Source organism: Ascidiella aspersa, chromosome 9, assembly GCF_963924565.1.
Source record: "Ascidiella aspersa chromosome 9, kaAscAspe10.2, whole genome shotgun sequence".
NCBI classification, from domain to species: domain Eukaryota; kingdom Metazoa; phylum Chordata; class Ascidiacea; order Phlebobranchia; family Ascidiidae; genus Ascidiella; species Ascidiella aspersa.
Genome location: NC_139455.1, coordinates 1,448,128 through 1,518,788, shown reverse-complemented (window position 1 = coordinate 1,518,788; position 70,661 = coordinate 1,448,128). Strand labels below are relative to the sequence as shown.

General features: G+C 36.0%; 3 protein-coding genes across 3 annotated transcripts; 1 reads left to right on the top strand and 2 right to left on the bottom strand.

Moving 5' to 3' along the window:
* Positions 1 to 22,423: 22,423 nt before the first annotated feature.
* On the top strand, positions 22,424 to 29,553 carry LOC146131811 (annexin A7-like). Its single transcript, XM_083396668.1, has 7 exons — positions 22,424 to 22,590; positions 23,932 to 24,026; positions 24,543 to 24,677; positions 25,698 to 25,847; positions 26,646 to 26,816; positions 27,132 to 27,320; positions 28,667 to 29,553. The coding sequence occupies exons 1-7, from the start codon at positions 22,461 to 22,463 to the stop codon at positions 28,787 to 28,789; spliced, it is 993 nt and encodes a 330-aa protein (XP_083252794.1). The 5' UTR covers positions 22,424 to 22,460; the 3' UTR covers positions 28,790 to 29,553.
* Positions 29,554 to 30,835: 1,282 nt separating this feature from the next.
* On the bottom strand, positions 30,836 to 40,021 carry LOC146131810 (carbonic anhydrase 1-like). Its single transcript, XM_083397064.1, has 11 exons — positions 39,976 to 40,021; positions 38,307 to 38,467; positions 37,236 to 37,412; positions 36,630 to 36,789; positions 36,090 to 36,137; positions 35,401 to 35,565; positions 34,515 to 34,666; positions 33,727 to 33,789; positions 33,163 to 33,275; positions 31,978 to 32,161; positions 30,836 to 30,940 (listed from the first exon to the last, which is right to left on the bottom strand). Exons 1-11 carry the CDS (start codon positions 40,010 to 40,012, stop codon positions 30,836 to 30,838), a joined length of 1,365 nt encoding a protein of 454 aa, XP_083253190.1. The 5' UTR covers positions 40,013 to 40,021.
* A 778-nt stretch (positions 40,022 to 40,799) lies between these two features.
* LOC146131809 (uncharacterized) lies at positions 40,800 to 69,684 on the bottom strand. The gene is made up of 28 exons (XM_083396618.1): positions 69,356 to 69,684; positions 68,021 to 68,313; positions 65,031 to 65,144; positions 64,011 to 64,085; positions 62,599 to 62,788; positions 61,474 to 61,754; positions 60,811 to 60,967; positions 59,842 to 60,089; positions 59,018 to 59,243; positions 58,010 to 58,269; positions 57,119 to 57,247; positions 56,311 to 56,446; positions 55,519 to 55,642; positions 54,721 to 54,926; positions 53,833 to 54,070; positions 53,192 to 53,343; positions 52,493 to 52,539; positions 51,887 to 52,008; positions 51,000 to 51,090; positions 50,623 to 50,774; positions 50,060 to 50,218; positions 48,825 to 48,940; positions 48,343 to 48,491; positions 47,359 to 47,551; positions 46,171 to 46,288; positions 45,359 to 45,501; positions 44,213 to 44,390; positions 40,800 to 42,317 (listed from the first exon to the last, which is right to left on the bottom strand). Exons 1-28 carry the CDS (start codon positions 69,566 to 69,568, stop codon positions 42,028 to 42,030), a joined length of 4,800 nt encoding a protein of 1,599 aa, XP_083252744.1. The 5' UTR covers positions 69,569 to 69,684; the 3' UTR covers positions 40,800 to 42,027.
* Between the last annotated feature and the right edge of the window lie 977 nt (positions 69,685 to 70,661).

Below are 70,661 nucleotides of genomic sequence, written 5' to 3'. Positions count from 1 at the left end.
TAAGCAATATCCTGTTTGTAACGCTGATTCAATTCGTGAGCAGGCTCTATACAACATTGTAGACAATTGCCAGATAAATGTTAATATTTTGCAACAGCCTACTATTGAAAGATGAATTGCCTACTTAGCGTTTAGTTTGCTTCACCCTACTAAATTAAACCAATTAGTTCGAGCCTAGACGGTTCAAGTTGGGAGAAAACATGACTAGACTTAAAAGCTTAGTAAAAAGTATAAAAGTTTCTATCATTACTAACATTTCATAGGCAATAATTGGCGTTTAAATGTTTCACAATTTTTAAAAAATACACAAAACATTAAAATCTGTGATCAATTTGGGGGGGTTGATTTGGTGTTCAAATTTTCAAACATTTCGTCACACAATATCGTCGTAGCGCGACGTCAAAAACAAATAACTGATAAAGAATGGCTGTATCCAACTTTTTTGTAAACTTGGAACTGAAATCGAGACTTAGATTTGCAAAAAAAGCAATCTAAAGAAGGACAACATAAAACAATTTACAAACCAAATTAAAAACTTACGATAGTCAAACATTTGCAAGCCAGACTCAACCATACACGTAATGTCTAAAAAGGCATTTCTGGAATTGTTACTTTTTCTTTGAAAACGCTGTACAAAACGAAATTTACAAATCAATGTCTAAGGGAGTGTGAAAAAAAGCCTGACAGTGAAGTATAAATTTACATCTACATAAATAGCAAACTGTCCGCAGGGCAAACCAATAACAAACCTTACGAATAAATTATGCACATTTGTTTGAGTGACTCGCCACATTTAAATCCAGGCAACTTTACAACAATACCTCAGCACCAAGCCTGGCTGTTTTGCTTTTATGTTAACGACAAACCTCGATTAACTGGACCAGGAAAGAGCGGCGTATTGTGACGTCACACGCTAGAGACGCTACAAGCAGAGAGGGTGATATTCCTATGACAAAAAAGATTCGCACATTGCTCAACATTAAAACGCTTATGATTATCAAAACCAGTGATTCCCAAACTGTGTGCCTCGAGAGATTGTCAAGTGTGCCGCGAAACTTTAATTGTAGAAAATAAGGTATGTGTATTACCAATAGGCATACACGCAAGCATTTTTTTTTTAAATACTCACTGTTTATTACAAATTGATAATTTTGAGATATTTACACATAGTTTGCCGTGTGTTAAGGGCGATTGTAAAATTACTCTGTTGTTGTTCTGTGAAATATGTGACGCAAAATATTTAAGTTTTTTTAGTTTGCCGCAAGCTTAAAAAGTTTGACAACCACTGATTCAAACGTTTACAATTGGGATTCTGATAAACAATTTGTGATGTCCAATTACTCGAAATTTGTATGGCTGCTCTGAAGTCAGAAACATTGTTCAATGTTCGCGTGAAACACAAAAAAATAAATCTTGCGTATGTTTTCTCTTCTTAAAAAATTGACCACGTCAGGCATACTATATCTACAGAAATAGGAACTGTTGCTACCGGGCATTATAGTAATCTAAAATAGCTCCTCTCGTAATTTTATTTGCCAAAGTTTCGGCAACATATGCAACTCGCCTTCGTCAGGTTGAATGACACTGAACGCTTGTGAGTACAATATATGGAATTCATAATCCATATCGACTTATTGAACTACGAGTGTTAGGTGTTGTTTACCCTGACGAAGGCGGCTTGCATAGGTTGCCGAAACGTTGGTTAACAATTACAATTACCAGAGGATCTGTTTTTGATGATTATACTAGCTACACAAATCTATCTCACCAATCGAAAGCCATCACCCAAACACAAAATGTGTTGTTGATATTTTGATAGGCAGGTAGAACAAATAATATGTTGTTTGGCCCTGTTGTCATTACGCGGTGTTTCAAAGCGCCTAGTCATGACGCTTGACTGTCGTAACCACATCACTAAACATGCCATGTCATCTGTGCAATGTTTGCAAAGCTTAGATCACCTCCTGGCCTATTTACACAACATGAACGTCGAAGAACGCAACATACGTCAAGCTTAGGTTTGAACGCCTGCAGCACACCTGGTAAACAGCTGCTAATGTGCATGAAAACGGGCTAAAAATCTCGGTCTTAAAGCAGCCTGATTAATTATTTTTAAGGGCATCTTGCAGAAGATTTCTCATGGGAAATTTTCATTGTGTTTCCATTATAGTTCTCGGATTCGTTCCGCGGAAGCAAAGTTTGTTAATCTCCTATGAAAAGTAAAAAGAAACCTAAATGATTCTAGGAGAAGCCTCTTAATAACATATGTTACGACAAGTGCTTATGTCGTGTTTTTACGCGGAGGGTTGAAGTTAAAAGAATTTCCCGAAATTAAAGATACACACACCTATGTGTGCAACTACTGTTATCTCAATCTGCTTTCTATTCAATGGTTTTGATCGACAGATTCAGTAAATCTGGAATGGCTCTCGGTTATTGCGATCGACTGAATTTTATTAAAGACTCACTATCAACCAGTTTGCTAATAAAGTCACAGAAATGACGTCATATAACGCATCTTTTTCTGTGACTATGCTGTAAGTGAGTTTGTATTTCTACCTATTAAACATCGTGAGCGGTAATTTAAATATATAGAGTTCATTTTGCACACAAGGAATATCTTTTATCATTTACTTATTACTTCGCAAAACGACAAATTCATTTAACCTACATTCCCAGCCAGCGATGAAGTTTAATTTTTTGAAAGTCATTTGGATAAAATGACTTGACTTGACTTAGTTCTTTTGGACAAATGACTTGGTTTAAAATGAGGTGTTTTCATTAGACATTTTGGATTATTTATTTAAATTTTTCCACATAAACCATTTTGCTTGCTATGTTGCGTTTTTGATGATTTTTTGTTTAAGTTTATTTGACAAGAACTTGACTTCAAGTTGACATGCTCTAAATATGGCTTGAGTTTCAGTTTGGAATTTAGGAAAAGCTGTTGTAAAACAAGGGGATATTTATTGATAAATTGCACAATTCACAGATCCATTCAACATACCACTTCATTAGTATTTATCCAAATAGCTCCCCCTGTAATTAGTTTTTTGTCAAATTTTTGACGACGTCGTGAGTTCAGACCTCACCAAGTTGTTTTTCCTGGCCCGTCTTGCTTGCATCCTTGGTCGACAGTTCATTATAATCGCTTCGAAAACCTGTGTTTAGTGTTCCGCAGGAACTGTTCAAGTGTTCATACTGCTTAAAATTGCGCGGCTGTAATAATGTTGCTGCTAAAATTCAGCAAATTTATTAAGGTTTGCACATTTGATCAACTTTGCTGAAAAGAATTTGCTGGCAATTTTTTGAGCTGAAAGAATTTGCTGGCAATTTTTTGAGCTGAAAGAATTTGCTGGCAATTTTTTGAGCTGAAAGAATTTGCTGGCAATTTTTCATAAAATGGCTTCAACTAAGAGTGTAAACAACTTGTCTTCAGTTTTGCGTGTTTCTGTTGTTCGGGTGGTTTGGAACAAATGCAGAGGTGAGAGCGCTCGCAAGCTTCGACTCAATAATCTCGCGCACGTAATGCAACTGGCCCTCTTCGGGGTTTCCCCTTCTCTCTGCTCCTCCCTCTCTCCTCCCACTCTTTCTCCTCCTGCTCTTGGAGCGATGACGCGACTCGTTTTCGCCGAATACGTCCTGGACCAAGCTTCCCAGCTTCTGGTCCAGGCCAGAGTCGAACCGGCCCAGTTGCTTCTGCCTTTGAGGCTGACTGCCCCGCTGTGACGTCACTACGCTGTTGTTGACGTAATAATCGCCGCTGAGGCGCGGGTCGCGCGCGTAGTCGACGCGAGGTAGGTCCTCCTCTTCTTGGTAGACGTCCAGCAAGCTGCTGTCGTTGATGTAGGATGGATGTTGCTCTTCGGAAGAGCTGGAGTAGGATTGTTCCGGAGGCGAGCCGACGTTTGCCATCCAATCATCTGCGAAAAATCTTCCATGTTAATACGTATGGTGCTGAATGTACGAACAGGAACAGGAACGTGATGCATCAGGCAATGGTATTTTTTGTTTCTCGACTCTCTTTTCTTTGAACTTGGGTAGCTCAGTTGTTAAAGCGACCGGTATGACCGAGGTCGTGAGTTCGAACCTCACTGTGGGATAGTTTTACTAACAGGATGTAGCAGGCAACGGTGCTATGGTTGTTTCTCGACTTGTTTCTCTCTGAGCCTGTTAAGCTCAGTTGGTAGAGCGACGGTCCCGGTATGACCGAGGTTGTTAGTTCGAACCTCACCGCAGGCTATAAGATTTCTAAGACGCTCTGTTCAAAGTTTAGTCGCATTATGTAAACGTTCGAGTTAAACAAGACGCTATTCTTACGTCATAACGGTTGTTGTTTTAGCAGGACACATAGCAAAGCCTAAACCAGTGGTGGCCAAAGTACGGGTGGGCCAAATGGGATTTGTTAAATTATGTAGTTTAAGGGTTAGCTGATGAAACTTTTTTAGACACAAACACGCCAATCTATGTAATCAAGCGGGGCGAACCGTTCTCAATAAACTTGGCTTTATATAAGTTACTTTATTTAGGTTTTCCTTTAAATCGGTGTTTATTTAGCCTAGTGAAGTTTAAAAAAAATTGGAAACAACTGAAATAAACAGAATGTATAATTGGGGAGTTATTTGATTGTTAGTAGTGGATAACTCCTCTTTTTCGCGAACTCTAAAAAAGTATAAAATACCACGTTGTGTTTCTATAATTGTTTTCATTGGGAATTGCATTTTTTTGAGCAAATCATTTTTTTCTTTCGAACCTGAACTTTCCATACTGTGGGACTTCCCCCACTCATAGAAATCATCGTCGGCGTCTTGCGACACCTGGTGGTAGGGTGATACCTGATGATCACGCAACGTTTTCATGGCTGACGTCATCTGTATAAAGGATGTATTTGCTGACTTCAGTTTTAAAACGATAAGAAATATTTGTCACATTTTATATCGATTTCATCATCAAAACGACATTTTCATTTCATTCATGTTATCTTATACAGAACAAAAATCTGAACCAGTCGCGGATCTAGTATTTTTATTAGGGGGACAATTGTTTAAGATGACGTCGCAAACCTACGTACAAACGTGGCGTCATAAAAAGTAACCTTACGAACGCCACACAGTTCGTTTGTTTTGTTAAATTTTTTGGTTGGAGGGATGTCACTGTATACAATAGCGAACGTTCTGCTGCTGATACAATTTGCTGAGTTTTGCAGGCAGTAGTGGAATAAAAAAATGTAAGCAAGCAATTTAAATTGCAATACTGACTGTAAGCCAGTTAATTTCCAAAGATACCTGACTGTCTCGTTTCCACAGCATAGATGGGGTAGGAGATAATGGCGGTTGTTTTGCTGTGGTAACTTCGGTTGGTATCGTTAATCCATCGGTCGTTGATTGCCTCTGGAAAATAACACATATATGTACAATACAACAATACAATAAACAGGCACACACATCTTGTTTTCAACAACTGTGATCTAGCCCTTCTGAATCTACTTTTGATCAACGATCACGGCTTACGTATCATTAATACACCGGAAGCCAGCAGACTTATAGGATCTGTCTATAAATGATGTTTGAGTCCGCGATGGCTTTTTGGTGTATTTTTGGTGTGTACCGTAATGTTTTTTATGCAATTTGTGGAAAATAATATTTGTTCTGCAGTTTTTCCGAAACCTTTAACCATTATTCTCCAAACAACGTATGCAGTACATCTTGACGACATGCTTAAACAGTGTTTTAAAAATAATACGGGCAAGACTGTACAATCCGTGTTTGTCGGCCATTTTTAAATATTTATGATCGCAAAAAAATATTCGTAATTTTTGAATTCCAGGTAAAATAATGCTGCACAATTAGATTAGCCAAATCGAGAGTTTTATTTTTGCTGCGGGTAAAACAATGATAAACAAAGATGTTAACAGGCTGCTGGTTTGGTTTGTGATTTAACCACTTTACAATAAAAAATTACCGGTAAAGAAGTTGTCCCGTACAAATTGTCGACAAAAGCAATGACCATTGAGTCCCCAAATAAAAAAATGAACATTTTCAAATCAGTTCAAACTTTAATCGTTGACATATTTTCAGGACTCGTTTTACAACAAGCAATTCATTATACATTATTATAACAAAATCCCTAGAGTTTCTCAATTTCTTTTTATGGTGCACATATTTTCGGAACATTTCGCAAAAACAATAAGCTGCTAGGTGTAACAAGAATATCAAAGGCCATACAGAAGTAGGGATAATTTTAAATGTTCACAATATGCCACCTACTTCTGTATGAGCTTTGATATTCATTCTACGTCATACTACAACCTCGAACCAATATCAGATCTATTCGAAACTTAAAAAATATGCCACCTAGACTTATAGGCTTTGCTATTCTCACTACGCCTAACTATAACCTCAAGCAATTATCTTAAGTTTTATTCGAAACGTTCATAAAATGCTTCCTACTTCTGTATGAGCTTTAATCTTACTTCGTCTAAACCAATATATTTAACTACAACCTCCAACCATTGTTATCATGCTCCTAGAATTTCTCAAATTCTCTACAGTACTACTTATCACGTGACCTGTATACCTTGTCACGATTTCTCTTCTCGGTGATCTCGTAATAGTCCACAACCTCTTCTTCCTCCAAACCTACAACATCCCGGAAGGTGAAGTTCTCTCCTCCTGGTCCAAGATCGATCTTCCCGCGGTGATGTTGCTCCGGAGGATGCGTCTGGTAGCTGTTGAAGGCCATCATCTGCATCAGTGGACTCTTCCCTGGCCTTCCTAGACTCGAGCTCCAAGTGGGCTCCGAAAAGTCCCTCCTGGATGCTCCCATTGTTCTGCGATCTTCCACGTCTTGTGCTGCTCCATAGCTGCAATTGCTGAAGATATTTACCTCCTGATGTTTAAACCACAATGCTTTAAGCAAGAAGTAGAGGAAACATCAATGCTTTACTATATACTATACCAACTATAGACTTGTTCAAATATTCCAGTATTTAGTTATTTTAAAGCTTAGGAAGCATTGTTCTAACATTCCAATAAAACTATACTCAATATTGACGTCATAATTTTTTAAGGTTAGTAAACAAATGGTCCTAAAATAGTAACAATTCTAAGAATCCGTCTTGTTTAAATCGAAAAAGTAAGCGCATTTATCTGTGTACTAGTAGACAATAAAACGACCTTTGATACTTGACTAGGATTTAAGTTATTTCGCAAATGACTGGTATTTGAATTCAATACAGGCTAATTTGCTTACAACACTGGCCGAAACCAACTACCCATCAAATGACTCCTCCACAATCCCTGGAAAACCCTGGTTCTTTCGGAAGCTTTTTGGCTCTGATCTCTGTTCCTCCGGCGAGAATCTCCCGTTTTCTTTTCCCTTTCGCTTTGTCTTCTTCTTCTTTTTTGGAAGAATGTAAAAATCGTTTCCGTAGAATGAAGAGTAGTTGCTCTCCACCAGCTCACGGTTCACTGCGTCCCGAATGCTCGTCGCTGATTGGCTGGTCGATTTGCTAAGGCTGGGAACATACAAGTAAGCTATGACCGAGTGTTAATTCCCGCTAGAATGAGATAGTGATATAAAATTGTTCATATAAAATATAAAAGCCATCATTTGACGCCAATGGCAAGTAGACTTGAGGGTTTAACACTAAGTTAATTTAAGTAGAAAAAAATGATTTTAGGCATATAAGCTGAAACACTTTATGAAGTAAGGAAAGATTCTTGTTTTCGTATCAGACGATCTTAAGACTGTTTATAAAAGCAGTTAAAACATAATGTCATTTCTTAAAATTCTACAGAAATATATATTTCGCCTAATAAGGCTTGTTTACAGCATGTAGTTCGAATTTGGCTCAGAACTGGATCTAGATAAAGACGTATCGGTCATTACGTAATTTTCACGCACCTAAAATTCAATAGAAATAGAGCAAATTGACCTTTGACATCTGCACTTTGAAGAAAACTTTTTTTTTTGTTGGTCATGTGCTAACTGCAGATTAAGTGAGTTTAGCACTGTAACACAGGCAGTGTGTGATTTTTTGTCAAAAATGTGGTGCAGCTATTAACCCACAAACAATGAGTTTAAAAGGTCGCAAGTTGTTCACAATTTTATACAAAGTGTTTTACCCAACCTTAATTTTTACCCAACCTTAATTTGTACTAACCTTAATTTGTACTCACCTTGAGCTGCTTGAGTTTGGGAGGATATGCCAAGCAGCTGGTTGTTCATTGGTCGGAAGAACTTTTGGTCCAAATACGGTCGAAGCTCCCTGGATTCCTCCGTAAGGATCGTACGCCACATCCCACTGATATTTGTGGGCTTTGGAACCTGAGCGAGAAACGTATTAAAGAGTGATAAGCAACAGGCCACGTGTGAACAATTTGTTACTTAGGTGCACAATAACAAGCCGAAATTGCATCCAATTTTGTTGATAACAAAGAAAGTAAAAATCGAAGTCTAAGCAACAGGCCACGGTGAGGTAACAGTCTGGGCGCATTTTGTTTCTAAGATGTATAAAAAGGGGGCCAATCGCTTTCTAAAATTGTAATTTTGTTAATAAAACCATAACTATATAAATTTTATTTTTAATCTTGCGTAAGCTTTATACAAATATTAGCGTGCTATCGGTGCTGATCAAGAAGCAACTGTTTTAACCACAAAAAATTCCCAAAAAATTCAAGCTAAAAATAAAAACTTTTTTTTTTCGTAGAAAGAGAGTGGCCCAAATAATAGATAAAAGATTCATTATTTTTTCAGCAAACGTTTCGGCAAGTGCTTTTAATGAAGATTATGAACAGATCCGTGTTTAGTGTTCCAAAAATAAAAACCATACGAAAAAGCAACCTTGAGAAAGCTGAGCCTATTTGCGGCGTATACTGTCACCGCTGTAATTACCCTACATCGCCTTTGTGCAAACCAATAGTGTATATTTTGATTACGTCTGACGAAGCCAGGATGCTGACTTTTTTATATCACTTTTTATATCAAGTTGGCATATATAGCCAATAAAACGAGCCTCAGTTAATGAAAATCAGGACGTCATTAAAGTTGAAAACCAAAGTTAACGCACCAACCGAATGTTTACATGTTCTTTATTTGTATAGCCGTTCAATTTTATTAAAGTCACTATAACGATGCTGTACTTGCCACACTATTTCTGAGCAGCTGTTCAAACATTTCGCAATTTTATGTCAACCGCAAAAACGACGTCTGACGTAATCGTGACGTTTACTCATCACGTGTGCAATTTTTAATGGGGCTGCCGCACCCGATAGGTACACAAGTAAAAGCACTGTTTTCCATGCATATTTAAACGGGGTCATCCGGCTTCGATAACGCAATAATACCACGCCAGTGTCGGAATCTGTATCGTACACGACGCCGACACTTGCCCGCTGTACAGCTGCTATGAATAATTGACTGTTCCAGTCGATTACACGTCAGTATGTTAAGTTACCAGCGTTGTAATGGCTGAAGTCGATGACTTTAATAAGTGCACTTAAGTAACTGTTTTCTTGTGACTTAATCTAAGTATTTTGGACAAAATAACTTGATTTAAGTCTTTTGGACAAATGTCCCCGGGTTAACAAAAATTTTTTCATTAGGTAATATTTAAAAAAATTGGACTATTTATCCTAATTTTTGCACATTAAACAACTTGCTTGATATATGTTGCGTTTTTCTTTTGTTGAGTTGAGTTACTGCTCACACTCACGCTTTGACACTTCTAATTTACCGTTTCCTTTTTTGACAAGGACTTGACCTGAAGTTAATTTGCTCCAATAATGACATGACTGGGAATTGACTTGCACTTTTCTTAGACTGGGACTTGTTACTTGTTTAAAAAGACTTGACTTGGACTTTTGGTTTACAACACTGTAAAGTTAATTACCGCTGCTGTCGCTGTCGACGTTCCTCCCATGAGGTTTTGTAAACATTCTGCAAAACAAATACTTAAGCTGGTGTTTTCTGTTCATTAGGTTTGTTTATTCAAAGTGAAAGGGTGACGTAAAATACTTGTAAATAATGAATTACGACATTTTGGAACTACTTTTTTCTGAATTAATTTGTTTTCCGTTGATTTTAGCCGGATAGAAAGTTACAACAATATGTTTATTAAAAAATAAAATATAAAGACTTTCGACTATTAAAAACTTTTACAAAATAAAAGTTAGGTACACTACACACGAATCTTTAATGTAGCTTATAAATGAATGTCAGAACGAAATAGTTAATTTGAAGTCATTTTAATAAAAACCCTTAGAAACAAACTTGTATAATTTGTCGGTGTGACTAGAATCTATTAAAACCTCACTTATAAAGGAACTATGAATAACAAGGGTTGTGATCCACCTTTAATAAGTGAGGTTGAATAGATTCCAGTCACGTTAACTGATGATGTTACAAGTGGATATTAAAACGTATTTATCAAGATGGTGTCGACCTATATTAGTCTGACATTTTCTAAAAATATAAGGATTTTAATTTTGTTTTGCTTATTTTAAGACTAAATTTAGATTAGGGAGTCATACACTTACTTGTCGAAGTGTCTTGAGTGATCGTGATTCTGCAAAATAAGATCACTTAAAGTCAGATATAATCGTTGTTTGAACAAATGTATGTTCCTACGTTGGAATAGGAAAATACTCTAGCAAAGCTAGCAATTCAGGTCAGACACAATGAACAGATCTTAAAAGATATATATATTTCGCCAATCATGGCACCGTCAGTATATCTTTTAAGATCTGTTCATTGTGTCTGACCTGAATTGCTAGCTTTGCTAGGGTATTTTGAACTGTTACTGATCTGCAATTAAGGTCGACATTTATCTTGCAAGGGTCGAGGTGATTTCAATTATTCACATATTCAGTGCAACACTACTTACGTTGGAATAGGATTTCTTGGACGAAAGGCTGTCATTTGACTTGTGGATCGGTTTGTGATAGTAACCTGGAAAAACAAACCGTCCGTGTTGTAAACAGGTCATTTTAAAACTAGTTAGGTCCCAACAAAAGCAAGTCAAGTTCAAGCCAGGTCATGTGCGTCAAAATAAAACGTTAAATTATCAAAATTGGTAAACTCGAAAAAATTGTGAAAACCTTAACAGCAAATGCTAAAGTTATTTAAAAACATTTGAATATGAGTCAAATCATTCGCAATAATGACTTAAATTCATGTCAAGAAGTTTTGCTTCAAAAATAGTTCAAAAATAGACGTACATTTAAAAACAGGGACTTTGGCGTAAGCTCACTGATGTTACGTCACTGACTTATGGCATTACAACACCGCAATTCAATTCAATAAACCTTGCAATTACATCCACATAACACTTGCCGGTTTTACAAATAGGCTAATAGGGGGTTATACACGTGTAATTATTTAGCTTTAATTACTTGCCAAAAATTTTTCAAATAATATTGTACGTCTGTCGCTAAAAAAACCCTTCCTAAACACCAATCCTTGTAATTATTTGCCTAAACCCATGTCAACTCTACTTTATAACTAAGGTTGTTAAACTAGGGCGCGTGGACCTCTTTTGGGTACCAGGTCCACGAAGATCTAATTAAAATCTTAATGTCTATTCGAAAACCGAAAAAAATTAATAAAAAAACGCTTTTGCGCTTTCTTCTTGAATGTATTTGGACTTATTTTACTTTAACATTTGCTAGACCTAAGATCACAGGTTTCGGAAGTCTACTGGTTCCACGGTGTCAATTTATGACGTCATCCCTAAAAAATTCCTGCCGACCCTAGTCCAAGTAAACTAAAACTTTTTGGGGGTCCGCTTTAAAAAAATAGTGACCCCTGCACTTGGCCGTTTATACCAGCGGGCCATGGCTCACTGGTGGGCCATGGAAACTTTTCAGATGCCACAGACCAATTTAAAAAAAGCTAGATTTACTGAAGAATTTAGTTTCATTTGTGTCACTATACCTAATTTTACAGAAATAATGGCTTGTGGAGGAATTAAGTAGGAATGTAAATGAAACGTCAATTTATTGTTATATGCTCCGCTGTATTTTGTTCTAAGCCTTTTTAGAGTTTGTCCATTCATAAAAATGTATTGGGCCTCAGCAATTTTGTGCAACGAAAATTGGCCACGAAAGAAAAAAGGTTGAGAAGCACTGGTTTAGACATTTTCCCTAACTTTCCATGTATGCAGTTATTTAGCAAATTGTCGCATCAGCGTTTAGGAAATCAAAACGTGTATAACATTATTTTCATGCTATTTTTTTTAACAATATCTCATCGTTACCGTGTTCGTTGCATTGAAACGAGTTGTCCATGTAAAAAGCGGCCTCGTCGAAATCTGGGGCGTGCAAATCCGTAACGCTTCTCCTGAAAATGTAATTCATTGCAAATTATTTTCCTTTCAAAGAAGTTTCGTGCGGAGCATTCTTCTTTTCTTTCTCATTTTTTTTTATTCTATGCAGCCTATGTGTCTCTAACATGCATTTCAAAGGCACGAATAAAGTTGTTAAGATTTGGTTTAATCAAAAAGTAAGTTTTATCTGCCCTCTATACAGCCTGTGTTTCACACATTTATTTTATTTTTTTATAGGTTTCAATAATAAGCTGCCCGTATTCTATAATACGTCATGAAAGTGAAATTAATTACGAGTTACAATTCTATAAATATTCTGTAAATTGAATGACCCACAGTTTGGAGTTCAACGCAACTTATATTGAACCCGAACTGAACTTTATGAACCGGTTTTTCAATAACAATGGTCGAACCGGAACTAAAATAACGTGTATATTCAGCAATCCTCTTATAGGAGTGTTATATTATTCATCTACTCACAATACCTGGTTGGAAAATTATTACATAGAACTGTATATTGAAATGAATGCTATTACGCTAATTATTTACAGTCTGTGTCCTTCTTGGTTTCATAATTTGCTAGTGTGAATGTTCAGGTCTGACTCGGGCCTCGGGTTGTTTTACGAAGTCTTACCCGAGTCCCAAGTCCGACTCCCGCAGCCATAGCAGCAATAACGATTTTATTTTTTCGCATTTTGTTGATTACGCAAGGACGCACCCAACTTTCAATATAGGCCCGGATAATTGTAAGGCCTGGTCATCGTGAGCCAAATGTATATTTTCTTCGAAATGTATATCTCACCCAACACCCCCAAACCAAACGCCCCCCAACCCCCTTAGAACCCTTCTCGTATCAAGCCTTCAACTGATGACGTCATTCTAGATGTATTGGCGCACATCGGACTCGGGACTCGGGTAGTTTCACGTGGTCCTACCCGAGTCCCAAGTCCGGCTCTACATTTTACGTAACTAAACCAAGGTGGATATTCAGCAAGCAACTCATAGTGGTGTCAAATAACTCATCCACCCACAATACATGGTTGGAAAATATACAGCCACGCGCTATTTCACCTTTACAATCTACAGTTTGCAGCCTCAGATATTCTTACGTTGTCTCACTAAAATCCCGGTTCGGTTTCGATGGATTTGGCAACAAAATAACTTGGCGTAGAAAGAACATTTTTTTACTGTAACTACACAGATTATTTTACCATAACGCTGTTACGACTTTTTTACCACTGTCTCAGATTGTTGTAAGTTGTTTATTGAGGTGCTAGTTTGCCACCTAAATGTCAAGTCAATATTATTACGTCAGTTTTCTCTTTGGAACACTATATACGGATCTGTTCAAAAGTTTAATGGTGAAAATAACGGCCCAAATAGACGTTAAAAGCGACATGCTTTATTTTCAAACGTTTCGGCAAATTCAAACGTTTGACTGACGATGGCATGAGCATTTGCCGAAACGTTTGAAAAGGGCCGTTATTTTCACCATTAAGTTTTCTTTTTGATTCAAATTTGTGACGTCATTTTCAAATTATGACAACAAGCTGTTGAATAAGGCCCTAATGAAGACAAAGGCCTTAAATATTTAAAAAATAATTTAAAAAAAATTAAAGTATCCATAACGTCAGTCACAAACCTTGTGCTTGAACGGCCAACTTGCTTCCTCAGGTCCCTCAAGTATTCCTTGTCTCCCCTGAACGACAATCGCACTTTGGGGGTGTGCTTCAGTGACGTCATAGACGAATCGCTGACGACCGGCCAAACGATCACGTTCTCCCGATGACGCTTCGACCCAACCAGTGACGAAACCTAAATGACGTCAGTTGAAGTTAAATAACGTCAGTGAAAGGCCTCCCTTGAATATTTAAAAGGTAAATGCGATTAACTAAACTATAACTACGTGGGTTTATTTGCATAAAAATCACCAAGGTGGACTGTATTTGTGTGTTTAAAGTGACGGAACGTGGTTTGAGTCTGTATTAATGTTTTTATTTTATTCTAGGGGCGAAAAGCTTCGGAATTTAGGAATTTTTAATACTTTGATACACTTATCTAGGGAAATTAGATATGTGCACCATAGAAACAACCTTGTCTTGTTCCACTTCTACTGTTCAATTTCATTATATACTCCCATCATATTGCATGGAAGTAAACCATGGAAATAGAAGAGTATTTATAGAGTGTAGTCTCCTACAGATTACTCATATCGTTAAATATCAACACACCAATCTACCTTGTTGTACAGTGAGATGTACCAAAGAGAAGTCTTAATTTGTTTGCTTATTGGTTCCAATCCCCTAAACAGTCGTTCCCCTTTACTTCTACCGTTAATCATAACAGATATTTCTACCTTATTGTATAGAGAAGTGTAGCCTACACCCTTTGCTCTTATACCTCCTAGTGTTACAACAGATATTTTCACCTTATTACATAGTGAAGTGTACCAAGTGTCCGGCCCCTTTTTTCGCCTCTGGTGCTTTCCCTGACGGGGTGGGGTCCGTTCGCAGTCCTCGTCGATGTGGGTGGCCAGGGACCTCACCCATGCGTTGTACTCGCGCGTTAGGGGGCTCTCATGCTGTCCTTTATTACGTGGCGCATGCTTATTGGCCTGGAAGAAGCTCTTCGACTGGCCGTTGGGTCGTATGCTGTCCACTGATGAAGATAAAGACTGGAGTGACCTCACCACATCTGCGTTGCTGTGGGATTGATGGTGTTTATGGTGTTTGTGGTGTTTGTGCTGGTGTTTCTTGTGCCTTGTGTGCGAAGGGTAGGAGCTCCATTCCTTGGTGTCTTTGCTCACGTTTACTCCCATGATTTAGAATGCCAAGCACTGAGTTTTTCGACAAGTTTGATTTTAAAGGTCGACTAACAGGTCAAAAGTTGATTACCGATTTTTTCTCAGGTTGATTGTAAATTTTTGTTTTTCAGCCTAGCTCTTGTTACAGGTGTTTCGTCATGTTTGCTATAAATATTTTAACACTTCAGCGCCGATTGACTGATAACTTATTACACTGTCTTGTCTGTAAAAACACATAAACCTAGATTTTGCACTGTTTCGGGTTCACAGACAAGTTCGGTGCATATAAATAGCGATCTTAAAAAACATACCTAAAATGTGTTTCCCTATTTTAACAAGAATTAAGTTTTCTTGCCTAAAGTATAGTCAAGGTCAAACAATCTTAAAATAATCGGAGTCACAAACAGGGTAGGTTCACACATGGTTTAAAAAATATATCGCTAAATAACAGCGTAATAGGCCGATAACTTTAGATATGATACAATCATCTAAGAATAACGCGAACCCGTCTGTTGACTAACTGTGCTTCACTGCTCGTCACAAATGTTTTTTTTCTGAATCCCAAAATGCAAACTACATATAGTAAGAATATCAAAGCCCATACAGAAGTAGGGAGCTTTAAGAACGTTTTAAATTTCTCTTTGTTCATTCTCAATATCTCAAACTGCAATAGTTCAGTCACCAATTAAAATTTTAATTACCGTAACCTATCGATTATTATTTAGTAACTAATCGGAGCATGGCCTGCTCAGACATCTTAGCAGTGGAAACTAAAAGGCAAAATTTTTGTCAAACACGAATATCTGTCTCTGTAGCATTACTGACAAAAGGCTTCTGGCATCTAGAAACAAGAGCTTTCACCCTAATTGCCACTGGTCGGTTTGGACATGAACAAAACAAGAGCGACTTGAATGATTCATGACGATCTGACGGCGTCGCCATTCTACTGTGCCGTTTGCGCGGTTTGCCAGTTTTGTTTATCAAAGTTAGTTTTTATGGGCTAGTCCTCTTTCCCGACTAAAAAACGTTTAGCGCAATATATTCTCCTGGTAAAATAATTCCCAACTAACTAATGTCCTTCGGTAATATTAAAGATATAAAAAAAATTCGGTAAAGTTTAAAGGTATACCCCTGGAGGTGACTAACACACTGATAATATTATAAATGACAATAAGTATTTGAAAACGTTTCTCCTGTAAGCAGGCTTACTTTTTCACACATACCAAATCCATCAGCTATAATCTTACTTTGTTGCAGGGCTGAAAGTGCTGTAAATAAGGTTTCTTACAGGAACACTAACATTTTTAGAGATGACGCCACAAAACTACGTCATAACGAAACGTCTAAAACAAGTATTGGGATTTGGGAAACCTTGATTCAATGTAGTGAACAAATATTCAACTTAAATCCTCGTTTAAATACATTCAATACATTCTTTAATCGGTGTTGCTTTCAACAATATAATTTAACGCACAGTACTTCGTGTGTGCTCACAAAGCTCTACTTTTGGTTGATTAGATAATTCCGAATATGTATGTTAATAAATCGGTTCGTTAGTTTTCTACGTTGTGAGTTTCTTGGGCAGAATTTGGAATTGGTGTTCTCTTTCAAGATTGCAGAGGTGGACCCTGATGTATATCTATTCATATACATAGAGCTATTGCCGGCACAATTATTTCACGCTGTGTCAACTTTTTTTGTTCACGTTAAGCGTTTTTTAAGAAAGGGCTGAAAAACTGTAAGGCCTGATCATCGCGGGCTGGATAAAACATTTTGCGTCCAACTTTATTAACTTGATTATTAAGCAAAGGAAATTATAATAATACCTATGCAACAAAAAATGTAATGAGCTCTGATAAACTGTCCTTCAAATTTCGTGGATATTTAGCTAGAAATACAACCTTCAACATTTCAACTCTAGGCCTACTTTATACTCAGTAAGAAAGGATGCCGCGGTCCGGTAGAGCGTGGTACGCCTGATAACCCAATGTTGTAAGCAAGTAAAAATATCATGCTACAATCAAGATATAATGCAATGCTTAACGCATAAGCCTTTTTCTACTGTTGTAAACCAGTCATTTCAAAATGACTCAAGTCCCAGTCAGGTAATTTTCAGCAAATAGTAAAAGCCAAGTGGCGGTCAAAATCCTTAGAAAAGGGAACAAAGCGGTACCAAGTTGTTTACTTCTAAACACTAAATGACCTATTGTTTAGAGGTAAATAAACCATTTTTAACGCAAAATGTTTCTCATTAAAAGCTAAGGTGTTTTTTTACGCTGGTTAGGAATCCTACCACTTCGGGGGGTTCTATATAGCTAACAACATTTGGGTTCGGGTGCGAGTTAGAGTTTTAATTTGGGTGGGTCAAGTCAAGTATTCTTAATAATATTATTATATTCATTTTTCCATGTTTGTTTGTTTCTTTCGGTTTCAATTTTTACAACTCGTTTCGTTACTGTAAAAAAGTTGTAGGATTCCAGACCAGCGACTTTTTTTCCGTTGTGAAGCGTACACAAAGCTATTAGTTAATATAATAAGTAGTCAAAGTTATACCGCCGAAACAGGTTTGAAGCAAACTGCCATAGAAATTCGATTCCTCTCACTTATTCAGCAGCTAATTTAACCTTTTTCGTTCGGCGCTAACCGTTCCGCCTCATTGACCCCGCTACGCCCGTTCAATTAAGCCGGTTGTGCGACTTGTGCGTTTTGCATTGACTGAATGAATAGTTTGGCAACGCAGGGCTAAATTATGTGCTGTTGGGTTTACCGGAAAGCTGATATCACCTTGTTATTATGAGTGATGTGCTGTGATGTTAGAATGCATGCCTTGTAATATCATAACATACCTACGGTATCCTATAAGCAGTGAAGTTATGAGTAAATTTGTATTTCTGTTGTGAATATGATAGTTAGTTTGATTCATTGGAGAAGGTCTTTTTCAAGGGTTGGCTGTATTAGTCGTTTAGAAATCTTAGTGGTGCTGGTCTAGAATCCTACCACAGCATTCAAACTTTTAATATTAAATCAACGCACAATATTTGGATTAGGGTTCAAGTTAGCGTTTGGGTGAGGGTGGGTCAAGTATTATTATATTGATTATTTAATAATAATGCTTACCTAACTCCAAACGTTTACTCGCACCCTAATCGAAATATTGTGCGTTGTAGTACAATCTACACCAGCGCTATCTAGTTGTTGCTCAGAAAGATTGAATCTATTTTAAAATCATATCAGTGTTGATTATTAGCTGTTCTAGTAGCAGTTGGCCAGTTTTAAAACCTTTTTAGGAAGTTTAAGACCTTTCTAGTAGCCGAAAACGTCAACAGATTAGCCTACAGCGTTGTGATAACGTAATGCGAATTATAAACCTTTGTATTCTGCAACGGCAAGAATACAACCGAAACATTCCACTTGCCTATAAATATATATGAGATCTTGTCTGTCGAAAATCGAACCTTTACTGTGACACGAGATATATTGTCGACAATAATACGTTAATGTTTGTCTAGGTTCAGACAGGTAAAAATGGAATGCGTTGAAATGTGTCGTACTTTCTTCAAATCAGGAGTTCACATTCAGAATTTAATTACAAATATAGATTTTTTTGGTTTATTTTGCTTTTATTGTGCTTTTAAGTTCCGTTTTGAGCGAAAACAGGTTGCAGCCGTCCTACTTTTATGTTGCCCCTTCAAAGCTGTGTGTTGGAATCGCACCCAGGTAAATGTGCATGAAAGTAAGGAAGCTTAAACCGTTTCCTCGAACTGCTTTCACCCTATCCTTCATTTTTTATCCGCTTCTGCTTTTTAAAGCATTTCGTCACGCTCATAACCAAATTGCCCAAGTCATTTTTTACTAATTTTCAAAGTTTTTGATTCAGTCACTCCTTGTTACCATCCCCATCCATAGAAAAAGTGCTTAAGTCATTTTTTGGTCATTTCCCACTCGCTTGTGCAAAAAAATGACTTAAGCACTTTTTCTGTGGATCGAGATGGTAACAAGGAGTGACCTTAGGCAATTTGGTTATGAGCGTGACAAAACGCTAGAGTGAAATTCGCCGAAAACTGTTTTTGACCCATTTTCGTCATTCCTCAAACAAAAGCAATAACGTTTATTGACGCCTGGAATGTTTGTGTTTTACATAATAGATTAAAGTTACCTAGTTTATTTAGCAATGAGTGTTTTTTTGGTTCATTGGGTGAACCGTCCCTTCCCGACCATTTACACGCCACTAAGTAACTTTAAGCAAGTGGAGCTGTTTTGTGCTTGACGAGCTTTCGCACAATCGTGCCTTTTTGGAATGTAATTAACAAGCAGACATACAATACATCCAACAAACGCATGCTTTTCCACAGGCCTGCGGAGTTGGTTAAAAACAACCCGAGTCCGACTCCCGAGTCCGACCACGGCCAAAAAATAAACCCAAGTCCGACTCCCGAGTCCCAAAGCCGACTCCGGCCAAATGTAAGATTTTGTCGAGTCGCGAGTCCAGCTCTGACTCTACAGGCTGTATTTCACCCATTTACGCAACAAACTTGACTCACAGTCACAGTGACTCACATTGGTGTCATAATTGATCCACCCGCATTACATGGTTGAAAAATATTTCACCATTTGCTATTACACGTTTACAACTTACATTTTGCCGCCTTAAAAAATCTTTTGGAATCTTTTTTTACTAATATTTAAACCAGGGCTGCGGAGTCGGACTCGGGACTCGGGTAGTTTTACGCGGTCTTACTGGAGTCCCGAGTCCGACTCCAGCAAAACAAACCGACTCCGTCGAGTCCCGACTCCGACTCCACAGCCCTGCTTTTCCATCGGTTCTTTTATCATCGATCTATCTGCCTACACCAGGGGTTTAAAACATGCCGACGTGCCAATTTTTATCTTACAACTTCTTCCCGTGCCGAAGTTTCAACTATTTTTTTCTAATATTAAAAGTGCTTTTATACCAAAAATCAAACCAGCATAATTTTATAACTTTTGAAGTAATTGTTTGTTGTCGTAATTGCTGGGATTGTTTTGTATTGTGAATAAACAATGACCATTGTCTTAATAACAAATTTAGCTTTTTTGACAATTGGCTGTATTTTGGGGGGGGGGGCTTGCGTGCCATTTTTATTAGGTCGCGTGCCGCACTTGGTACGCGTGCCTCATGTTGGCCACCACTGGCCTACACGTTTGTTTCACGTAGTCAAAAGTTCCGGTTATGTTATTGTTATTGTCTCGTGGCTCGCTCAACTTGTTGAACTTTAAACCGGAGAGTAAAACGTCCACGAAAACCACGTGCATCTACAATCCTGCTATAACGAAAAAATCTGTTTACGCCTTTACCTATTTACTGTTGCTGTTACTTAACCTTCGCGTTATTAAGTCCAGATTTTAGGTTATTCGTGTTTGCCATTTTTAAAATAGTTAAGGGGTTAAAAAAAGACATTAAAAAAAAAAGAACTGGTTGTTTGTATCAAGAATGACAGCAGCTGCCTAACAGTACTGAAAACAATTGATAGTAACCTTAAACACAACGAAAAGTATGTGTGAGACACCAGTTTATTTGTATTTGTGACCTAAAACAATACGTGTTAATAAATGCTATGTTTTCATAACGGTAGGTTGAATATCACACCAGAGTGAATATTCTTTGTGTTTGAATCGTTGCTAATTGTTTGTCTCTGTTGTCAAATATGACGTCATTTCTGCGCACTGCTCGAATTTTTCCAAAGCGTTTTCATCCACGAAGCGTCTAGGCTTGTTGTTTATCATAGTTGTGGTATGTATAGGATTAATCTTTTCAAAACAACAACAAAAAAAAGTAAAACGTTTAACAAACAACTTTTAAGACGATTTGTTTACCACCACGTTAGGCGTTAACATTTGCCAGTTATGTTAGCTTTTCAACGTACTTATGGTTAAGAAACGTTAAAAGGAGACTTTTTTAATGAATTTAGTTAACGTGGATCCGTTAGTGTTTGGGTTTTATGACGGCGTTATGCTAATCTAACTGAAAAGTTATGGTAATCTAACTTGAATTTGTGTTTTGTTTAATTTTAGCGTACCAATCGTTCAGTGTAAAGAATTGACTCGCCAAATCTCTTCTCTTGGGGCTACGCTTATAATTTGTGTCTCCGCGAAAGAAGTTTGAGCACTGCGTGTCTTCTTATCTTATTTTAAAAAGAAACAAATTGTTATACCCATGAAAACACAGTCATGCTTTACCAGGAGGTGGACAAGATATGCAATTGTAAATATTGGCACAGTTGATTTAAAAGCCAACTGTTCTGATTAATTTTAATTTTGTCTTGTGTTATTTCTATTACAAAAGCTAATAATTGTCGCTGGAAGCAACGTCGTTGTAATGTGAAAAAACGCGGACGTGATATTCATCACATTTCTATCCCTGCTGTTGTACACATAAGCCACATGTCGCTCTTGTGGCGTGTTTGGTTAAGCGAGATAGACAGCTTGCCGCAAGAAAAGGTTAATGTTTGACGACAATGTATAACCTTTCCTGTATAACCACAAGCTTTTAGGCGTTGTCCTTTTACGGAAGCATGTCTGGTATACCCGCTTTCATATTAGTTGTGACTTAGTTTAAGTTTGCGAGCTTATGTCTGGTTGTTTTGCCAATCAGTTTGCAATATAAAACGATCACGATCGCGATATTTCTAGCTTGTCCACGTCACAGTCAATTGATTGTTTACTGCTCTTTAGAACTAACAATTCGACAAAGTTTAGACGCGGCGCATATCTTTCGAAACAATGAGCCGCGTTGTTCAGTTTATTAAAGTTTGTGTCGTAATATCACATGTTTGATTATGGATGACGTTAGACTGTTGCACAAACACTATTTAAACATATTTGTATTTAAAAAACTTGTAAAATTTATAGTTTTGTAATTTCGTTTTTGTAAAAGTTCTGAGATTTGTAAATTATACTCAACGAGCGAAGTGACTTTGTCTCAAGTTGAAGAAGTTAAGGACAGGTATGTTACGGCCTGCTCCTTTGGAGTCAGATACCTACAAGGACGTGTAAGTGTAAGTGACTTCGGTAGCCGTCGGCTCTCGCCCTGAGAGCCAGCGCCTACTTATCGTAACATACCACTCAATCGCTAAAGCCATTCTGCTTTTTAATTTTGAAACAAGAAGCTAATAAAGGATATTAATCGATTTTCTTTTTACGTGCAAATGAAACGTGTTTAAGCGTAAGCGAATATTGTGCCAGGCATAAAACGTTTCTCCAATATCATAGTCTACTTTGTTTATAACTTATATTTTATATGTTTTGAAAAGGTTTATAGTAATTTAGCTTTTTAAAGTGAACGTACACTAAAGAATGGCTGACGAACTTGCGAAAGGAATTATCGAGATAGCGTTGGAGAAATGTGAAGGAACTGTGAAGCCTTATTCTGGCTTCAATGCTGATTCCGACGCCCAAGCTTTGCGTAAGGCAATGAAAGGCCTCGGTGAGTATATTAATATTTTAATGGCTTAAACGCCAACTTTTTGACTGTATAGTTATTAGCCGTGAAGAACGCGGCTCGAATATAGAACGCTGCGTCAAACTTAGTTATATAGAAGTCGTAGGGTGTACAGTCAATATATAGAAATATAGAGGACACTCAAGCTTTGCGTAAAGCAATGAAAGGCCTCGGTGATTATATTTTGTGGCTTAATCATCAACTAAGGCAGAGTGTGAAACATTTTTCTAGGCATGAGCCATAACCATACTCAGTCTCTGTGGGCCGTTTAATTTTGACTGTGTAGACTTCTTAATTTTACAACGCCAATGACTGTTAATCGGGGATAAGTATTTTGCAATTTACCCTTGATGGGTAGACAAGATTTGCGCAAAGCGCCAAAAAAATTATTTTAAGTAGTTGAAAAAAAAAAATTATTTTAAGTGGTTTAAAAAAAACAAAATTATTTTAAGTAGTTGAAAAAAAAAAATTATTTTAAGTAGTTGAAAAAAAAAATATATTTTTAGGTAGTTGAAAAAAAAATATATATATTTTTAGGTAGCTGAAAAAAAATTGGACGAATGGCCTCGTGTTTAGTTTAAAAAAAGGTCGCGGCCGCATGATTTGCATTGGTGAGCCTGGTCTGCCCTGCGAGCTGTAGGTCGCCAATCCTGAACTAAGGGGTCACCATTTTTTTTCATGAAGGTTAGGCTATTTGTTTTAAAAAGGCGACTGTTAGCCATGAAGAACGCTGGTCAGGTATAAAACTTCCTGTCGAACTTTTATTCTTAAAAATGGAAGAGTGTGTAGTGTGTAGTGTATAAATATAGAAGGATGCTAATACCAGGAATTTCTAGGCTAATTTGCTTCCCATAGTTTAAATAGAAGTCAATGCAAAAGAAGGCGGCATATAACACGTTTAAATTTACTAAACAATTGTTTAGGATATCTCAGTTGCCCAACTTTGGGGTTGTGTTCTGAGATGTCTAAAATTGAACATTGAATTGTGTTTATTTCATGAAAGATGCACACATATGTGTGTTAATGACTGAGGTCTAGTCCTTCTGAAGCTGCTTTTTGAGATTACGGCTTACATATCATAAGTACACCGAAAGCCATCGCAGACTCACCGAATCTGTAGATCAATGATGCAAGCAGGGCAGGCTAGAAAAACAACTAGCCTGCAGTGAGTTTCGAACTCACGACCTTGGTCATACCGGGACCGTCGCTCCTTGAACTGCACAGGCTCAGAGAGGAGCGAGTCGAGAAACAACCATGACGCCAATGCTTGCTCATTCTGTTAGTACAAGCAGCTTTGTATTTATTTGTTGATATTTTGTTTCCCAGGAACGGACGAAAAGGCAATTATCGAAATTGCAGCGAACCGAAGCCACAAGCAACGTGCCGAGATCGGTTCAGCATTCAAGCAAGCTTTCGGCAGGGTAAGTGTTAGATTTTCCGATAATGTTGGATCGGTGTCACGTGGAAGTATCGCTATTTGTCCGATACTAGGGTGGTATCGCTGCAAATCCGATACCGAATTAATTTACGCAAGTTAGCCATAATGTGCGATCCAACGAAGCGATTTCTGAAATAGCAGGTTAACCACTGGAGGTAAACTAAACTTTGTTGGGTATTACACCGAATTGCGATACTTGTTGTCCAATACTTATTTTTTAGTAATATGTTCATTATGTTTTCCCAAATACGATTATTGGTAATAAGGTTATTTTCACTGTTTATAAAATGTTTAAAACAAAGTTAGCCTGGCTTAGTCAATAACCTATATTTTCCTACTCAATAAGCTATATAGTCACTAAGGTATATTTTCCTATTCAATAATCTACTTAGTCAATAAACTATATTTTTCTACCCAATAAGCTATATAGATGACTATTCGTTTATAGCACTACTCGTTTCATTTTTCTTCCTAACTATTTGCCCACATTCCCTTCTAGGATCTACTCGCCGACTTGAAATCCGAGCTCGGGGGAAACTTCCGGGATCTTGCGATCGCCTGCTTCACTCCACCGAGAACTTACGATGCTGAGTGCTTACATGGGGCTATGAAGGGGCTGGGAACCAAGGAAACGGTTCGTGTGGAATAAAACCTCGATTATGTCGGTTTCGCAAACTGTTTAGAGCAGGAGTTCTTAAACTTTTTTTTACCGCAGACTCTTAAAAAATATTTTTGCTTCACGTGGAACAGGGTAGGCAAGAAATTTTAGGGATGATGTCTTAAATTTATGTCACAATACCAATAGACTTCAAAAAAAATCTGCTGTTTCCGGCCCGACAAATGTGAAGGCACGACGGAGTCAATGCAAAAACGTTTCATTTTTAATTTCTTTAAAAAAATGATTACTTTTCAAATATACACTAATATTTAAACTAGAGCTTGATGGACCCCCTAAAACTAGTTCACGTACCTCCAAGGGGTCCATGGACACCAGTTTAAAAAACCCTGGTTTAGACTTACGATAAATCTTTTTTTTTTAACATTGTTTTTGGGGCTGGAACCAAAGAGACGGTTCGTGTGACATTAAAACCTCCATTAAGGCGGTGTTTCACAAACCGTTGTACATTTCGTACAAGTAACACCCGAGTAAACTATCGATTTTGCGTAGCGTTAAGGTAAATCTAAGTGTCTTTAGACGTTATTTTGTGCCCTTTTACTATTTTACATCCTTTAACAATATCGCTTATAACTTCATTAAATTCAATTCTTTTAGTATTCCAGCCTTTTTATTCACTTCAGTTTCGATTGTTTAATACCAACCCTCATTACCAATTTTTTTAATTCCTTATTTTAAATATCGTTTCCCGCCCTTTTTATCACCCTTTCCAACGTTTTTTTAAATTTCGATTTCGACCCTTTTTTCTAAAAAAATTAAATTCGTTTTTTTATATCGTTTTTCGCCTTTTGTTGACCTATTTTTATTCAATTTTCTATATATTGTTTCCCGCTCTTTTATTATCTAGTTTTCAAATTCAATTTTTTTAATATCGTTTCCAGCCATTTTTAAATTCGATTTCTCAATGTCATTTTCTGTCTTTGTTATTATAATCAATTTCAAATTCGATTTTAAATATCGTTTCCCGCCTTTTTGCAGGTCCTCACCGAGATCCTAGCGTCGCGTAGCAACGCCGAAATCAAGGAGATTCGTGAAGTTTACAAGAAACTTCACAAGAAGGAATTGGAGAAGGCGATCACCAGTGAGACGAGCGGGGATTACAAGCACTTGTTGGTATCATTCAACAACGTAAGTTTAACAACGTAAGAGTGTTTTGCATCACTTAATTGCAGGTTACCTTACTCACATTACACGCTTTTGTATATGGGTATGTAGTTTTTTGAAAACAAACCCTTTTCTATAAACTGAAGGTGGTAGTATTTTTTCCCTTAAACCAGTGGTTGAAAAACTTAAGGGTGGCGCTACTATTTCTATTAAGTTACCAAACTTGCAATGTTGTTACATTTATCTTTGTCTATGACAACCTTGTTGTACAAATGAATAGCGATTTTCGAGCGTTATTGATTAGCCTGATTTGCTTGAAACATTCTATTTTTTCTCTGCTTATATTAAAAAAACCCCGGTCCTCTGGTATTATGTTTTTTCTTGAACGTTTTGTCGAACTGTTCAGGTCGCCTTTTTTAGGGTTAATGGCATCGTTCGTTCATAGTGTTATTCACCCTGAAGAAGGCGACTTGGCCAGGAGAAATATATTTGCCAGAGTAGGTGTATTTCATTAATATTTTGCCTGGTAGCAACTTATTACATGAATGTTTTTTTGGGAAAAATCTAATTTTCATTAGAAACCACTGTTGTAAGCAACATAGAATGTTAATTATGAATGTCAATATAAAATAAATATAGTTTCCCGAGGAGCCGTGTTTTTCATTAAAATTATTCTGTTAACATTAGTTTATAGGACCGTTTTGTTTCACAAAAATTGCATCACATTATAAACCACTGAAAAATTGCATCACATTGTAAACCACCTATAAGCAGCATAGAAATTTAATTTTTAATTTCACGCACGGGTATTCCCCTCCGCAGGCGTCACGTGACGAATCGAATGACGTGGATCACGGGAAAGCGGCGACCGACGCACAAAACCTATACAAAGCCGGTGAGAAGAAGCTGGGGACTGATGAAGCCGCATTCAACCTGGTCCTTTGCACAAGGAGCTATCCGCAACTGAGGGCCACCTTCCGCGAATACCAGAAGGTAGAGTTGACTGTACCAGGTGTGCCTGGCTGAGCAAAGCTTTGGGGAATCGAAAATGATTTGACTTGAGTATTTTGTTCGCAAATCAGTTAAATAGGACTTATTTATACTATGTTAAAAATGAATAAAGAGATATTCTGAACTTTCACAAAATGATACTTATACTTCTGTATGGGCTTCGATATCCTTACTTAGTCTTACAAGGACTTATTTAGATTCGTAAATGACTTGACTCGCACTTAATCGCCACAAAATGACTTGTGTACAACGCTGCTTGTTCACCGTTTCCACAACCATTTAAACTTCCGCCCATAGGTTGCGAAGAAGGACATCGTAAAGTCGATTGAGAGTGAGTTTTCTGGCGACGCTGAAGAAGCGCTTAAAGCTGTTGTGATGATCGCACGGAGCCCTCCCGTCTACTTTGCACAGAGGCTCTACCATTCAATGAAGGGAGCTGGAACCAACGATTCCACACTTATAAGGGTGGTCGTTACGCGTTGCGAGGTAGATATTTTATTTAGTTACTTTAAATGGTTACCTTTATTAATTACTTTTCACTTTTAATGGAAAATTTTAGTGATTACTTTTGTAGTTACTTTTATTAGTTACTTTTATTGGTTGCTTTTAAGGTTTCCTTTATTGTTTAGTTTTTAGTTTATTGGAAAATTTTACTGATTACTTTTTGCTCTTCATTTTTTGTTTTATTACCTAGAACTTTTTTTAAAACTGTGACTGGAAAATTTTACTCGATTTTACTCTGGTTACTTTTGTAACGTTACTTCTGTTGTTTCATTTTTACTGGAACGATTGAATGAAAGTATTTACTTAGTCTTTTTAGTGGTTGCTTCACATCGCTGTCCGTCAAATTTAGTGGTCCTTAATTCACAATAAAATAAAGAACCCAGTCTAAAATTAGACTGAAGAAACCCACAGTTTTCGGTTCAACAAATGTGAAACGGAAATGGAGTCGAAATGCATTCAAGGAGAAGGCGCTGAAGTGCTTTGTTTTAATTAAACTTTTTTCTTTCAAAACGTTTATTCCGTTTCCATTAAATCACACACTCGGGTGGGGCCATGAACCCCGTATAGGCCCCCATGGTGTAAATCAAGTTATTTTATTTATATTACTTTACGTAAAAAGCTTTGGCCCGCAGAAGCATTTTTTGAAGCTTCAGGCCCACTGGAAGAATCAAGGTCTAATAGTCAGTGTTGTTCTCTGACATTCTAATAAGTGACAAAAACGTATTTTTTTCTAGCATCCTTGGAAAATTTATCTCCTGGGTAAACAATACAGTTTAATCACTAAAAACCTTTTTTCAAATCTACAAAACACAAACCTTCCGGAAGGCCTTTTTTCGCAACTAAAACATAAAACATATCTTTATTTACCTTTTGTTCGAGTCCTGAACGATTTCCGGAGGACTGTTCGTTGGCTGTTAGATGAATCATTGCAACCTGCACTATTTTGGCCGGAAAATGTCCAGCATTTTCTAATTTTGTTATTTTTTCCGGTAACTGATCGTGCGTTGCAAAACATCGGCAACCTGATCAGATCAACGCCTTTAATATTAAAACTTTACCTTCAATCTAAGTTTTTAGCAAAATAAAACACAGTGATTTCAGCTGAACTTTGCTCACAAGATCGCTCGAAAACACTAGGTCATTCAAAACTTGTTGTACCACCCAATATATTCCTGAATCCGGCCCTGCTATGGACTAATGTTTTTTCAATGCCAATTTGTTGTCTTTAGACGACAAATTCCACAAAAGTATAACTAGCACTCTTTTAGACTGACAAAAATCCAACACTTTTGTACTACTGTATACCAGTAATCGTGTGTTGAAACCAGGTGGACATGGTTCAAATCAAGGAGCAGTTTAAGTTGCTTTTCAAGCAACCCCTCGACAAGTTCATATCTGGTGACACGAGTGGAGATTACAAAAAGCTGCTTCTGGCCCTGATTGGCAATTAAACTTGTTCGTCGGATGATTTCGCTCGTAATTTCAGCTCTGTAATTACGTTTGTGCCTTGCCTGATTAAGCAAGCTATGCTACACCGGAGATTTTTACAATACCGTATTGCAAATCAAGCAAAAGACTTAAAATCTTTTTTAGCATCTTTTTTAATCAATAAAAGTCCAGTCATCGTGTTATTTTTTATTTTTTCTCATAAAATTTTTCTTAAATTTTTTTCACTGGTTTTTAACTAAAAACTGCTGATATTTAGCAAATTACTTCAGCGTTTTTGTAGAAAGCAGTTTAAATTATGAACATGTTTCACTTTGTCGTTTGTCATTCATTTTCTCAAACCACCTTGTTTAAATTCATAAATCAATACCTTGAATTGCTGTTACATTAACACAAAAATGCTTCTAGGCTTCTAGGTTGAAAACGGAGCATAATGGTTAAATACTGAATAGTTATACATAGAATGAATATTAAGGCAACCGGCAGAACGCGGACATTGCGGGAAAACTACGGAATAAAAAACGTGGACATAATAATGCGGATAACGTCTGGTTTCGTTTTTCGTATATTTTTTTTTCGTTGTGGTAGACTTTTTGATTTCTAAACTTTGCTAAACCGAGCTTATCATTTATTTTTTAAACCCTGTATATTTGTCGTTTATTTGACCTAAATCCTGAGCATATACCGTACTCCTTTTTCTACCTATATTTCGCCTTAGCCTACCTATTATAGCAATTATCTATAATAAATGTATTACTGTATGTGTGTATTTATGTGTGCGATAGTAATGCTTGCTCTCCCATGAAATGTAAAGGCTGACACCAATCGATATACAAAGTATATTTCTCCACGAATAAGTAATCCGCCATTGAGCACACGCACTTTCGCTCCTGACCAATAAAAACGCACGTCGCCAATCTTCTTCAACCGCGAGTCGACCTGCAAAACGGAAAACATGCAAAGTTGTTCAAAGTTTTACATTCCTACTGCAACAGCAGTGTTGTGATACTTATAGGGGGCTTAAGAGCTAAATATTGCAAATCAAGCTCCATATTTCACCGTCAACAGATATTGGTTTTGCACAAACCTCGGATGCTTGTTAATAGTAGTTTTTAACACTTGATTAATTAAACGATATACTTTCTTCGTAGCATAATAGATGGAGGTTGTAGTAAGACGCAGAAAAATAACCCTTGCCCGACTCCGGGCAAATGTGCAATTTTGTCGAGTCCCGAGTCCGGCCCTCACTCTACAGCCTGTATTTCACCAATTTACCAAACTAAAATAACGTGGATATTCAGCAATCCACTTATAGGGGTGTCGTATAATTTATTCACTCACAATACATGGTTGGAAAATATTCCACCTTTACAATTTCTATTTGGCGGCCATATCGGTTTTAAAATTTGGTGCTGCGCATGCGTATGTCGGACTTGGGACTCGGGTAGTTTTACGTGGTCTTACCTGAGTCCCGACTCCGGCTCCGCAGCCCTAGGAACACCAAAGCCCATACCGAAGTAGGTAATTTTTTTCGAATTTTTCTTAATTTTTTTTCAACCGGTTAAAAAGTTTGAGATGACGCCTACTTCTCTATCGGCTTTGATATTCTTACTATATCCTTCCTAATAACAGCAGAATACCCTAGGAAAGCTAGCAATTTCATTCATTCGAATTAAAATAAAATAAAGATGCCTTTTGCTGGCGATATATATATATATATATCTTTTCAGATCCACTTTTAATAGTGTCTGACCTGAATTGCTAGCTTTGCTAGAGTATTCTGCTGTTACTGATCACGAATTAAGGTCGACATTTATCTTACAAGGGTCAAGGTGATTTTATATATCACATATTCAGTGCAACATGCTTGCTAATAACTTGCACATTAATCAATGTTCAAGTAAATTTTAAAAAGAGTGCTAAAAGTACAAATAGGCGTTTTGCAAGGCCGTTTCGCGTGAAACGGCGGGGAAAGGGACTAACACTTATTCCTTTTATATGTCATACAGCTTTAGCGTAAATATGAAAGGACAACAGCTGACAAACTTACCCTACGTTGTAGCGAGGCAAAGAAAACTGTCCCTGTACTGAATAGGCCTGAAGTTGTTGTACATTGGTAGGTCTGCTTCCATTTTAACTTGCCGCAACCAGAAAAACTAGAAATTGTGTAAAATAAAACTCAGTTATAAAGCGCCTTTTAAACGTAGAACTAATATTTAAAAAGCACTTTAGTAAAACATGTGATCCAGCCCTGCTAAGGTAGTACCGAATAAAAATTATAGCATACTCAAAATTAAACACCGTGTCTTTTAGAAAGAATATTAAGATAACCGATTTCGGTAATAGGCTTCACAGAGCTGCTGATCACTGATAATGCCATTTTGTCAAAAAGAAAGGTGTTTCTGTTTAAAATATCTTCTAAAATTCAACGTACAGATATCATTATCATCAAATCAGTTATCATTAAATTGATAGGAAAAATGGCAATGCAATAAACCACTAGGCGCCTTTGGGTTAGAAAGCCATTCATTTATTCTATAATATAATCAAACAATTTCCACGCTATGTTGAAAATGAATAAAGATTTATTCGAAACGTTCAAAATGCTGCCTACTATCTGTATGGACCAGGTATATTATTGGCACTGCTAACCCCTTATGCAGTGGTCGGCAAACTTTTTTGTCGCGGCCCAAAGTAATCTTTTCAGAGCTATTAAAGGCACACTGCGTAAAACCCTTACGAAACAGTATAGATTCTAAGGTGAAATATTACATGGCGCCTTGGTGCCCAAAACACCGCCATGCCATAATGTAAAACATACCATAAAACAAAGAATATACGCGCAAAACGCGAAAAAAATTGCGTTTACATACCTATGCACATTCAAAGTTTTGGCAGAAATTACACATGTTCTTTTAAAACAAAGTGCAATGAATGTACGGCTATTACGTGGCCCACAACTACATAAAAAAGTCACTCGCAGCCACTAAAAGCGGCTCTGCGGCCCACAGTTTACCGACCACTGCCTTAGTATCCAAATGAAAAGTCCCTATACTTCCACTTGACATGGAGTAGTCGGACCGATCCTGTAGTATTGTAATCAGTCGTTTAAATCAGGGCTGATTATTCGGGCTCCGAACTGGACGGAACCGCAAATTTGGCTGAAGTTGGACTCTGGTTATTTTTAACCTACACCGCCGCCCTTGACTCTACTGTACACACTGACCTGTGCGGTGGACAACTCTATGTGTCGGGTGTGTACGGTCCATTGTACGTTTTGTATGCACGGGGGGTAGGGAAGTGACCCCAGGTATCTGACCCCTGACCCCAGGATGGCCTCGTTGCTGTAACCACGTGACGAACTGTCACCAACCAACCTGAACGAAAAGAAAATATAATTAGGTATTGGGGAATGAAATAAAATGACTTCGGGAAGTTTAGTAGGCTTACTTGGTATTGCTAATGCTTGGGGAGGTATTATCAATTAGTTTAAAATATTTATTGGGCGTTGGAGGTCGGAAACCAAGTTTACCGACTTGAGAGTTCAGATCGAAAAAGTTGGTTGGTAACTAATCACTTGCAAATGATATTGCTGGTGGCTCTGTGTGAACGAATTAGGCTACTGTGTTTAAATTAAAAATCATATGGAGAAATTAAAGTAGCTTGTTTTATAAGAAATAAATATTGCATGCTGTCTAAGTAAACGTTTCAATTCTTGCTTTATCCTTTAACAACGTCAATGCTTGTAGTTTTAGGGTTTTGTATAATTTTGTGTGGAAGCGAATATATTTATTCTCATAAAATGCTCATGCAGAGCCAATTAAGTACTTTTAAAGCAGCATGGAATGGTTTGCCGTATGTGCTTTCATTTTAGGATAATATTAATCATTTACAGTGGCAAAATTTGAAGACTTAAATATTTTTAGGCCATTAAAATGGGGATTATTATGGTTGTTACAATATTTTAACAAACGTCTGGATGTATGCTTTAACTCGTAGGTTCTTAAACTGGGGTCCTTGAACTAGTTCTAAGGGGTCCATGAAGGCATAATTGAAATATTAGTGTTCATTTAGGAAGTAGGCCTATTCACTTTTACAAAGGGAAATGTTTAATTAAAAATAAAACGGTTTTGTACTGAATGTATTTAGACTTCAATTAACTTTCGCATTTTTCGGCCTGAAATTAGCACATTTCTGAAGTCTATTTGTATTGTGACGTCAATTTATGACGTCATCTCTGAAAATTTCCTGTCAACCGTGGTCCACGCAAAGCAAAACAAAAATTAGGGTCCGCGGTGTAAAAAGTTTAAGATGCACTGCTTTAACTCTAGTTAATGTATCACCGGCCTGCAGCAGCTTAATATTTATGGCCACTTACCACGTAAGGAACCCGTTTGGCGCCGTGAAGGTAGAACTCGACCCCAACTTCGAAACTGACGTCACTTGATCTATGACGTAGTTCCATCGATTGTTGCTAGGCGACGAGCGTTCCTGAGATAACAAGTAGCGAAATATTTATTGTATTTATTTGGATATAAAATTTGTCAGCTCTAAAATAAAGACATGACATTTCGTTTTGCATCAATATTAACTTTAAAATATTTTTTGCTCTGGTGGATCATTAGCAACCGTACGATTACATTTAAAAGCTGGTTTAAGATTGAAATTTGTTAAAGCAGTTCAAATGATTTCGTTACCAAGCTTGCATGGTTTAAATAAATAAATACCGCATTACTCAGAAAAAAAAATCTTTATGTTTCCTTCATGGAATGATAATTCTAAATTTTACCTGCTCTTTAAACAACTTTAAGATTGAATTTTAAAAAGCTGCTTTAAGATAAAGTTTGAAACTGACATTAACCTTTAGAGGCCTATTTAAATTATTTACGCAAATATGTTTAAACACACACAAAAAAGTAAAATATCGTCGCAATGAACTCACCAAAAACAGGAACGACAAAGCATGTCGTCTGCCATCGCTCCCTACATCGTGGAATATTTGAAGCTGCAAAATGAAACATGACGTTTAAATGAAAGGCAATTATTAACCGAAATAAAGCGATACTTACATTATGAAACTATACTTTTGAGAAACAGAAAACTTCCTAAAGCCGGGCCGAAAAGGAATTAAAAACACACATAATACAGCCTTTAATTCCTTTTAAAATAATCATGTAAATATGTTTAGGTGAAGATGCCTTAAAAGTGTAATTTGTTCAATTTATTAATCATAAAAACGATAAGAACAACAGGGACTATTTTTGCTTGAAAAAGTTTTACGTAAAATGAGCCGCGAGCCAAAATGACTTAACTTGCCAGGCCAGGCCCTCTGAGCGTAGTTTGACCAGGTGTGCTTTAAAGGATAAAACTAAGTTTGAAAAGATGTTGAAAATAAATAAAGAGTTATTCGAAACGTTAAAAATGCAACCTACGTCGATATGGGCTTTGATATTCTTTTTACGTCTAACTACAACCTCCAGCCATTATCTTAGGATTTATTCGAAACGTTCACAAAATGCTACCTACTCCTGTATGGACTTTTATGTATATTATAAGTCAAATTACAACCTCCAGTCATTATCTCAGGATTTATTCGGAACGTTCACAGAATGCTGCATAATGGTGTATGAGCTTTGATATTTTTACTACATCCTAATTACCTAAACCTCCGGCCATTATACTGCGAAGTTCAAATCATTAAACACAGCTCTACACGCAAAAAACTCTCACCTCAGCTGCGTATTTCCTTCCATACAATGAATGCTCTGATCCCTGGGTGGACTGACTTCCGACATGGAAGATCATGTGACTCACAAAATGCTGTTCGGAGCTTCCATGAAACCTGGACCACAACGAGCCTGCTGGGGAAATGTCGATTCGCACTGCAACGCAAAACAAAGGGTGCTTTAGCAATATAGGTTGACATGTAACGCGAAATTTGGTCCGGGGCCAAAACTGATCCAGTCAGATCAATTTTGGCGTTGAAACAGCCGCTAAAATAGGTCCAGCTAGGCCAAAACTGGTCCGGCCTAACCATAGCCCTAGTCATACCTGTTTTAGCGGCTGTTCCAACGCCAAAATCGCTCCAACCGGACCAATTTTGGCGTGACAGTGGCAAACTTAGTAGTGTTATCTCATATTATCGTATCGCAGCCTAACAGTGGATTGCCAAGTAGTCATAGGCTACTCGCCCATTACTATGCTGGAATTGCTGGAGATTTATTACCAATCTGACACCAGCTTTTCAGCAATTTGTAACATCCATTAAGCGGTTTTAAGTTTAAAAGGGATATTTGTTTTTTTAAAAGGATGTTGCAAATATATTAAGATTGATTTAAACTGTTTAAAATGTTACCTACTTCTGTATGGACTTATATTCTACGACTAATTACAACCTACAGCCATTATGCTTTAAGAAATACAAGTTATTTGTGAATAAGGCCACGAGTTTAAGTATTTTAAAACATCAAATACATTTAATAATCCGATAAATTTATGCATTCATATATTGGCCTGGAAAACCAACAAATTTGTTTCGGTTGGGAATTTCAAAAGCGGTTTATCTTTTAGCAAAGCCATAATACTCACGTCGTCAAAACCTGACGTCATAACTTACCGTGACGTCCGTCGTTGCTGAACTTCCACTGGGAGGCGCCAAACCACCCTTGCACTCCCCCAGTAACGTCACAGGGCTTGGCGAAGGGGGAGGGGCGGAGGGGAATGGGGGATTGTAGGGACCCCCCACAGAACTGGAACCTGCTCCCCCAAGATGATGGCTGGACTAAAAATGGATGATTGAGGTTTAGGGATGCTTGATGACATCGATAGCCGATGCAGAATTTTTGGAGGGTACGACGAACGCTCTGACCTGACAAAGGGGTACGAGCAGCACAAAAGGTTGGGAACCCCTGGTTTAGGGATTCCTGGTAATATCGATACCCCATGCCAAGTGATAGTATGCTACTCTTCAACACTACGGTAGAAATCCGGCAGCAAATTGTTACAGGGATTTCAGCAATCATTAACGATCCCACGCAGTTTTTAATCTTGGAATGTGAATTATTTTTTTTTCTCATATTTTAAAAAGAATTAGACATAATAATTAGGAATGTTAAAGCCCATATAGAAGTACATAGCATTTCGAACGATGTTAAAAATGAATAAAGATTTATTCGAACGTACAAAAATGCTACCTTTTTTATATGGGCTTCAGTATTCAGTCACTTAAATGACCTATCAAAGGACGTCAAGCCAACAATTATAAAGACCACTTTGCGGCGGTTTAAATCAGTTAATTCCACTTACTTCCATGGTCGTTGTTGTCGTATGACCAGATCCGGGTTTCGGCAATATCTAGAAGAAAGATAAAACCAAACTGTTATGATAAAGAAACACAGAACAAAATGCATACGTTTATTAGCGTTGTATCTTCACCACGCCATGACCCCCCAATCACATTTTTAATCCATCTTTACGTAAATAAAAAAATTGTTTCCACTTTGTGTGTTTTAGTTTTAAAACCTTGACGAAAGTACTTAAAAGTCGCTTTCCAAAAAAGCCTACATTTGTTATTAGAGTCATCTGCAGTTATTTTACGCATAAATTCATTAGGGACAGTAGGATTCTTTAGATAACTTGCTATGATGTCACAATATGATGAAAACTTTGTGACGTCATCTCTAAACAATTTTCTACATTTCATTCCATATTTAAGCACGAGTTCATTGGAGAACAGCAAATTTCTTCACATTACTTGTCAAATTATGATAAAAACCTTGAAACGTCATCTTAAAAAAAAACTTTTAACCCCCTTTAAGCAAAAATGTACTTCATAGTCTAACCAACCTCTCTCGCAAGTGTAGAATATCCTCTCGTAGCAAGCCATGGACGCCCAACTCCCAAGGCGGTACCCATCCTCACCTATGTCACGTATTAACATGCTAGCGCAGTCCATACTGGGGCTGATTGACCCTGGTTCGAACTTACCCCAGTTCTGGAATCCCTCCTAAAACAACCAATAGAAGAGGTTGTTTAGCTAAATTTCCTTTCTATTTGGCAAAACTAAAATTTAAAAAAAATTTAAAACTATGTATTGCTTACTTATTTGGATTACGAATATGATTGACCTTGATAGATAAATAAAGTAATAAATAAACCCTAATTCTGGAATTTCGCCTAAAACAACCAAAAGAAGATTTGACTTTTTTTAAGTTTAATTAAAAGCAAAACGTTTTTTTCTTTTTCAGCAAAATCGAAATTAAAAAAATTGATAAAAGTCTTGCTTATACTCAGTTTTGCACTTGTATCGGGATCTTAAAAACAAGCCTATGTGCAGCGTAAAATTTGTTAGCTGTTATTCAAAAAAATATGCCGTTACCAATAACCTTAAGCTGTCTTAGACTACAAAAAACATGACACGACTATTGTCATAACTCATAAGCTCTGAAATACCTGTCCTGTGTGTGGCACGGTGCTTCCATCTAACCACTTCCAACTGCCTTCAACCGCCATATCATTCGCACCGATGTAAAACCCGGCCGCAAACTTGCTGACGTAATACCAGTCGGACTGGAGGTAAACCCCCGGACTTGATATCATTTCTTCCAGGCAACGTTGCTTGTCGCTCGACTAAAGAAAAAATCAAATGTTTTTTAAAGTTTTCTATGAGAAATACCAAAGTTACAAAATGGTACGAAACGAGATTTTTCTCGTTTTCCTTTTGTTTGCATAAGAATACCAAAATGCAAAAATTGTAAGCAACGACATTTTTGAACACTGTTATGATAGTTTAGGGGTTCTTAAACTGTGGTCAATGAACCCATTGGGGGTCAGTGAACTAGTTTTAGGGGGTCCATAAAGGCCCACTTGAAGTATTCGTATATATTTAAAAAGTAATCTTTTTCTAAATAAAACAGTTTTGCGCTGAATGTATTTAGACTCCAATTCACTTTCACATTTTGGACCAGATTTACGAAGTCTATTTGTCCTGTGACGTCAATCTGTGACGTCTTTTTTAATTTTTTTGCCTTAAGTGGTTCACGGGAACGAAAAAAAATAGGGGATGACGCTATAAAACAATGAGACTTAAGAAATATGTTGTTATTGGTCAAACAAATGAAACTGAAAATTTAAACTTGTTAAGAAGAAAACGCGAAAGCGTTTTTTTAATTCAACTCTTTTTATTTGGAATATTAATTCTTTATTTCAAATTATAAACCAAGATTTTAATTATTATGGGCCCATTTACGTATCAAAAAGTCTTTGAATTTATTTCAAAATAATTGAAGAAAAGTCTTTCAAAAAAAATTGATTTAATTTACGCATAAAATCCTACAAAAAGTTTTTGAATAGTCTTAGAACTTTTCTTTTTTTTTCAATTTAAGTTGTGTGTTTAAAAAGCGCCAATAAAAAACTACTAAAAAATATTGTTAAATGTGTTGATCAAGGCATTTATACTCTGAAAGTAGTCCACATGAAACCCAGTGTAAGAACCCCTAGCTCTATTATATCTAAACAACTCACCGATACAACAGTGAGTCTTCCCGACTCTCCACTTCCCCACTCTCTCCCCCACACTTTACAGTTCCTCTGAGCTTGGCTGTAGCTTGCCTTGCGACGGAAGATCCGCATTTCCTTGTCGCCGATCACAACGTACTCCTTACCGCGGCAATCTGAAGAAAGATGTTAATTTTTTAATTGTTTCAATCATTATGCTCAGAGTTGGCGAAACAAGTAACTTTGGAGCACATTGCTTTTCAAAGAATTTTCGAAGGATTTTTACACATTAAGATATTATTGATCGCCAAGAGTAATTGTTTTTAATTCTTTTAATAAGTAAGCTATGCTTAGACATAGCGAAACAAGTAACTTCGAAGCATATTGCTTTAAACTTTTTAAAGTCAAAGGATTTTAACACATCAAGATATTATATCGCCGCGTACAGTCCAATATCAAAAACAAAAGTTTTTGTACTCCAAACCGTATATTCGTATTCGATTGAAAAATGACTTGCAGGCCATAAGGGCTTCAATCATAAGTAAGAGTTAAATTATTTCTACCAGCAAAGCCTTGTATTGGTTCGTATTTGTAACAAGTAATTTTTTTTTTTCTGCAGTAATTTTTTCCTTTGATTTATATTTTTGGTGTGAAATTACTTTAACGTTAAAAACGTCTAAAATTAAACATTATAGAATTTTTAAACTTGTAAGTAGGGCGATTATTTTTTGACCTGAAAAATTAAAATTATTTTTTATATATTTTTTTTTTTTTTTTAAAAAAAACTGAACGACGAATTTCAAAAAGCTAACTATAGTTTTTTTTTTTTTTTTTTTTTTACTTTTGTGAACGATTTATGTGCATTTTTATTCGATTTTGACTTGAAACTTTTGACAAATTGTGACCTAACGTGTAAATGTTGACAAAATTTTGATTTTTTTTGACAAGTCAAAAAATAATCGCCCTACTTATAAGATAACAATTTTGAAATATTAAAAATATATTAACACAGCTAATCAGCTTTGCCGCAAACTTGCATCAATTTTAAATATACAATATATCACTTGCTTGAGGTTTCAAACAAATGCATTTAAAGTCAAAATTCAGGATTTTAAAAATAGGATAAATTGTCGCGTTTTCAATATTTCGTAGAAAAAAATTAGACGCACCTGCTCTGTTATAATAACAAATAAGTTTACATATTGATTTAGATTTAGGGGGTAATTTAGGAACCAGTCCGTACCTAATAACACGCAACAAGTACAATAACCAACTCTTTCTGAATATGTCTAGGAAATAAATGTTTTACCTGCAAAAGCCGCTCCAAAAACACCGAACAGCAACATTAAGCTAACAAAAATCATGCTTGAATATCGCGAATATACCTTGACTTCAGTTTACCGTACTGCATTGTACCCTACATGCGCCTTATATAATAAGACTCCGCATAGACAAGGTACATGCACGTTACAAGGAATCCACGTTTACCGTATTGAGATAATTTCCTGCTTGGTCGACCCTAATTACAGGAATTAGGCTACTTTTGCGAACGCCGGTTTATTCTTAAGCACAATAGCGCCATTGGCCAGTCTAAATCCATTCCACAGATAAACTACAGGCAGCTATTATTGTCAATTGGTGTCTTCTATCTATAGAAACCTATTTTAGTGTTTCCTGGCATTCTGTAATTGTACATTTTGGTGTGCAATGGCTAACGTCTTGATAAATGTCATTACTTGTAAATAGACTACCTTAGCATTTAGTTTTTGCGTTCTTTATTTAGCTACCCTTCATTGATTCAGCCATTTCGCGTATGTTTTTGTTCATCTCATTTACATTTTTCGCAAATGGCGAATAAACATGACTTATTACTTAACCTCGCAAACTGATCCCAATGTTGTCTCGAATCCATCAATGTCGCCACATTTGCCCCATCGAACAAGTGTACCGTCTAATTAAAAATAATTCTTAATAAAACATTTGATTAAACTTTGTTTTTATTTGTTTGTATTTTCGAAGTACGAAATAGGGCGTGCAAGTATATAAGTGACACTTTTGATTTCGACCACAGTATCAAGTGTTTATACACAGAACAATAGCGAGTTACATGCATCGCATCTTCACTATTATACAACAATTAGGGGGTGACTTCTAGTTTTCCTTTGATTTTTTTCCATTTTAAGGAAATATATTGAATCCATAAGCGCTATGCGCACTGCTGTCAATTGCGTGTGACTCATAAAGTCTACAAAGAGCAATTTATGGGAAAATAGACTAAAAATATTCCTATATGCACCTTATGCGCTATACACACCTCTTTAAATTAAACGTTTTGCAAATTTAAAACAAATAAACGCATTTCTTACCGCTCGCGCAATTAGACTAATTTCGCATGCATATTTACCATTACAGCAAAGAACGAAGTCAAATCTTTGCCAAAAATTATCACAACACTTGGGATAAACAAAAGATTACACAATGCCTGGTGCTGAACTAACAATCAAAAACTAGCAGACCTCATCATTTAACGTACAATATTTTATTGCAGCATATAACCCACTACAGCGTATGAATCGATTTTTTACAGGTCAGCAAACTTTAAAGAAGTAACACAGCTTGGCGTGAGAAAGGTAGTAAAACGGAAAAACGGCAGCGGTTTTTTTGTTCTAGACACTTTAATTGCAAACTAATGTAAACTGAACGGCGTACTTACTTGAATATAATGCATATTGGAACGCTTTAGAAAAAACTCTCGGGAAAATGAACTTCGAGGAGCAAATACTGCAGAGTGAAAATTAAACGCAACACTTAAGTAATAAAAAAGCACATAAGGAAATGCACAGCACACGTTACATTTAATAAAGTCTTAACACAAATTACATTTAATAAAAGCACAACACGCACATTTTTTTTCTTATTTTAATTCAGTGTTATTCATATTAAACAGAAAATTGTTTCTATATAGCACTTAAGAAAAAATATATCTTACGTACATCGTAAATAACCAATCTTACAACCCCAGCGTAAGAGTACAAAACGTAATACTTTGAAGTTTTGCAATTTTTATAACTCGTCATCTAGGCCTTGGATTGCATCCACAGTTGGTCAAAATAAGAATGAAAAGCTTGAGCCACAAAATCAATCGATATTTAGTTTAATAACTCACAGCTTGTGAGGAATATTGTGACAAGCATAACACTACTACACCAAACCAATTTTAATACAGTGTTGTGAACAAGTCATTTATAAGTGACTTAAGTCATTCATAAAATTACTTAAGTTAAGTCTTTTCAAATAAATAACAAGGCAAGTCATATTTGGAGAAAGTCAACTTCAAGTCAAGTCCTCGTCATAAAAATAAACTTCCAGAACCGGTAAACTCGTCTGTATGAGTCAAGTCATTTAAAAACAGTAGGGCGAATATATTTGACCAAAAAAATAAAACTTAGAGATTAATCTCCTTAAAGAAAATAAACTAAAAAACACGTGAAGACATTACGTTTAAATGTAAAATGAGCTGAAACAAAGCAACTTAGAAATCTTCTCTGGGAAAAACACAGAAAAACACTCTTTGAGAAATGAAAATAAAAAAATTCGTCCAACAACATTAAATAGACAACTACCCTCCAACATTAATAATAAAAAACATCCATAAAAATGCTCCGAACCCTTTCATAACTACAATAAACCCTTTTTTAATAAACCTCCCAATTTACAATCCTTTTTTTTAAGAAGTTAAAACCGCCAATTAAAACTTGCGGAAAGTGATGAGATAGTTTGGGTAGCTGCACGCATCGCGAAACACCACAAATATGGTTGGATTTCTAACGTCGTTCACCACGCTGTCGTACTGCCGGCAGTTTTGGCCCGACACCTTCTTGTCAGGGGGTGCTTTCATGTCGGGGTGTCCCTTGCAAAAATCCCCGGTCAAAACTCGGGCCAGGATCATGCTGCGCTCTGATTGGCTGCTGGGCATGGCATAGTTGGTGGAGTAGTTCGACTGGACGGCAAAGTAGTTTCCATTCCCGTATGCTGTGCCTGTGGAAAACAACGGCAAGTACATTACCATAGACTTGCTATAAGAGTAACACTATGTTGCCGCTTGCCAACATAAATCTGAATCTTTCTGGCGCGAAAACCTTAATAAAGAACAGAAAAAACTACGGTTAAGTTCAATCAATCGTATTTACAAGCAAAGCAATCACATACTGATACTCTTATATGTAATTTCGAGCCAAGTGAGTAATTTACCCGTACTTGGTGCTAGTATGACCATTATGAGTACTCGGATTTTAAAAGAGTATTATTAGGCGTATTCCAACAGTATTATTATGCGTACTTTTACCAACTCGGATTTTGCAAGTATTGTGTACTCGGAATAACAACGAGTAGGCTACTTGGAATTCGCAAGAGTAGTTTCGCGGCCACCCGAATACAGCGTAAATATAACAGCGAAGCTCTGGCGACCCAAGTCTCTCCACTGAACTTTTTGCAAGCTTGAAATGAACAAATCACGAAAAAAGTACAGCACTTTTAATTTCAATCTTATTATATCAGTGCTTCTTAAACTTTTTTAGCTTAGTTCACCCCTAGCATCTATCTCCAGATTTCATTCACCCTTGTCTCATGATATGATAAAACTATCTCGTCTATATATAACAGCACAAAATGATTTAGGTTGTTATATCCATTTCTGACGGTTCACCCTTATTCACCCCTTTTGGTTGGTTCACCCCTGCAAAAAATGTATTCACCCCGGGGTGAACCATTCACCCGATTAAGAAACACTACTCTATATACCGCCCAGTATTGTAATTAAGTCATTTAAAACAACTTAAGTCCCAGTCAAGTCATTCGTAAATTGACTTAAGTCCCAGTCAAGTAATTGTCACAAAAAATTAAATATTAAACTTTTCAAATTGGTAAACTCGTCCGATTATCGATTATGAGCAATAACTTAACTAAAAATAAGAAAAACGCAACATATAGAGAGTAAATTGTTTTATGTTTAAAAACTAGGATAAATAAACCAAATTTTACAAAAAAGCTTAATAATACATCTCATTTTAACTCAAGTCATTGGTCTAAAACAGGGGTTCTTAAACCCCTTGGGGGTCCGTGAACTAGTTTTAGGGGGTCCATGAAGATCTAATTGAAATATTAGTGCATATTTAAGAAGTAATCAGATCATTAAAGAAAACAATTTAATCAAAAATAAAGCAGTTTTGCACTGAATGCATTTAGACTCCATTTCACTTTCGCATATTTGGACCAGAATCAGCAAATTCATGAAGTCTATTTGTATTGTGACGTCAATTAGACGTCATTTTTAAATTTTTTTGCGTCAGTGGTCCACGCGAGATGAAAGAATATTTTAGGGGTCCGCGGTATAAAAAGAAAGAACCCATGCTCTAAAAGGCTTAGGTCAAGCCAAGTCTTTTGTCTGAAAGATTAAAGTTAAGTCATTACAACACTGCGGCGACCCAACTAAATTAAACGGCGACACGATTTTGGGGCGCGACCCATGGGTTGAGAATCACTAATCTAGAACAGCGATTCCCAAACTGGGGTCCGTGCAGCAGTTTCAGAGTGTCCGCAGTGAGAATTAGTCTTTAGGTTTTTAAACAATAGGCGTTAGCAAATGTTTAACATTACTCTATCTTTTAAACATTGTCTTTCATGATATCTTTTGTGACATCATATAAGACATCTATTATGCTGTACTACCTGCTATCAACGAATCGTTCGCATTAGTTAGAAAGTTGTCACATTAGAAAGAATCGTGACAGCACTAGTGTACTACAGGAAACATGGGTCAACTGATCTTGAATTTTTATCGGGCTGCCAAATATCAACAAAAATTGCAAAGGGCCCACCAGGCAAAATTTTTAGGAAAGTTTGGGGACCGCTGATCTCGCAGCTTTTTAACTCACCATTCTTTCCCACGAATCCCTTGTCGAATCCTTGCCGGCAAATCTTGCGCGCGTCATCGGGGGAAGTCCCGTGAAAGAGGTCTCTCTCGAGGGGATTTCCCGAGGTCACGTGACCCTTGATCGACTCTTTTTTGGTGAAAAAGTTGCGGAAGAGAAGTTCGTTTTGGATGCGCTCGATCTGTGGTAAACAAAAAGGCTTGCTTAAAATTGTTTTTGAACAAGTAAAAATTAAACCAAAATAAAACTCGATTAAATGGCAGGATTAGAGTTTATTTAAAAGGATACAAATCTCAAAAACAATAATAAAAAATTATACAAATTGGCCAAACTGGAACGTAAACGTAATATTTCCGGAGTTGTTAAGTAAAAACATTGCTTTGGCGCTGGAAAACTTAGCCGCCACCTTTGTTGTTGATACGCTATTTAAACAAAATTGCCTCTTTAAAGTAGAAAACGACCAGTTCGGGCGCTAACTATTACATGGTTAAGATAAATTTGGTATCGGATCGGCACCGATACGATACTAGTATCGGACGAGCACCGATACTACCACTTGGTATCGAGTATCTTCTCTAGTCCGAAATTATCAGACATTTCTATCCTGTCTTTGTAGATATGGCTGCTATTGCAGTAAACTAGGTTCCCACTAAACGACATACATTTATTTGGCGTCTCTACTATTTGGTTGATATATATTTACGAGTTTTTGTTATAAACGCGCCTGTAACGTACGCTAAGTGGCGATACCATTGGCTTTACTTAAAATGCCGTTCGTATGTTAGAGAAATGTTAGTTTTGTGTTAATACAGGGTTAAACTGGAGTGCTTGGACTATTTGGGGGTACGTGGAATACTTTTAGGGGTAAAGTCCTAATTAAATACATAGTTTAATACTTGAAAAAAATGGAATAAGTTTTTTAAACTAATAGTTCAATTGAAATCATTTTGGCGCGTTTTTAAATGGATTTACGGCAGAATTGATTTAAGTTTCACAATTTTAAATCCAAACACAGAAGTTTTACTCAGTTCATTTATTTTATGGCGTCAGTTTTTTGCGCCTTAAAAAAATTAAATGCCGACGCTGGTCAAAGCCAAAACAAGAAATAAAAAAGCATTAAAAAAGTTTTAAGAATCTGTGTTTTAATACCTTGATGATTACTAACGACGAATTGCTTGCAAGAACTTGTCTTTTAACCTTCACGTATTCCTCGGAGCTTTCTTGGAGTTGAACCATCAGTAAATCTTTGCCGTTCATTGCTTTCCACTTTTCTGGCAAGGGCGAATCTGAACCTGAAAATATTCGTAACAAAATTGCCTCAAAAAATTAAATAGATTGAAACGTTATATTAAAATAAAAATATGATGTTGGAACCAGGTATAGCATACTAAAAAGAAGCTAATTTTTGTCCTTATTTCGTCTTTTTAAATCTTAAATGATTTTCGAAAAAACAATAAACGAAAATGATGTGTACCAAAACAACGCTTGATGTTCAGTATAAATAGGCGGTTTTATTGCGTCATTTTAATACCTTTTTCAATCTTTTATATGGGCTTATATTTATATTATTTATACTGTCAGGTTTGATTTATATATAAACCTATATATATACAAATTTGTCAAACGATTGTATTTGGTTTGAAAAACATCTGGAATTTCGGTATAAAATAAAATTAGCAATTGCCGAGTATTGTAAACTAACTAAAAAATGATTTTCGATCTTGGTAAAGTGTATAACAATTGTTGTCAGACTGTGTTATGTGAACTGCAACAGATAAACTATTTCTGTGTCTCCAAAAAAACAAAATGATGGATAAGATAGCTTCTTTTAAGAGAACGTATTAAAATCAAAACTACACGTTAAACAATTGGATTGGTTATCGGTCCGGGTTCCATATAATTGTATGTAATGTATAGCGCAGTGTTTATTATTTGGTGTTTTGTTTTCAAGTTGTATTCACCTGTTTGTTGATGCCTCCTTAAATACCCGATTCCTCCGTTGTATGTAAAAGTGTCTTGCGCAAAATTAATGATCAACTTCGATCCTTGGAATAAAACTTCAGCATTGGAAAGTTGTGTCTGAAAATATTCGCAAACAACAAAAAATCAACGAACTAAGTATATTTTAAAGTTATTTTTATAGCCACAAGTTGCTATGTTGTTGATTACCGAAAGCAATGTGGTAGATCATAAATGATAACACTAACAAGTTCCAAGAGGGTGACCAGGTCGCGCTATATTGTATTTAATTCGCGACAAGCTTTTTGGCCAAAGCATCAATGCAGAATTGCAAATACACAAATCACAAACACTTTGTCTTTATATAGTTCCACCTGATAACCAGAACTACAGCAAGAATACTATTAGTCTATAAAGCATTTTAATCACCAACCCTTTAAAACACACTGAAACTTTGGAAATTTCTAGACGGTACAGGACACATCGTGACATCGCGGGCTATGACGTCACAAATATGACGTCATACAGGTGTACGCGGTTAGGAAAGTTTGAAAGCAACAGTTTCTGTGCATGGACAGCTTTTGGGGTATAGCTATGGCAAGCCGGATATATAATTTAACAAAAAATTTAGTTGGGCTTTATGAAATGGTCGCTCAGTTTAAAATCTTATTAAAATTTAGTTTGGAATTGCACACTTTAACCATACTGTATGTATATTGGGGCAATAAGCCGTGGGGTGTACTTTATAGACTCCCACTTTAGGACAGGGTTGGGCAACCTTTTTCTAGTCGAGGACGACCTTTTTTTTTCTATACCAAATCAGAAAGGTTTCTGTGAGTCGTTAAATTTTACCTGTGTAGACTTTACGCATATTATTATAACAACCGCAACGATTGTTAATCGTGGATAAAACTAGAGTGTTTTGCAATTAAAAAAGGGTCTAGCTACATGATACACTCGAAGCAGGAACAAGGTTTGCGCAAATCTTCTACGTAGGTACTATATAAAAAAATATCAGCAATGGCCTCGTGCCCAGTTGGTGCAATAGGCCGCGGGCCGGGTGGTATTTATTTGCGGGCCGGGCCGGATCTGGTCCATGGGCCGTAGGTTGCCCACCCCTACTTTAGGGCATAAGGACCCTCTTTGTTCAAGTTCCGTTCTGCAGAACTAAAAGCACTCAATAAACACACCTTGCTTGCTGCTTCGATAGCGCTGCTTGCTCTTGGGGCGAAGCTCGTAAAGTGGGTGTGGCTTGCCGACCACTGCCACACACACTTTTTAGCATTTATTTCGCTCTCCTTAAACTCGAACACGAAGCTGTTGAGGAATTCCTTCATTCTACCAACGCCTTCTGGCATTCCGAACAAAAGTATTTGATTTAACCTGCGACAGATTGAAAAGTATGAGTAAAATATTTAAAAAACGTTTATAATATCTTTAAAATTGATGTTTTTAAGTGCGTTTTGCCATGCTAGCCCATGATTCCGTTATACCGACAGCTTAAAAAGGGCTCCTGCTTGCAATTTGAACAATATTATAAGGAGTAAACCAAAAGGCCAACACTTCAAATGTTTTACTCCTTATAATATCGTTCAAATTTCAAGCAGGAGCCCAAAGTTGTCGGTATAACGGAATCATGGGCTAGCATGGCAAAACGCACTTAAAAACATCATTGTACTTCACTTCGAAAGACTGTGCCTCATTTAGACCCTAAATGTTAATACAGTATGTGTTATAATTTTCAAATCTGAAGTATTAGTGGGAATAGATTGCCCGTCGTATGAAACTTTACAATTTGTTGTTATTCGAAGAATAGATAGAATTCTAGCTGAGCAGAACAACTAAAGTTCAGACTCTACTTTAATCAAAATAAACATTAACTAGATGGAAGTTGATAGCTACAAAGAGCTAAAACGATGACGTCACAATATTTTAGGTTTTTTTGTCCCCCAATCGAAGGCACCTTGGGGTGCAGACTCACAAACCTCTGATGCACACATATACGTGTGAAAATTGGGAATTCTACCAAGTATACTTTTTCTATAAAGCTTCGGACAAAAATCAGGCTCTAGAACATTTAACAGCAAAAGCAAGATATGTCCCGAAAATAAATTTTCGACCCATATAACAAATTTAAACTATTGGAATAAAGGTTATAGCGCGTATTCACTCACAAAACGTCCCTCTTCAAGGCGACAACTTCTTTAGTAGCTTCTTGGTAGATATCAATCCAGTCGTGGTTGGCGAACCTCGCAAGCGATTCGTGGACAAAAACCTCGCTCTTCAAAAAATCCTCGGCGTCTTTGCAAAGCTCTTTTCTCACCTGACACAATCGTTTAATATTTTTTTTTGTTTTTTACTTTTTACTTTTACATCATTTTTTAGCAGCGCATACAAAGTAGGTAACATTTTAAACGTTTAAAATAACTCTTTATTTATTTTCAAAACTATGTTTAGCACTGATTTAACTATATAAGCAAAAACTTAAAATCATTGCCTTCTAAACATAGTTTTAAAAATACATAGAGATTTTCAAAACGTTTAAAATGCTACCTACTTCTGTGTGGGCTTTGATATCCTAACTACGTCTAACTATAACCTCCAACCATTATGGTCCAAAACCACATTTTTAAATTTTTAAGTTTTTGCCCCATACCTTTTCCAAATGGCTTTCGTCGCTACAAGTGACGCAGATCATGACATCACGAGATGTTACTTGATCCAGCTTCTCAACAGCAGACGTAAGCTCTGAATCTCCATTGTCAAATACAGCTGTTAGAATAAAAGTGGTTACTGGAAGGTGATCATAGCAAAGTAACTGGCTTTTCTTGAGAAGTGTAGGTGCTTTGCAATCTAGGTCTAGGACATTAGTTCACGATTTCTGGAAAATTTAAATGAGAATATTGAGATGTAGGTTCCGCATCTTGATTTTAAATTGCTGGTATATATCATATTGGCGCAGTGTATCTTGGAACTTAATGTCACTTACGACCGATTCAATTTTTAAAACCATAATGCACAAATGATCAGATCGGCACCAATGCCACCCTATCATCGGACGAGTAGCGATGCAACAACTTGGTATCGGTTATCGGTTTCGATCCAATATTATCGGACGAGTGCCGATACAACCACTTTGCATCAAGTATCGGCTCCGATCCGATCGTATCGGACGAGTGCCGATACAACCACTTGGTATCGGGTATCGGTTTCGATCCAATATTATCGGACGAGTGCCGATACAACCACTTTGCATCAAGTATCGGCTCCGATCCGATCGTATCGGACGAGTGCCGATACAACCACTTGGTATCGGGTATCGGCTCCGATCCGATATTATCGGACGAGTACCGATACAACCACTTTGCATCAAGTATCGGCTCCAATCCGATATTATCGGACGAGTACCGATACTACCACCTGGTATCGGGTATCGGCTCCGATCCGATATTATCGGACGAGTACCGATACAACCACTTTGCATCAAGTATCGGCTCCAATCCGATATTATCGGACGAGTACCGATACTACCACCTGGTATCGGGTATCGGCTCCGATCCGATATTATCGGACGAGTACCGATACTACCACCTGGTATCGGGTATCGGCTCCGATCCGATATTATCGGACGAGTACCGATACAACCACTTGGCATCGAGTATCGGCTCCGATCCGATATTATCGGACGAGTACCGATAATTCCACTTGGTATCAGGTATCGGCTCCGATCCGATATTATCGGACGAGTGCCAATACAACCACTTTGCATCGAGTATCGGCTCCGATCCGATATTATCGGACGAGTAGCGATGCAACCACTTGGTATCGGATCCGGTCCGAAATGCGTGAAAAAAACGACTTGAACAAGAAGCAAGTTAACATTCGACCAACTTTTTGAAAGGACGAGTTGTTTCAGAAATGTCGATTTGAGAAGTTCGTCGAAAACCACGACATTGATTTCGCTCAACGATAAAGGTTCGGTTTCAGCGAATTGGTCAAAAGCTTGCGCAAAAGCAGAAGCAACTTGGTCCTTGTCGAGACCGATTCCACCTGAAAACGAAAATCAAGTTTCACGATTTATTTGCAGATTTTGAAGGCTATTTCAATTTTGACATCAACTGAAGATGATTCAAGCTCGTATCGAAACGTCTTAAAAATCAAGTTTTTGGCTTTGCAATTCATTATCAATCTACATTACAGATCCGTGCATAGTTTACCCAAGTATTTCAATTTTAGTTTGGGAAAAAGCCATATCTTAGAAACATAAAAGCCCAAAATCGAGGTTGTAGTTAGATGTAGATTGAATATCAAAGCCCATAAAGAAGTAGGTAGCATTTTTTGAAAGTTTTGAATAAATCTTAAGGTAATTGCTGTTATACGTAATAAGAATATGAAGGCCCATACATAAGTGGGCAACCTTTTTTACTGTTTCGATTAAAATTTAATGAATCTACCTGCCCCCAGCGTAGGAATTGATACGGACTTGAACTTATGTACTTCAGCATACTTCAATGCTTCTAGGATTAGCGGAGACAGGTCGTCAATGCTTCTTGGTGTAGCGATGTGAATTACTTCGCTACATAGCAAGTTCCAGCCGCTGGTCACTCTAAAGTAAAGGATTTATAGAAAGTTTTTAGGTAGAAGAAATAAATGGGATACATGGATCTTACAACCTTAAACTGTTGGAAATATTGGTCTGTAAGCTAGAGAGGTAAAATACGCGCACATATAGTGAAGCTGTGGTGAAAGAAACGGTGTTACGATGAAAATATTTTTTCGTTTTATCGTATTCGTTATCTACTTCAAGCAAAGTTGTTTAAGCCTATTTCACCTGTAGCGTGTCGATTGATCTAATGGTGCGTGGCGACATTGAAGTTCCATCACGGCTCCAGCACTTTCCAGGATAGCCTTAGATACAGTTCCTGGGAGAAAAAAACATTTTAAAATAGAATATTGATGAAAATAATGAAAAAAATAATTTCGAAATAAAAGTATTTTTAAAAATATAGGTTGTGGCAATAATAAGGCTTTGTAGTAACGTTGTGTTAATTAAAAACATTTTAGGAGATAAAGGATACACACACACATGTGTTGGACAACTGTGATCTAGTGATTGCTCATACGTAAGCCGTAATTGTTGGTAAAAAAGCAGCTTCAGAAGGGCTAGACAGTTTTTGAATACGTGAAATGATGGTACGGCACTGTAGACAATCTTCAATATGAAGTTGCTTGTACTAACAGAATGTAGCAAGTATCGGCGCATGGTTGTTTCTCGACTCGCTCCTCTCTGAGCCTGTGTATTTCAGTTGTAGAGCGACGGTCCCGACATGCCCGAGGTCGTGAGTTCGAACCTCACTGCAGGCTAGTTGTTATTCTAGCCTGCCCTGCTTGCATCATTGATCGACAGATTCGGTGAGCCTGTGATAGCTTTCGAGTTTTAAGAGATTGTTTATTTTCAGGAACCGAATTAAAAAACAAAATGTCTTTAACAGCTTTGCGTAAGCAATACGAGCACATGGCTCAGGTTAACTAGATTCGAACTTATTAGAGCTATTGTTATATGTTTCGTTCGCTTAAACAAAAACTTTAGTGAATAGAATTGGTTCGCCAAAGCTTTGCTACTATATTAACACTAAGTAGTTGGGTCGTCTTGAAAAAACACTCCTAAAATCAACATGATCCTAAATGATCCAAGCGGTTCTTTGTTTCAGCTTTTACCCCAGTTTAGGGTAAAGTCTTCGTTGCATCCGTTGATTATGAAGTCACAGTCTTCCTTTGTTATGTTTCCAGACCGAATTTGAACCATAACATTTCCATACAAGCAACCCCGGGCTGCAGACCTGCAAAATAAACGCAATATGTGGTGTGGTCTTAAAAAATGAGTGTCAGGCTTCCATTCCTTTATACAAATCTAAAACAGCTCCTCTGGTTATTGTTATTTTTTACACACGTTTCGGCAACTTATGCAAATCGCCTTCCTTATACACATACGAGCGTTCAGTGTCATTCGCCCTGACGAAGACGACTTGAATAGGTTGCCGAAATATTGGTAAATAATTACAATTACCAGAGGAGATTTTTTTATTATTACTATGCCTGGTAGCAACAGTTTACATTCCTTTTGTGTTAAAAAAGGTGCCATAAAGGATAAATATGTCAAAATAACAGATGAAAAACGTTTATTTGGCAATAAACATATTGTGTATTTTATCAAATTTTGTACTTCCTGTTATCGAAATAAACGGCAATAAAAGGTCAAAATAATGTTATGTAATTAGTGCGTTTAAGTGAACCAGCAGTTTGAAAACTGTAAACAATGCTTACGTTTTAACAGCAGGTGTATTTGACCAGTAATCTATAGTCGCTGTGTTCTGAACAAGAAAATAAAGACCAATTTAGTTGCCTAAAGGTTTATTTAAGTATGACTGACGAAAAAAAGAGTATAGTTGGCATATTAATAAACATGATCTCTTTAAGTTGCTGCTTTGAACTTAAAAAAACAAAAGAAGAAACTTAAAAAAACAAAAAGTTTAGCTTTTTATATTTGATGGTGATTAATTTAACACAACAACGATAAGTAGATGTACAGAATTAGGGAACATTAAGTACCATACAGAACCTCATGAATAAATCTTAAGGTAATGCTTGGGAGGTTGCAGTTAGACGTAGAACGAATATCAAAGCTCATACAGAAGTAAGTAGGATTTTATGAACATTTCAAATAAGTCTTAAGAAATTAGCTGGATTTTGTGTTTAGCCGTAGAATAAAACGGCCCATACAAAAGTAGGACGCATTTTGTGAATGTTACGAATAAATCCTAATTCATTCTTAACATCAAAATGATACTTACTTAATACTTGTATTAGCTTTCATAGTCTTACTACAACCTCCAACCATTGTGCCCCAGAGGATAAATAGGTAATACAAGGGTGTAAATCCTTTAAAATTAAACTATACACCTCACCAAGCTTCTCAAATAAGTTATTTAAACATTTGTTTAAAAAAATACCGCAAGTGCCTACCGTCCACTTAATTATGCATCCAAACTTTTCTTCCATATTTGTAAGACATTGTTTGGCCCGGTCGCTTTCTATGTAAACCCCGAAGCATGGCATTTTAATCGTGTCGCGGACATTTTGAATTTTTACAACGATTTCGTTAAACCATTGGGTGGCTGAAACAAGATATTAACAGTTCTTAAAGCAAAACATTTTCAACCTATAAACAGATGCATCAGTTTTTAAAAAGACCTATCATTAAACAAGTAAAATGTTAAAAATAAATAGAAGTAAAATCTAGTAATCATCAGATGACTTCCCAAAGGCTCACTCAAATTTCTCAAAAGCCTTAAACTTTTTTCACCGGGAGTGTTAAACATTTTTATGTTATAAAAAATATAAAAATTTATCATTTTTATGTTATAAAAAAATACAAAATTTAATCCATTTTAGATGACAAAAAAAATATATATATATTTAATTATTTTTTAAACGTTACTACACAAGTGTGTATAACTGCAAACTGGCCCTTCAGTAGTCTACTGACCAACGAATACGGCGCACACGTCATAGTACACAGGATACCTTAAGAAGGACTGAGCGAATTCACTTGATAAATTTCGGTTAGCCCATACAGGATAGAATTATTTTTTGGAGATTCTTACCTTTCTCTACCAAGTGATTTGGGCCATTTATTTCACAGCCACTATCATTCGCTGTCAATTTTACCCCAGTAGGAAATTCCTCATCGATCATCGACTGTTTAATGCAAAAGTTGGCAATGTTCTCAACACATTTAAACATCCCGTTATAGTCCTTGTGATCGAGAAGAAATTGCGATATTTCTTCCGTTACTTGTTCCAATGATGATTCATCAAGACCAACAAGCAGCAAATTTCCTTCCTAAAATCACGAACTGCATTTTGAAATCGAAAAAACAGTTTGGCTTTTTTATATGAAACAACTAGTATTGATCCTTTGTTGATAAAATAATATTATTAGTATTATTTTTATTGTTTCCATTAGGATTTAAGCCTATCCCACATTGCTAGTTGCTGATCTTATATCCATATCGTAAAATCCAAACAGAACCACAAATGGTATAAAAAAGATCTAAATCTTTCGAATTAAGTTTTTAAGTAGTATTCTGCTCTTTTCGAATAAAGTGTTTTGGATAATTTTAAACCCTTTGTGGTTGTGTTTCAAATGACTTTGGTTGCAAGTTTAATTAACACCTAGTATAAAAGCCCATAATATAAAAGCCCATACATAAGTAGGGGTCGTTTTGAAAGTTTCGAAAAAATCTGGAGATTTAAGTTGAACGTAGTAAGAATATCAAAGCCCATTTAAAAGTAGGCATCATTTTAAATGTTTTGAATATCTCTTTATTCATCTTTGTCATATTTATTCATTTTCCAGATTTATTTTGAACAGTCAAAATGTTACCTACTCTTTTATATGGGCTTTAATATTCATTCTATGTCTTACTACAACCTCCAACCACTATCCTAAGATTTAATATTAATCCTGCTTAAAATAAAACTATGCTTCACCTCATTTTGCTGGATAGCAACACTTGATGTCAAACTTTTATCAATGATGTTTCTCCATGCATTGCATGCGAATAACTTATGTTGGTCATCTTCTACAGTCATCATATTTTCAAACAAGGTTTCCTCTATCAACATGCTTGCCCTTGAATGAGTGCTTTCATCGGAACAAACCAGAACGACAACATTGCTTTTCAAAATAAGAAACCCTACATTTTTTTAAAAGTGTGTTAAACTCAAAATGACAGCAGTAGTCTACTAATGCTAGTAAATAAACATTTTATGTAGATGTTTTAAACGATATAAATATATATATATTGCCAGAAAAGGCACTATGGCGAACCACTGTAATAGATGATCACACAACCGCCACATTTAATTAAAAATCAACTTTAAGCATAACTTGGAAGTTTATCATAGTGGAGTAAACACCACTGGAAATTCAAACATTTTTAGACACACTCTATAAAGAAAACATTAAAAAATATATATATTCTTAAAAACCTTCACTTAATCTTTGTTCGTTGCTTTTCAAAATAAGCAACCATATATTTTTGTTAAATCTATGTCAACTTAAAATAAAATTGACAGCAAAAGTCGAGTAATGCTACTAATAAACAGATATTTTAAGTAGATAATATAAACAATATATATTGCCAGAAAAAGCACCATTAGTGTACCTTAGTTAGAATAAAGAAAAGAATTACTAATTTAATATAGTTAAAGGTAAACCATATGTTATTGGCATTCAACAACTGAGTTACATGACCACTGCTCAAAAAAATAACCAAATAGAATTACCTTTTATGTTTTCCTGCAAAATTTGATCATTTAATGTGTTTATCGCAGACAAAATATTAGTGTTCGTCTCACAGAAAAAGTGTTGTTTAGTTTTTGAGATTGTAGGAGGCTGTCTGAATAATTCCTAGAAAAAAAACAGCTAATATAAACTATGTTTCTACCGTTACTTTGCACTGGCTTTAAACTGAAGGCAAACTTACACAACTAAACTTATTTTTTCGTTTCAATATTACAGTAGAATTAATATTGGGAGCTTTTCATTTTTTCATTCAGTTGGAATTAGATCAGTCTAGTTTAGTTTAGTTTTAGTTTTTTTTCTCAAATTAGGCTAGAATTAATATTTTCGACTTTTCGAAAACCAGAAATTAAACTGTAATTTGAACAAGAATCCCATTTAAATATTCACAATATATTTAGTTCAAATGAATCGCAATGTATTGCCATAAAAATGCATATAATGACTTTTTTGTGTGCTAACCTTTACATAGTACAGCCTATGCTTTATGGACTGTAAAATCACTCACTAGTCATTCCGACCAAGGGTATTAACTTTTTTTGTTTATAATGGGGTGCTAACAATGCCCTTTGACAAAATAGAATTTTTGTTAAAACTTGAATTAGATTTAAATTAGAATTAGAACACACTAACAGTTAACAAATGAAATTAAAATTAGAGCCCAGAACCACTTTCCATTTAATATTAAAATTAGGAGCTGCTTTTTGTTCTAAATCATTGAATTAGAAGACTAGAATTATCTAGTTGTCCAAGTCTGACTGAAGGGAAGTATATACCTTGTTAAACAATTCCTTTGCATTATCAACATCACTGTTACTTCCTTGGATAATCACACCATCTTCAGTCACAGAAATACAGTCCTTGCCAAATTTCTCCTGAATTTCTTGCACAACGCCACACCTTTCACGAATTCTTGAAAGAAAAATTTGTCTCAGGCAATTATTGCTAACCTTTATCAGTCCAAAATAACACTGGATACCACACACTTACAGAAGGAAATTAAAATTGAATAAGGATGTATAACAAATTAATTCAGCTGTCCTGAGATGTGAGCCTTGAAAGATTCTTAAGTGTGCTGCAAATGCTTATAATTTCAACTTTTCGAAAAATAACCTATTCATACAACAAATAGGCCAAAAGATTTACCACTTCATTAGATAACTGATAATATTATGGTGTTTACTTTATCCTTATTGTGTAGTGAGAGCTGATGGCTAAGTTATATTTCGGTTTGAGTTGTAATATAATGATGTCTTTTAAAACATGTGCACAACAAATTTTAGAATTGTTTTTAAGCTAAAAAAAGTTGGATGAACCACTGCTAAATTTAAATTCACTGAATTGGTTGAATACAACTTGCATTGTACAGTCATGATATTAAAATGTGTTGGAAATAGAAGCATTCTTCCAGGCGCTGATATACAACATCAAAATAAATTTTCACTGCTTTAGGGCAAAGTTGTTCAAAAAATCAAAAAAAATCTTTAAAGTGGCAAGTGCTATCGGGAAAATGCATCATTGCATTTAAAAATTAGTCCAAGGTTAGTCGTTTCACCGTGTGGTATTTAAAAGTTAAACACCCACTTGATTTCTTCTGGATCCCTGTTCAGTTCAAGTACTTTTTGGGGCCCTGTTGGTGCAGTTGCAGCCCTTGGGTTTTTTTGTCGTGAGTTTTTACCCTTTGGACTCTTTCGTCCTGACTTCAATTCTTTCCTGAACATAAACACGATGGACAAATTAAAATAGAACCAAAGTAAAGATTACAAATCAAAATCTGAAACAGGAGATTTAATATATCGGTTCAAGTACTACTTGCAGTAATAATTGACATAACAATTATTAGGTCAGTACGTATTACTAAAACGGCAAGCACATAAGTGTTTTACACTGTACAGTAGAATATCAAGTGCCACAACCTAAGCAATTGTAAAACAAAAAAACTTTTGAAGAAAAAACACAAAATTTTGAAAAATAACATTGATTATTCAAAAATAAAAAATAGTTAACCCGACATTGCAGTTATAACGTTCTAGTGTATATTGCGTTTTGTAAGGAAATTTAAATCTTAATAATGGTTGTTTTTTTAGTGTCGTTTGAAAATATGTATTAACCTGCAAAAAAAAAGACTACTTTCACACGCTAAGTGCAAAAAACAAACTGAAAGTATATCTTGAATTCTTAGAACTAGATAACATTGTATAACAGTTATGTTATTCTGTATCTTACATTTTGTAAGAAAGTTTAAATATGAAAAATAGTTGTATTTTTAGTGTATTTTGAAAATGTTTATTAACCTGAAAAAATTACTACTTATAGTTTACTCGGTAGGTGCAAATAAAGAACTGAAAGTGATCCTTTCAGTTTTCTCAAATTAGGCTAGAAATGGTATTGCAGAATTTGGACAAGAATCACATTTAATTATTCACAATAAATTTAGTTTTAATCGCAACTGAAAGTACATCCTCGAATTCTTACTCTGCTTCCCTGATGTCTTCAATTCTTTTCTGCACATCAGCCTTGAAACCGATAACAAGTACACTTCCACCTTGGGGACCAACTCTATAAGTAGCGAACACTTTGGAGGCCATATCACTGTCATTCTTTTGAAACAAGCCTGGTTTTAATGAATCAATTTTTCTTAATGTGGGCATTTTCATCTCAAACATTTCCTTGTTAAATTTTTCAAACAAGCGAAGTATTTCGTTTTTGCAATCCTGACGGATTCCTTTGTATATCTGCGGATAACAAAAACAATTTTAAGCAGTGCTTTAACAAGAGAAATAACTAAAGTAAAAAATATTATAAACACAACATATAGCAAGCAAATGATCTTATGTGCAAAAATTATGATAAATAACCAAATTAAAAAAAGCTTCATGAAAAAACTTCATTTCAGCCCAAGTCGTTTAACCAAAAGACTTAAGTCAAGTAAAGCCATTTGTTCAAAATCTTTAAGTCAAGTCTTTTAAAAAACATTACTCGTCTCATTGACTTAAGCCAGTGGTTTTCAATCACGGTGCCGCGGCGCCCTAGTGTGCCATTTCTAATGCACAAGGGTGTGGATAAATATTTGAGAGTCTGATTTTTGCCTAATTGATAAGCTTCTTATTACAACTATTTGTGTCAATTAGAGACCATTATATCAAATGACATTTTCCTACATGTTTTAAGTTGATTGTGTTGTTCCAGTTCCATTTATAGTGACATTTCAGTAAAATACTCAACAAAAATTACAGTCAAAGTGCCGAAAATCTGTTTATTATTTTTGGGGGATGCTGTACCCAATACAAGGTTAAGAATCACTGACTTAAGCCGTAACAACAATGATTTTAAAAAAAGCTAGTCCCAATTTTTATTATTATAGCTCACAGGGGAAATGTAGAAATGTGGAAATGATTTACCAAAAATACCAAGCGTTTGCACTTGTTCAGAAATTTTGTTTTACAAGCATTTACAAGCAAGCTATTTGCTTTATAAACTTACTTGATGAAATTTCACAGAAATTCTGTGAATACCGCTCTCATTCGGATAATCGACTTTAACTTCACCGAAACAGCAAAGTGATTTCTTAAGGAGCTCAAAGCAATCATGTTTCATTATAAAATATAGGAGTGAAGCTTGTAATGGATCACAATCAAACAAAAAAAACATTTGACCTGGCATGGCTTGTGACAAATCTCTTGTTATTTCCCCGGGTGTTATGTTTTTCCTGAACAAAAATAAAGTTTACCAAATTTTAACTGGAGATGTAATATATTGTTTTTGGCGCTCATTCTAAAAATGCCCTCTTTTTTTCTAATTATATTAGGTAAATTGTAAAGAGACCATAATAACTCAAAACGTTTTGCAGGTATTCATTTAAAATAGACACGAGTGGTTAGGTACAAAACATTAATATTTGCCATCACAAAAGTTAGGCGTAATTTTGTGAAAAAATATTGTTTTTTTTTCAGATAACACATTGTTTAGGACTCAAGCATTGTTTTAGATAATTTTCGAGATTATACAAAGTCAAAAACGCTTGTTAGTCAGTTACAATGGTAATTAAATTCATATTTGTTTTTTTGGCTGGATTGGTAGGTTGCATTAAAATAAAATCGGAGCATTAACTTAAAAAAATCCAACTCATTACAACAACAATCCACGGCTGTAGGGGGGTGACAATTGCATCGAGTGTATTTTGGGGTAAAATTTTATATTGCATTATGTAAAAAGTTAAGCTAAAAAACACTGATTTAACAGTGCAATTATTGTTTAAGTAGCCTTTGAATGTGCAAGTTTTAATAGAATAGTATAGTACTTATTACCTTTTATTGAAGTTGTGTGAACAGATTGAAACGTCACGCTTAAATTTTTCCAATGCTGATCTGAGGCCAACAACAACTAAAGGCTCAAAGCTTGTAATTAGAAGATCATCATAGTTGACATTAAATTGTGGTTCGCTGCCAATTTCATCTAAAAACTCAGTTGGAAATTCAGGTCGCCATATATCACATACTTCTTCCAAGCGTTGAAGACAGTTATTTTCAAACATTAGAAATTGTTCGGTTGTTATCTTTAAAACAGAAAAAAATGATTGACAATAACCATTTGGACAACCGATACACAAATATAATAACTGACTTAGCCAAACACAAGTATATAATCAATTAATCATACATAAATAAAAACGAAAATAAAAGGGTCATATACAATATGGTTTACAATGTGCTAGTTTGGTTAAATAATTTCATTTAAAAGTTTGAAAAAAATGTACACTTCTGTGCAGTAAATGTGTTAACATCCAAAAATTAAATCTTATAAAACCAGAATTTTTTAAAAAATACCACTTTGTTTTGTAAATAAACAAATTTTATGCACTCCCGTTTTGCACCCTTGAGCTATTTTTTATATTTTTGTGAATAATGATCTTGGCCTTGTGCTAATCATTTCTTTATTCAGGTAAAAAATTCTGTTTCACCCTTTATACATATAAATGAAAACATGGATGGCTGGCTGACAATTCATGCTTGGGGATTTGCTTTGTGGAAATAAAAGGTTGGAAGTAACAAAAGCAGATAAACTTGGACTTTAACAAATTTATAACCATAAAAAATTGAGCAAGATAGAATAGCACCTTGGTTCTGCATTTCTCATAAACACAATTTTTTTTATTTTCACCAGCTGTCATTACTAAACAATTTGAGTTCTACATTAAAAAAGTAATGAAACTAATAAAAGAAAACTTGCCCACCAACTGTCCCACGTTACTTTTTTTTATTATATTACTTTCTTACCTTGTTAAGTGTTTTGAAGTGTAGGAAAAACGCCCCGTTGTCTTCTTTTATATTTACTGCAGCTAAGCGTGCAAATTTGGTTTGAAACTTAGGCTTTGACAGCAAAAACTTGCCTTTTTCATTGTCAATTTCTTCGACAAAATGATGCGAATATGTCCTAAAATTATTAAGAAAATTAATTAAACACGTTTAAAAGAGCTATCTGATAAATTTGCAACATTTGAGCCACGGAATAGTTTTACAACTTGTTTAATGCTAGGGCGACATTTCAACCATGATAAGTGATGCTAAACAGGGTTTTGCTATTACGCACCGATAAAAATATATTTACATTTATAGGTAAACTATTTTCTATTATTTAGATAAAGCGGCTTGCTAAAAGTTACAATGATTTTGTCCAACAACCATTGAGAATTCGGCTTGTTTTGCTGTAATTGCTTTGTTTACCAGTAAAAAATCACAGTTTAAATTATGGTGTTTTAAGCTTAACTTAAGATAGTTAAGGTTAAAATAACAACATGCAAGTTTTGAACCTAATTTTTATATTTATTTCAGCAAATTTAGAGAACTTTGCATATCTCAGGTTTGACAGCCTTGAAAAAAGCTTTTATTAAACATATCTAAAAAAGAAGCTAAATTCAGGTTGATAATTTTCCTTTTTACCTTGGAACCAACTCCTCCAAATGCTTTTTAATTTCCTCAACTTTTCTGTTGACGTCTTGCTTTAAACCAGTCACAATTAGTTTGTTTTGTTCAAGATACCACTTCACACTAGCGTCACAATCTTCACACGGTTTTTGCTCATCAAAAAGGTTTGGGTCTTTTTTAAAGGCCTGGTCCAAATCTTTTTTTGGAAAATAACTTGATTCGCTTGAGAATTCTGACAAGAATATCACCAAATCCTCCTTCCATTTTTCTCCCAAGGACGAATATTGGTAGGGTCTCTGTAATAACCAAAAAGCAATAATTTTGAGTAACATGCAAACTTAAAAGAAATTCAAAAGCAACAACAACTATTGTTAAAAACTTTTTTATTGCACATATTCTTCAGACTTAATTGTCCTAATCAAAGTCAGTCATTTGAAAGCTCTTAGTCATTTGTAAAAGAAATATCTTTTGAAATGATTGAACTAAAAGACTAATGATGCCTTTTTTGTGGCGAAATGAATTTCTCTTATAAATAACTAGAACTTATTAACTGGGTTCTTTTTTTCTTATTTTAAACACACATGTGTATGTTCTAGTTTCATTGGACAAATGATATGGTACTGTGGATCCCCTTCAATTGAAGTTGCTTGTACTAACAAATTGAGCAAGCATTGGCGTATGGTTGTTTCTCGACTTGCACCCCTCTTAGCCTGCATAGCTCAGTGGGTAAAGCGACGGTCCCGGCTTGACCGGAGGTCGTGAGTTCGAACCTCACTGCAGGCTAGTTGTTTTTCTAGTCTGCCCTGCTTGCATCATTGATCGACAGATTCGGTGAGGAGTCTGCGATGGCTTTCAGTATACTAATGATATGTAAGCCGTAATAGTTGGTCAAAAAGCAGCTTCAGAAGGGCTAGATTTCAGTTGTAAACACACATGTGCGTGTTCAGGTTTCATTCTTTTTCTCTTAGTACATATTTCTGTTATTTTTAAGAAATTGTTTGTGGATTGTATCTCTTTCTCATTAAACAATACAAATATTCAACATAACAAGATTTTTTTTTAGATTTATTGCCTGTTACATTATTTTAAAAACAAAAGTTAAAAAAATGACCATATAATTAAACCTTGTGAAAACATTACCTTGCTTCTAATGCTGTAGACTAACTTTTGTTTTGACATGTTTGGAACATCAAGATATTTGATTAGTAGAGATGCATATGGGGCAAGAGTTTGATTAAAACTTTTCATGTGTTTCGCTGACATTCTAATGAACCTGGCAACAGATTGGTCTTTGGCAACCACAACAAAAAAGCCTGGTGCATCTTCCAGTCTGAAAAAGTTAAATCTTTATCATTTATGAAAATTTGACTCAACTTACACAAATAGTTAAATGTTTTGAAAAACAATAATATTTGCTATAAAGTAAAAAATATTACCTGATGAAATTTGGACTCATGTGCACTTATTTTAATGGATATGGTGTACATATTTGGATTTTTTTGTCTGACTGTGTTTAGTATGTTTATTTAAAGAATGACCTGGTCACATAATAAAAATTTCCATATTGGAAAGACATAAAGTGCAGCTAATGTACCAAAACAAAAAAATAAGGTTTTGCTATCAATTCGGCAATAAACCCAGCTCAAAACCTCAGAAACACATTAGTACATAAGATGATTATTGCATACAGACGATAATTGGCACTTCATTAAGAAATGATACACATTTTTCCGTGTGACCAACAAAATAATTTTATTTTTTTTAACTGTTTAACAATAGGGATAAGTACCTTTACAAAGGCTACTAACAAAAGAAAAGGGTCATGGCTTTTTAGTATAACTACATGAACGTGCAGCATGCAAAAAAAATGTAGCAAACATGAACATTGTCCACAAATCTATACGCTCTCCTAGTCAACTAGTAGTCTTGCATTGACTAATAACTTTACTTATACGCATCGGAATCACTGTTTTTAAATCGCTTCACTTGAAATCTTTTGGGCAAAATGACTTGACATTACAACTATTTTTTGGGAAAAATTCTTGGGACTTGTACTTAAGTCCTTTAGGCAAATGACTTGATTTAAACTTAAGTGTTAATAAATAATTTTTTTGTGGAATGGGGTTAGTTTGTCACTCAAACTACTGCTCCAGTTTGCTAAATCATACATTTCTGTTGTTTCCTAATAAAAATAACCCTTCTGATCAAACGACCAAATTTACCAGTTTATAACTTTATTTTGATGCAAAGACACGCTATGACAATGACTGTCGCTTGACTTGCTCTTTTTTTTCGCAAATGACTTGAATTGGACCTGGATCATTTCAAAATGACCTGTTTACAACTTTGTTAACAAGTGACGAGAAACTTCAAATGCATAATTTAAAACTGCCAGGTTAAAATACAAATCCTAGTAAAGTGCAAAACAGTTAGAAAGCCAAAAGTAAACAAAGAGAAAAAATACGCTAGCAATTGACAAATCTCCTAACAACTGAATGTAAAAGATTATGTTAAATATCTCGATTTAACCGATATACATGATGTACACTCACATGACACCAAAGTAGTCCTCAGGTTTGAGAGGTTCTGTTTCTTCCTCAAATTCTGGTTCAAAATCATTGTCATTTCTATAAAACAAAGTTTGGGTTTAAAAAATGTTGAATAAAAAGCCGAAACATTCGTCATAACATGGCCGACAATTTAGAAGAATTTTACACATTTGTTACAAAACACAAGTAAAATAAAGTCTATACTTTAAGACTGGTTTATAAAAAGATACAATTTGTGAGTTGCACAATTGAGAAAACAAATATTTGAGTGACAAAGCTTTACTAAAAAAAGTAAATATTAGGTTGAAACCATGAGTAAATAACAGGATAAGACTTGATGATTGTTTTTAAAGTTATCTTTAGCGTGGGGAGTTCGTGTGGAGGTGTAAGAAGGCTGCTGACTCTGTAAACGAGAGCCGAAGGCTGCCAAAGTCCCTTACAAGTTCTTAATCCGACTCCAAAGGAGCAGGCCGCTAGAATACCTGTCCTTAACTTCTTGTACTCTAGACAAAGACAATCCACTCAGTAGATAATTGCTCTTTGAGTATATTCACAAATCTCAGAAACACAGCGATAAACAGAGCGGTGATTCAAGCCGCTAATTAATAAGACATTTTCAGTATGAAGAGTATAGTAGAATGAATGTGAAACGCGGAAAAGCAACTCGCTAGGCGTTACGGTCACACATCAGTGGACAACGGTCACATGTTTAGTGACGTAAAAGTAGTAACTGCTACATTAACATTTTTAGGAAGGCATCAATAAAGAAATAAATCATAATTTGCTTTTATGCAATACTAATAAGCTTTTTAAAGCTTGGTATTAGTTATGCATATGCATATATGAGACAGCTGCTACTGAACTAATTGCAGTACATAGCAAACCAGCAACCAATACAATTCATATCTAGATATTCTGTGTAGCTAAATGTTTTTACACAATTTATTTTTCTATTATTAGTAAATGGAATTTTGAGTAAATGTTGAATCATATCTTCTTCATAAATGCTAGATAAAAAAGTACCTTTCAGATTCCAAAGTTTCCAATTGAGATGAACTACTTGGGACGGGAATATCCGTTGAATTTACAACGTTTTGTGGTTGATAATATTGAACATCAGATTGACAAGAGAATTGCCTTAAATTTCGAAAAATAAAAAATTGTTTAAAAATATGTTTTAAAAAGTACTCTTCATGAAGTTAAAAATAGTGCTTTCAATTAGCAACATAATTTGAACCTTATTTGAGAAAAAAAACAAAGAATTTAAAATTAACTTTACTACTAGCATACTTTGTTGCTGAATTACAAAGTTTATCTCACAGTTTTTCTGTTGAGGGTATTACGCCTGTGGCAAAGTTTTAGTGATGAAAGTGGAGATAATATAATCGTGGAGTAGATGCCTACTTTTGTTTTTGACACGGGTGCTGAAATTTTGCGCTTAATATGACTTCATAAAATGCCAACAGAGAAAATTAGTTTATATGCAAAGTGGTAAAAGTGAAGTTTAATTTGGCTACCTGCCTGTATTTAGGTGGAAATGGTACTTCGAATTGTATGCATTAACAGAAATATATAGTACTTTGCATGAATATTTATCGTTTATGGGACCTAAGCACTTAAAACTTTGCATCCATGGAAGCACTTAAAGGCAAACTACAACTCACAGACCACATCACAATTGCTTGGTCTTTTTATCTGGTGTTCCATATTTTAGTACATTAACCTTTTTTTGGTGATTGCGTTTATTTAAATTTTTAGCACATCTTGTGTCACACAAATTTACAGTTTTAGCAGCCTGTTTTGAAACACATGTATACAAAGTATACAAAATAGTTGGGCTTACAAAGATGTCTAATTAGTTTGACTGTAACCTTGCTGAACTGTACCTTCCATAATCGCAAACAAGACGCATCCAACGAAAAAGTTAGTTATGTATCAACTTGAAATTTGCATAAGCATTTTAATATTACAAATTTTATGGACAGACTGTTAAACTTTAACAAAATATTTTGACCCTAGAGTTAAAAATTTGCCTAGCTACAGCTGTAAACTCTTTAAAGAAAGCCGTTTTATAGTTATTACAGAAACTGCTGGCCCCTGTACTACATTATTGATTATAAGCAACATTATAAATCAGTGAAAAGGAATAGTATAGAGCAGGGTGGTCCAAGGTTGACTGCATCGCGGGCCACAATATTTATTGCATATTCTTTGCAGGCCACATAAAGTAGTCTACATGTGTGCCAGGAGCGGATCAACGATTTACGTTTGGCCGGGGCATAAAAAGTTTAAAAATTATGTCACAAAGTAACGTTGAAAGACATATAAGCTCAAGAAACTTGCTTCCATCGTCCAAGTTGTGCGCAAATGAAATGCAATATTATGAGACTGGGAAAAATGGTGCACACGAAGCGCATAAATTTGCATATTTAACAAAAAATGTAATTTAGAAGACTGCATTTTATAAGCGTAAAATGATTGGGTCAACCGTGTGGCGTCTTACTAAAATTTTAAGAGAGATGTTGCATACTACACAATCGCTAAATTACAAGGACGTTACCGTCTTGGGCAAAAAGGTTTTATTATCCACTTCAATTTGAATTAAATTGCATCTTGGAAAGGGTCAGGGCGTTAAGCCTAAAGTCATAGTGAAAATCTGAAAAAACAATACTTTCGAGCAGCGCGATATATTTTATCGTACATTTACTCTAAAACGCAAATATAAATAATATAAGTTCGCAAAACATTACTTTAGAAAGTTCCATAGGACGCACTGCGGCTTCTCTCAAACCGGTCTAACATATACCAAAATTTAAGCGTTCTTACCACACCGTGGATTCGAATTTGGTGAGCGATAGGAAACTGTTTTTTACATGGTATAACGGGAAAATGTAATCATAACCAAACAATCGCAGTAGGCTTACTGTTCGTTGGTTAGCTTTCTTTGAATAAACCCTCAACGGTACGCATTGCAATAATTTAACAGTGCTTCACATGTGGCCCACGGGCCTGGGTTTGGACCACCCTGGTATAGAGCATGTAGAGCACTTAAACCTTCTATAAATGAAAATGCAGCAGGCTTTTTTTCACAAAATGAAGTTTAGGGTTTGGGAGCATATGTGTTAGGTTGGAAATTTGTCGCAGCACTCGCATGGGATAAATCCCCCTCGGGCCCTCGCAGTTGCACTCTTAGCCGCAGGAGGATCATCATGAATTTCGCACAGCCACGACTTGTCTTTAAAACGGTGGCTGTGATTTCAAGCCTAACTGATAGCAATTTTTTTCTAGCCTGCATTGCTTGTACCATTGATCGGCAGTTTTGCTCATGTCTGCGATAGCTTTTGGTGTATTAATGCTCCCCAAGGCATAATCTTTTGGGCAAAACACAGCTTCAGAGGGGCTAGATCAGTGGTTCTCAACCGGGGTGCCGAGGCGCCCTGGTGTCCAATTTCTAATGCTCAATGGTGCCGATAGGTATTTGAGAATTTTTCTATTTTTGGTCAATTGGTAAGCTTCTTTAAACAACTATTTGTGTATGATTAGAGACCATTATATCAAATAACATATTCCTACATGTTTTGAGTTGATTGTGTTGCTCAAATTACATTTATAGCAACATTTCAGTAAAACCCTCAACAAAAAAATTCCAGTCGGGGTGCCGTAAATCTATTTATTATTTTTGAGGGGTGTCATAAGCCATAGAGGGTTGAAAATCACTGGGCTAAATGAATATGCACATATGTGTTTGCATTTTTTATTGTCTATAATCGAGCAAAAAATAATTGACGCTTCTGTTTGTCGGTGGAACTACATTTACCACCCTGCAAGTATAAGAGGTAACTTTTAAACAGCCATGCAATTTTAAGCTGCATATACATTATACACCCCCCAAGCAATAATTAAAATTTACAATCTGGCATATGTGTGTAGAAGCATTTAAGGACCACTTGCAAAGCAATTAATTTTTATGACGCAACTTTTGTGATATAAAGTAGAAAACATGCAATTCATACTTGGGTTTGGGAGGAGATGGCGTTGCTGGCAATAGCGGTTCAAATGGTATTTCTTTTTTTATTTGTAATCGGCGGATTTCTTTTACTACTTCTCTAACTTTCAGTTTTAGGCCAGTCAGACGGACCTTGGGCAGATCGAATTCATACAACACATAATCATTTTGTTGATGATAGTTGCTACCCAGATAGTTGCTTATAGCATTAAAATAATGAAGATCAAATTTTTCTTGAAAACTTTGAAATGAGGCCAGTAGGTTTAGCAGATCCTTCAATTTTGGAGCATCTCCTTGTGCCTAAATATATAATTACGCATTTATATTTATTGAAATTGAACACTATATACAAAATAACTTAAATATGTTGCAAATTTTAAGAGTGTCATAATGTAAAGCTAATCTTGGAATTTCCCTCATGAACAACTAACATCAATTTCCAAAGAAACTGTTTTATTTAGTCAATCGCAAAAATAAATTGTGTACAAGATATTATCGACAAAAAAATCACAATGCAATATGTTACAAAATGATGTCATTAATACGATCAAAGAAGCAAAATTAATGAAATTGAACAAAAATTTTCTAGGTTAAATTTTCTTTACAGCATTGGAAAGTTTAGCTACCTTCAGTTGTTTACCTGCTATTTTTCGATAAATTCACCTTTTAAGGTTGAAGCACTGTTCAGGACTGTAAACTACGACTGAAACTCACAATTTAGTTTGGTAAAGGATTGGCATCAACGCAGGCATTGGTCTAGAATCCTACCACTTTTTTAGGGCGAATACACTATGAAATTCGTCATCAACATTAAAAAAAACTTGGAAAATAAATATAATAATACTTGGCCCGCCCCGCCCAAATGTTAACCCGCACCCTAACCCAAATAATTGGCATTGATTTAGTTATTTAAACGCTGTAGTAGTATTCCAGACAGCGCCCCAATATCACCCTAGTATAGGATAAGTACTAATATTAGGAAGAGCCTATTCACTAGGACACTGAATGAGTTTAAATCGACATATAATAACTAACGGCTGCAAGCATAATTAAAAGTGACCCATTCAAACAGTTGATAGGCAGCTAAACTCTGAAAGTTAAATCTAATTAGACCAAACCCAAATGCTACACTAAACCCAAATCAATAAATAATCATGTCTTGGTGCAAGCGGGAAAGAGCGATTCGGTCTAATAGCTACTTGCCAGATTTTCTCACTTAACATTTGAGTAGTTTGTTCCGAGATTACCAGACATCTTTCAGCTAATTTCACTACATTAAGTCTAATTGGCGATTGCTAACTGACAAATACTGTAGTAGAAAGCATGAACAACAGCAACTTACAAAGTTTATCACAAATTTTCCATCGTCGTTCCATACTGGTTCTCCTTGGGGCGACAAATCTGCCACCTTTCGGCGAAAATCGTCGTACAAAGCAGGTCTATCGCGTATAAACTGAGCCACATTCTTATCACAAGGCACTTCGACGGGAACTCTGCTTTGAGACGCGCCCATGACCGAAGCACCGGCAGCAAACACTGCCTTTGCAAGCCACATTCCAAGGCGCACCTAGTTACACTCAAGGCTGAGTCATGCCTACGTTGTTTGTTTTCTGACGTGTTTTAATTACTCAATCACCCAACAGTTGACTGATCAACATCTTGTTGGCAGCTGCTGTCGTTACCTAGGATTCTTTTCGGGGAATTCCCAACTGACTGACGTAGTCTGTATCCCACAGAACGCGACCGGCGGTGTTGTGGGACACGAGTTGTTGAAGCTTCTGACTCTCGTTTCAAGTTGACTCGGTTGCGTGCGAATAACTCGTTAGCCAACCACAAGACGTATAGGTTATTTGAATTGTATTATCTGATAAGCGAACAACCATTTAAAACTATATTCAGCGGACAAGTTAGCATATAGTACATGCTACTTGCAAATATCAAAGGTTGCGAACAGCAAGACGTTAAACAGAGAAGAAGTTAGTTTTCGAGCAGATAGCGGTCTTAAGTACACAAATCCCTGTGCTGACCGCACAGAGATAATGCAAGCCAGTAACTACTTTGCACTTTGGAGCGAGTAGGCAATAAATCTGTGGCATAAGCAAATACATCATAAAAGTTACTGTAAACACAATCTCTTAGTCGGTATTCGGTAGTCGTGCGCTCTACAGTGTGCCTGAAAGCGACTCGTCCAATCCAGGTTGGCCTTTTCACGGCTAAAAACGAGCAATTTGGCCTTTCTAATGCGCTGACCGCAGTTGTTTCTCGGGCCATTTGACCTTATTTGGTATTTTTTTGGCCGTTTATGGGTAAATTGGCTATGTAATATTATTTTATTAATACTTTTTTTCCAAAATTGTGTGCGCTGGACTGTCGAAGCTATTACCGGTACAAAAATCTCTAAAGTTAATGTTACAGGGTGTTTTGGGACTTGTATTTTCAAATATGTTGAACTTAACCAGTTATGAGATCTTGTATTGCTGTTTCAGCGGAAAAGCTCGACAATTAGATGTTAGCAGGCTAAACATTAACATTTTTGTTAAGATTTCTCGCTAAAAGTGTTTGTGCTGTATAGCTAAAACCAAAGGTTTGGAAAAAGTTTCAGATCTTTACCGTTGATATTGTATGCTGTTTGGCCATTTACTGTCTTG

Excerpts from the sequence above, each read along its gene's own strand:
- LOC146131811 (XM_083396668.1), top strand. The coding sequence starts at position 22,461 with ATGGCTGACGAACTTGCGAAAGGAATTATCGAGATAGCGTTGGAGAAA. Across the intron at positions 22,591-23,931 it reads TAAGGCAATGAAAGGCCTCG|GAACGGACGAAAAGGCAATT; the intron begins GTGAGTATATTA and ends TTTGTTTCCCAG. Across the intron at positions 25,848-26,645 it reads TGTTGGTATCATTCAACAAC|GCGTCACGTGACGAATCGAA; the intron begins GTAAGTTTAACA and ends TCCCCTCCGCAG.
- LOC146131809 (XM_083396618.1), bottom strand. The coding sequence starts at position 69,568 with ATGTGGCTTGCAAAGGCAGTGTTTGCTGCCGGTGCTTCGGTCATGGGC. Across the intron at positions 60,090-60,810 it reads ACTTCAAAACACTTAACAAG|ATAACAACCGAACAATTTCT; the intron begins GTAAGAAAGTAA and ends TCTGTTTTAAAG. Across the intron at positions 48,941-50,059 it reads ACAACTCGTCCTTTCAAAAA|CTGTATTTGACAATGGAGAT; the intron begins GTTGGTCGAATG and ends TTATTCTAACAG.
- LOC146131810 (XM_083397064.1), bottom strand. The coding sequence starts at position 40,012 with ATGACATTTATCAAGACGTTAGCCATTGCACACCAAA. Across the intron at positions 36,138-36,629 it reads ATTCTACACTTGCGAGAGAG|ATATTGCCGAAACCCGGATC; the intron begins GTTGGTTAGACT and ends TCTTTCTTCTAG. Across the intron at positions 34,667-35,400 it reads CAGCAACGACGGACGTCACG|TGCGAATCGACATTTCCCCA; the intron begins GTAAGTTATGAC and ends TTTGCGTTGCAG.